General features: G+C 39.8%; 2 long non-coding RNA genes across 4 annotated transcripts; one reads left to right on the top strand and one right to left on the bottom strand.

The window, feature by feature from the left end:
- The first annotated feature begins 6,132 nt into the window (after positions 1 to 6,132).
- LOC130357780 (uncharacterized) lies at positions 6,133 to 38,165 on the top strand. Its single transcript, XR_008889259.1, has 3 exons — positions 6,133 to 6,211; positions 8,152 to 8,196; positions 37,719 to 38,165. It is a non-coding gene; the product is annotated as an uncharacterized LOC130357780 (long non-coding RNA).
- LOC130357779 (uncharacterized) lies at positions 20,997 to 44,306 on the bottom strand. Of its 3 annotated transcripts, none has more exons than XR_008889256.1 (4): positions 44,221 to 44,306; positions 35,507 to 35,669; positions 21,367 to 21,505; positions 20,997 to 21,207 (listed from the first exon to the last, which is right to left on the bottom strand). It is a non-coding gene; the product is annotated as an uncharacterized LOC130357779 (long non-coding RNA). The 3 variants fall into 3 exon arrangements; XR_008889258.1 differs by lacking the exon at positions 44,221 to 44,306 and adding an exon at positions 38,197 to 38,286; XR_008889257.1 differs by lacking the exon at positions 44,221 to 44,306 and adding an exon at positions 37,055 to 37,158.
- Between the last annotated feature and the right edge of the window lie 27,783 nt (positions 44,307 to 72,089).

Below are 72,089 nucleotides of genomic sequence, written 5' to 3' on the forward strand. Positions count from 1 at the left end.
TGAGTGCCTCCTATTTTTATACTTCATCTACTATTGGTTCAACTATTTATCGGGAGATTATTCTATATCTTTTGGAATCTCCTGTCATCGTAAATCTCTCCTGAGATGATGTCTGTCACTGTATCATTTTATTTATATGTAATCCGCTTGTATAACACTTGATTGAAATATTTAATCTACTAAACCAGTGTTGCTCATATTGCCTTTTGTGTATCCTAGGCTGTCTCCATGTTCTATTCTTACAGTAAATCAATTATTATTTTGTCAGGAAATGTGAAAGATGGCTTTCACCTGGCGGGTTCTTGAGTCATTTCCAGATTTCTAGAACGACTCTGTTACTTTACAGAAGTGATAATGCTGCATGACTCAAGGGTCTTAACATTTTTCAGATTTTCAACCTATGCATGTGCTAAATAAGGAAGTTGGTGAGGGGATAACTATGTGCAGTTTCAGATATTGTGTACTGTTGGCCAAAAACTTTTATTGATGAACATCTGAAAGATATTATAGGTGGGGTTGTCTGGTTTAGAGAACTCATTTTAAGAAATATCCTTTTAGGGCAGTCTGACTTAATAGGAGGTTAAGAGAGAATAGCTAGAAAGAGCAAATATCTGTTTTTAGGAGCCAGAATCTCTGTGTAATAGAGATGGGCCATTGAGTTTAAAGGGGTACTTCGTCATCAGTAAATATTACAAATGCTGCAGAAGCATAAAGTATTGTTTACCTTTCTGCTGCAATTCTTAAATCTCAAAAAGATCTGTTTGCTTTGTGGACATGTCCTCGCATTACTTCCTGGTTGAGCCGTTGATCAATATTACAATTCCCAGAATGTATTGCTTTCCCTCAGCTCTTCATCAAAGCCCTCCAACCTTGGGAACTCCCCTTCCACAGCATTTTGCCAGTTCCCTGCCCAAAATTGCTGTAGAACATTTGCGTACCCAACAGACTGTTGCTCTGCAGCCAGTAAATCTGCAGCATCTGCTGTATTGATTCCCTGTCTGCTCCTTTGCCTACAGCCTTGTTCATCATATGGTAGCATGGTATAAACACACCTAATTCTTTCATTAATGTCTATATATATATATATATATATATATATATATAGTATGACAGGGTGATGTAGGCTGTAGGGGCTGGTCAGAGGTGGTAACATCACTCAGAGGACGGGGCTTGAGTTTAGAGCAGCATCGAGCCAAGCCTCCTGAGATAGCAGAAGATAAGTCTCTGCAGAGAGTGAGGAGCTGGGGAGCTTATGGGACAACACAACAATGAAAATGAAAGGATTACACAACTTCCTGACTTCCTGTCATGGGTATTTCAAGCAAATACATGCTAAAGACAGTGCAAGCCAGTTATATATTTGAGGATATCGTTTTATTTAAATACAATTTTGTGATAACAAAATACCCCTCTAATAAGAGCCATGTTATAGGGGTTTTTTCCCATAGTGATAGTATAGGAGAATTATCTATGCCAAACAGAGAATGTAACCTGTGATATGTTGTGCATTCCTGGCCTGTGTGTGATGAGCCACTATTGTTGTAGTAATGTAAAAGAGAAGCCTGCTGGAGAAACAAAGACAATGAAAACCAAACATCTTTTGTGGTATCTTTAAAGTCTGGTCTATCTGTAGAAGTCCCCTGATTTAGTTTTTGAATGTGCTCCTTATTTATTCAGTTGTTGCATGGACTTTTAAGGGCATCTTTACAACTGCGCAAAAACAAAATGGGTGGTTACCATCAGGCCACTTGCAATAATACCATAAGCCCATAAAAGTCATTATTGTATACTTAGAGGGATTAACTGCAAGGCCACCACTCAAGGCCACTTAGTACATACCTGTCGAGCCTTCATGAAGAAGAGGATGACTGACTCTGACTCAATACAAGAAGATACAGATTTTAACATGTCAACTTAAAGGAGAACTCCAGCAAATATGAACTTATCTTCTATCCACAGGGTTATGGATAAGTAGCTTATTTCGAGGCAATCTCTAGAGTGAGACCCTGGCTGTCAGTGAAGGAGCGTGTGTACGAGCGCCATTCATTTCTATGGGAGCGGCGATGATGCCCGAGGACTGTACTTTGTCTCTTCAGCGCTCCCATATAAATTAATGCAGCACATGTCGTTTGGGGCATAAGCCCCCTTACTAAGAGCCGATTCCATTCCAGAGATCACAGGGGATCCCAGCTGTCGGCCCCCCCAGCAACCAGCTACTTATCATTAGTGATGTCACGAACATAAAATTTTCCGTTCGCGAACGACGAACGCGAATTTCCGCAAATGTTCGCGAACATGCGAACCGCCATAGGCTTCAATAGGCAGGCAAATTTTAAAACCCTCAGGGACTCTTTCTGGCCACAATAGTGATGGAAAAGTTGATTCAAGGGGACTAACACCTGTACTGTGGCATGGAGGGGGATCCATGGCAAAACTCCCATGGAAAATGACATAGTTGATAATAGTTTTAATCCATAAAGGGCATAAATCACCTAACATTCCTAAATTGTTTGGAATAACATGCTTAAGGTGTGTTAAGTAGTACTATTCCTATCAGTTTAATCCTTGGGACGTGTATATGGTATTGATGTTAGGAACCGGGATATGGAAAAAGATGCTTGGTCCGTCCTCCTACATCAAATTTGGGGCACTGTGCGTGCAATCTAATGTGCCACCACATAGGAGTGGTGTGTTAAGTAGTTCTATTCTTATTGGTTTTTTCAAATTTACACAAAGTTTTTTCAAATTTACACTACTGTTACACCATATATTGAGTAGCACTGGTGTAACACTGTGCCCTTGCAGGCCCTGAAATGCACTTGTGTGATGGAAAGTGACTGATATTATTTCACAGTCCAAAAAGTTTTTTTTTTTTTTTTTAACCCCTTAAGGACACATGACGTACTGGAACGTCATGTGTCCACTCCCGATCTATAACGCGGGGCCACGGCGTGGCCCCGCGTCATAGCGGTTCGGGCCCGGCCTCTAACAACGGCCGGGACCCGTGGCTAATAGCGCGCGGCATTGATCGCTGTGCCGCGCGCTATTAACCCTTTAGACGCGGCGTTCAAAGTTGAACGCCGCGTCTAAAGTGAAACCGAAAGCATGCCGGCTAGCTCAGTGGGCTGTTCGGGATAGCCGCGGTGAAATCGCGGCATCCCGAACAGCTGACAGGACAGCGGGAGGGCCCCTACCTGCCTCCTCGCTGTCCGATCGCCGAATGACAGCTCAGTGCCTGAGATCCAGGCATGAGCAGTCATGCGGCAGAATCATCGATCACTGGTTTCTTATGAGAAACCAGTGATCAATGTAAAAGATCAGTGTGTGCAGTGTTATAGGTCCCTATGGGACCTATAACACTGCAAAAAAAAAGTGCAAAAAAAAAGTGAATAAACATCATTTAACCCCTTCCCTATTAAAAGTTTGAATCACCCCCCTTTTCCCATAAAAGAAAAAACACAGTGTAAATAAAAATAAAAATAAACATAAATGGTATCGCCGCGTGCGGAAATGTCCGAATTATAAAAATATATCGTTAATTAAACCGCACGGTCAATGGCGTGCGCGCAAAAAAATTCCAAAGTCCAAAATAGTGCATTTTTGGTCACTTTTTATATCATGAAAAAATGAATAAAAAGCGATCAATAAGTCCTATCAATGCAAAAATGGTACCGTTAAAAACTTCAGATCACGGCGCAAAAAATGAGCCCTCATACCGCCCCATACACGGAAAAATAAAAAAGTTATAGGGGTCAGAAGATGACAATTTTAAACGTATTAATTTTCCTGCATGTAGTTATGATTTTTTCCAGAAGTCCGACAAAATCAAACCTATATAAGTAGGGTATCATTTTAATCGTATGGACCTACAGAATACATATCAGGTGTCATTTTTACCGAAAAATGTACTACGTAGAAACGGAAGCCCCCAAAAGTTACAAAACAGCGGTTTTTTTTAAATTTTGTCGCACAATGATTTTTTTTCCCGCTTCACCATAGATTTTTGGGCAAAATGACTGACGTCATTACAAAGTAGAATTGGTGGCGCAAAAAATAAGCCATCATATGGATTTTTAGGTGTAAATTTGAAAGAGATGATTTTTTAAAGGCAAGGAGCAAAAAACGAAAATGCAAAAACGGAAAAACCTCCGGTCCTTAAGGGGTTAAATGTACACTACTGTTACACCATATATGAGTTGCACTGGTGTAACACTGTGCCCTTGTAGGCCCTGAAACACACTTGTGTGATGGAAACTGACTGTTATTATTTCACAGTCAAAAAAGTGATTTTGTTTAAAATGTACATTACTGTTACACCATATTTGAGTAGCACTGGTGTAACACTGTGCCCTTGTAGGCCCTGAAATGCACTTGTGTGATGGAAAGTGTCTGATATTATTTCACAGTCAAAAAATTTTTTTTTTTTTTTAATGTACATTACTGTTACACCATATATGAGTAGCACTGGTGTAACACTGTGCCCTTGCAGGCCCTGAAACGCACTTGTGTGATGGAAACTGACTGTTATTATTTCACAGTCAAAAAAGTGTTTTTTTGGAGGGAAAAAATGCAGATTGATGTTTGAGCCCTAAAAAGGGCTTTTTTGGGTGCTGTCCTTACAGCAGAGATCAGATGAGTCCTTCAGGACTTTTGTGGACACTGAATACTGTAGTTGCTTGAAAGAAAAAAAGTTTTCCACCGGAGTACCCCTTTTAACCAGTGGTTCCCAACCAGGGTGCCTCCAGCTGTTGCAAAACACACGGGTGAAAGAAACTGGCTGCTATATTACTGCTATATTGCAAGCTATTGTAACAGCAGATATGAGTGGTGCCACTGGGCAAGTGGGCACAATATACACAGAGAGCCTTCCACACACACGCTGCCAGGCAGGCAAATGCTATTAGAGTACACAGGGGGGAAAAAATGCAGACTGATGTTTGAGCCCTAAAAAGGGCTTCTTTGGGTGCTGTCCTTACAGCAGAGATCAGATTAGTGCTTCAGGAGTGTAGTGGACCCTGAATAAATCACCTAGCTATCGCTTTCCCTATTAAATCAGGAGCAGGTTCACTATCCCTCCTCTCTCTAACCATGCAGCTTCAGAATGAAGCTAAAATGGAGTCCGTGAGAGAGGTGGGAGGGTCTGGAAGGGAGGGTCTGCTGCTGATTGGCTGTAATATGTCTACTGACTGTGACACACAGGGTCAAAGTTTCTTGCAATGATGACGAATAGGGGGCGGATCGAACATCGCATATGTTCGCACGAACGTGAACAAGCTATGTTCGCAGGGGACCGTTCACCGGCGAACAATTCGCAACATCTCTACTTATCATGTGGGTAGGGAATAAGTTAGTTTTGGCTGGAGCTCTCCTTTTACAATGAGACTTTATTTTTTTATCGGGCACATTTTTAAACAGTATACAGTATATGTGCAGTTAAAGCCCATTGCGCTTTGTGTCGATATATGCACCATTCCAATTACCCAGTGTGCGCTGCGCATTTACATTCCTTCTTACCATCAAACTGCTATGCCCAAAAAGATGCAGGAGGGACCACCATGTCTATCCTGAATTGGTCACTATATTCTCTATCATCTCTGAAATTTGCATTTATTTTAAGGCTGGCTTCACACCACGATTTGAGTGTCCACTGCACAGATACGATCTGTGCATGGATCCTATCTGTGCATGGAAATGTACGAGCCCATTAACTATTATGGTGCTGCGGACCTGATCGTCGTCTGAATGAGACTACGATCTGGCCATTTTCTCAGCATGTCAGATTTTTGACACGGACTGAAAATCGTGGTCTGCCAGTTAATGGCTCCGTATCTGTCAGTACCTGTCTGTGCACAGATACGATTTCAGGCGATTTGAGCTTCTGAAATTGTATCTGTGCATCGGAAGGTCAAATCGTGGTGGGAAGGCAGCGTACTGTAGAGAGAGTACTTCAGAATTTTCCTACCCAAAATTCTTCAGTCATTGAAAGATCTTTCAATTAATATGCTTTTGTTTTCATTAGTAGCAACCACTCTTACAAGGGTTAATTGTCACTTATTAACACTTATAAGCCATTGTCTTATACTGTAATTGTTTATTATAACTGTTTTATGTTGAAGTTTTATTCTATAAATACAGGGACCTCCCAGGTCTGATGTTTTACAAGAATGCCCGGCCAGTGTACACAGATCCTGCCGCTGGATGGTTGTGACAGGTACTCCTTAACCACCAGATTTTTATAGGAACTTACTGTATATCTTAGTCTATAAAACAAAGATTAATGTAAGTAGATGAAGACATGGATTTAACTAAACAGCAAACCAAGTGGTCAGGCATGGATTTACAACTTAAAGTAATTAAAGGGTTAATAAATCCAGAGATAAGTGTCTGATCACATGGGGTCTCCACAATTGGGCCCCAGTTCTTCCAGCTGCATGGAGCTATAGTTGTCACTTGCTGTCTGCCACTCGTATTGTCTTTGGGAGCACCAGAGATGTACAGCACTCAGGTATCTCCAGTGCTCTCATTTGTTTGCTTGATAACCCCTTTAATGGCTTGTCGCAGTACATCTATCTGTCTATTTATCCGTCTATCTAGAAAAACTCAGGAAAAAAGTAATGTACCAAAACTGGAGAAAGAGAGAGGGGGTGCCTGCGGCCCCAGACTTGTTCAAAATCCACAAAGTAATAGCCAAAAAATGTATGCGGCTCTCTATAATCCAGTAAAAAGAAAGTGTATTTTATTCCATTGTGTCACACCTGCTTACTGAGACATGATGGAATAAAGTACCCTTTTTTTTTACTGGATTGCAGAATGTTGCATCTATTTATCTATCTATCATCTATCTATCGATTTATCTATCTATCTATCTCATATCTATATATTTATCAATCTATCTATCTATCTATCATCTATCTATCTCATATCTATTTATCTATCTATCAATCAATCAATCAATCTATTCATCTATTTATCTCATATCTTTCTATATATCTATCTATTTATCTGTCTATCTATCTATTTAGCTGTCTATCTATCTATCTATCTATGGCTTGAGGATGGCCACATGAGGTGATTGAAACATCGCTGTCATTTTGGTGATCAATAAAGTCACTATTTTCACTACGCTGGAGTGCTGCTGCGTTTACCTGTTTGCTGTATTGAATTGGGGCTTGAGGACCAGAGCCCAACCACAGCTTGCACCCTCTTCACGACTACCTGTTTGAGTGCTGCTCCATCTGCTTTCTTCTATTTATCTGTCTATCTATCTATCTCATATCTATCTATCTATTTATCTATCTATCTCCTATCTATCTATTCATCTATCTATCTATCTCATATCTATCTCATATCTATCTCCTATCTACCTATCTATCTATCTATCTCATATCTATCTATCTATCTATCTCATATCTATCTATCTATCTATCTATCTCATATGTATCGGTCTATATCATATCTTTCTATCTATCTATCTTTCTATTCATTTATCTATCTATCTCATATCTATCTATCTATTATCCGTCTATTTCATATCTATCTATCTATTTCCTATCTATTTATCTATTATCTATCTCATATCTATTTATCTGTTATCTATCTCATATCTATCTATCCATCGATTATCTATCTATCTCATATCTATTTATCTATCTATCTATTTATCTATCTATCATGTATCCATCATCTATTGCGTATAGATAGTAGATAGCTTCATGAACTTATGTGAATTTCCTAATGCTCATGAACAGAACGAGTCTCATTTGATTTTATAACAATTTTTTACTATAGGGGAAGGTGAAAGTTGCCCAAGTGTGAAAAATGAATTTCATAATGGCCTTCCTAAAATAGTGCCATAAAGTACTTTTCGGTGCTAAGATATATCGATGCTATAACACCATTATTCCACTCCATCACGTTTAAATGTTACTCCAATTATGTGCAAGTTAAATATAACCCTATGTAACAACAGGAAGGACAGCACTGAGTTGTCCCGTTTAACAACTCACACTTAAAGTATCATAAAGTGCTTGTTAGTATATTTTATGGAACAGAAACTCCTAAATGTAAAGCTATATTAAGGAGATATCTCTGAGTTATTAGAGAAGGGTATTTACATTTACAGATTGCATTATATTATGCTTTTATGAACAGATCAAGACATGAAATAGCCCTCACCTGCACGGATTGAAGAGGAAGGTAATTTTGCTTAATATAGGTGATAAAATTAATCTGATTGAAATCGCCCGCGATTATTCGGCAGAATACTGAGTGCCGGTACAATCACTTACACTCTTTTTTTTATACTTTTAGTCAAGCCTGGTGCAGATGAAAGCTAATTACGACGTAGTGATGTGAGACGTTAAGGAAATAGTTTGTATAGCACGGAGCAGGCTCGGCTAATTGGGATTTGTGATTACACGGATTGTTGTTAGGGAGAATTAACTATCAGCAACCTCTCCTGAAAAGCCCCTTCATCAAGAGAAGGCAAAAATAGATGCCGGGCCTGTTATTTATCTAATTATGCTGGGAACATTTCTTCCCTGAGTGGGCTACACTTTGTCATAGCTTTTGTAATATCCACTTTCTTTTATTTTTTCGCACTCTTGGGAGACGGAGGGTTAGATAAAATATGCTTGTTGTTGTCATTTAGTAATCAGTGGAATAATTTGTAGATACAGGGGGTACTGTATAATTCAGAAACTGAATGTCATTACAACAGAATTATTCAATACGCAGGAGAAGGCAAGGCATCAGAAAGTAATGATGAGAAACCATGGGACTGGTGTCAGGCCTGACGGACTATCATAACTGCTAGGACCCTCTCTGATAGTAACATTATTAAAGGAACACTGCAGTGGTATAGTACTTATCAGCTGTTGTATGTTCCAGGGGAAGTTCTTTTCTTTTTGAATTTCTTTTCTCTCTCACCACAGTGTTCTCTGCTGACACCTCTGTCCATGTCAAGAACTATCCAGAGCAGGAGCAAATCCCCATAGTAAACCTCTCTTACTCTGGACAGTTCCTGACATGGACAGAGGTGTCAACAGAGAGAACTGTGTTCAGACAAGAAAAGAAATTCAAAAGGAAAAGAACTTCCTCTGTAGTATACAGCAGCTGATAAGTACTGGAAGGATTAAGAATTTACAAATCTGTTCAACTTTCTGGAACCAGTTGATTTTAAAAAATTGTTTTCCACCGGAGTACCCCTTGAAATAATTTCACCATAACAGGTCCAAAAGCCAAACAATACCTCCTTCATTGTGGAAACTTACAAACTCCAATTCATAATAAAAAATAATATAATAATAAAATCTATTAACGAGGTATAACAGACACTTACTCCAATATTAGCAAACCCCATAGCAAACCTCTCTTACTCTGGACAGTTCCTGACATGGACAGAGGTGTCAGCAGAGAGCACTGTGTTCAGTCAAGAAAAGAAATTAAAAAGGAAAAGAACTTCCTCTGTAGTATACAGCAGCTGATAAGTACTGGAAGGATTAAGAATTTTTAATAGAAGTAATTTACAAATCTGTTCAACTTTCTGGCACCAGTTGATACTCCAATATTAAAATAACAGCGTCACACAGGATAACTAGTATGAAATAATGAAATTGTAATACAGGTGATTTTTAGCAGTCTTAGGGACCCACTACAGAGATAATGTCCAAGTAAGGGATCGTGTGCTTACATAAATCACCTATGTTGTCATCTCAGCAGTCCATAGTAAGACATTTATATCCATTTACCTGTGTCCATGCCCTGTTCCTATGGTCCCAATACCTATCTATAACAATGAAACAAGTTCTCCCCCATGCTTGTTGTGTATGCCGTACAGTTGCCCAGATTTATCAAACTGCAAGAGATAAAAAGTTGACAGATTTTCCCACAGCAACCAATCACAGCTCGGCTAACGAGCTGAGGTAAAGTGAAAGCTGAGCTGTGATTGGTTGCTGTGGGAAAATCTCTCCACTTTTTCTCTCACACAGTTTGATAAATCTGGGTCAGTGTATTCCCTCTAGAAAACCAATGTTATATATTTTTCTATTCTTCTAGGAAGGTTCCAAATAAAATGAAAGTACTCTGCAAGATAATGAACTTATACATTTTGTGAGGCAGAGAGTGTGAAAGTTCTGCAGCTTACATTATGAATGGATGACCAGGATTTATGAGGGGGGTCATATGGGGGCGCTTCTACTCCCTATAGCTGTTTGCCCGTGTGTTGCTCAGAGAATGAGATAGTGGGAACAAAAAGTAGAGGACGGCGCCTTGTGTAATTCCGTGGGCTAAATGTCCCGATTGCCCTGAAATATTGCTTACCTTAAATGACACTTGGTTTTGTGCATTGAACCCCTGAGTAGCGGGGTGGTTGGAGAAATCCTCGGCTGCAGCCTGCAGAGAAAACCGGGCTCTTATCGGGAGTCGGTGGAGATCCAGAAGATTTGCAGAAAGAAAAAGGCTACTGCGGTGGCGCTGCCCAGGTGGATACAAGAAGATCGGACTCGGATGATGTGGTGATACATGTATTTTATTCATACATGAATCGGTCGTGCAAGACGCGTTTCGAGGGTAAAGCTTCCCTCTTTATCAATTGCAATTTATAAAGAGGGAAGCTTTACCCTCGAAACGCGTCTTGCACGACCGATTCATGTATGAATAAAATACATGTATCACCACATCATCCAAACCCGATCTTCTTGTATCTACCTGGGCAGCGCCACCGCAGTAGCCTTTTTCTTTCTGCAAATCTTCTGTTCACAGAATGGAGTTCTTCAAGGGAGAATCCTGTATTATACCTCACCATGTAGACTCTTTACAGGCAATAACACTATAAGTTTTGTCTGTCTTGAGTTTCAAGACCAGAAATAGGTTCTTTTGGCTGGAATTGTAGAGGTTACATAATTTGTTTTATTTATTGATGTACTATTTATTATTTTTTTTTTGTCTTTCTGACAGCTTTTATAAACTCAGAAATACCAGGGATAGTTCTTACTGCAGTGTAACAGAAATCATGTCACACACTAAATGTCAATGTAAATACAGACTCAATTCAATAAGTAGCTTTTTTATCTGCAAGATCTATTGTACTGCTGGGCAGGGTGTAAGAAAAAAAGCAAAAATAACTATTTTACAAGTATGTAATGCAGCTAGAAGTATAGAACCTCATTGCAGTTATACAACATAATGATAAGCCATTATTGAGCATGGTTATGTACGAAACAACCAGTAGGTGTCACTGTCTATTAGCACTATAGGTACATATTATGGGAAATACCTTGATTGTTGTCCATGTGTAGAGGATGTTTACTATGATGTGGCATCTGGCCACATTATACTTTTACCCACTGTATAAGAATATGTCTTTCTAGAAACACTTTATTCCGTTTTACTTTCAGACAGTTTCATTAATCTTGTATGTGTTCTATAAAACAAATTATTATTACGATTACTACTATTATTACTAACTATTTGTGCTTTAATTCATGTGATTGAAGTAACTACTGTTGTAATGTATAAGCATCTCTCTTTAACAATACTATTTATATCAGTGTTTATGGTTTACTACTTTGATACTTTTACTATATGTTACCTGTATTTTCATTGCTCAGCTTTTCTTGTATGGATAATTTTATCTTAAAAAGGCACTGTAACTTTTACCCCTTAAGGACACAGCCCATTTTGATCTTAAGGACCTGGCCGGTTTTCATTTTTGCGTTTTTGTTTTTCCCTCCTCCTCCTTTTCCTTCTCTTTGCTTTTCCCTTCTTTTAAGAGGCATCACTCTTTTATTTTTCCACCCAGAGACCCATATGAGGGCTTGTTTTTTAACGTGACCAAATATACTTTGTAATGATACATTTTTTAAATTACAATAAAATTTACCAAAACCAAAAATCTACATTAGTGGACAGAAATTGATAACAAAATTGCAATTTTGCAACTTTTGAAGGGTTTGCTGTTTTCACTTTAGGGTAACAATGAAATATTATCTTTATTCTGTAGGTCAATGTGATTAGAATGATATCCAATGTATATCGTTTTTCTATTATTATACTACTTTAAAAAAGTGCCAGCTTTTTTTTTAAACTAAATTGGTATGCATAAAATTATCATTTTCTGACTCCTATAACTTTTTTTTATTTTTCTATATACGGGGATGTATGAGGGCTCATTTTTTTCACCTTGATCTGTATTTTTTATCGACACTATTTTTGTTTTGATGGGACTTTTTGATAGCCTTTTTCAAAAATGTTTCTGATATTATGTGCTTAAAAATCTGTATTTTTGGTGTAGGATCATAAACATTATATTTTAGTATTTTGGACAACTGCGCATGCGGCAATAGCAAATATGTTAATAGTTTTCAAATTTTTTTTTTTTTTATGGAAAAATATAGGGATTACATTTTTTTTTATTAGGGGACAGGGTGATATATAATTTTAGAGACAGTTCTCACAGGGGACTTTCATATGCATGCATTCACTGTATAATACAGTCATGGCCGTAAATGTTGGCACCTCTGAAAATAAAGTATTTCTCGCAGAAAAGGATTGCAGTAACACATGTTTTGCTATACACATATTTATTCCCTTTGCGTGTATTGGAAATAAACCAAAAAAGGATGAAAAAAAGCAAATTGGACATAATGTCACACCAAACTCCAAAAATGGTCTGGGCAAAATTATTGGCACCCTTAACTTAATATTTGGTTGCACACCCTTTGGAAAAAATAACTGAAATCAGTTGCTTCCTATAACCATCAATAACTTCTTACACCTCTCAGCCGGAATGTTGGACCACTCTTCCTTTGCAAACTTCTCCAGGTCTCTCTTATTGGAAGCCTTTTCCCAAGCCTTTTGGAAAGCCTTATTGGAAGCCTTTTCCTTTCCCAACAGCAATTTTAAGATCTCTCCACAAGTTTTTAAATGGGATTTAGATCTGCACTCATTACTGGCCACTTCAGAACTCTCCAGCGATTTGTTGCCATCCATTTCTGGGTGCTTTTTGACATATGTTGGGTATCATTGTCCTGCTGGAAGACCCAAGATCTTGGAAGGAAACCCAGCTTTCTGACACAGGGCTGTACAGTGCGACCCAAAATCCATTGGTAATCCCCAGATTTCATGATGCCTTGCACACATTCAAGGCACCCAGTGCCAGAGGCAGCAAAACAACCCCAAAACATCATTGAACCTCCACCATATTTCACTGTAGGTACTGTGTTCTTTTCTTTGTAGGCCTCATTCCATTTTCGGTAACCAGCAGAATGATGAGCTTAACCAAAAAGCTCTATCTTGGTCTCATCTGTCCACAAGAGGTTTTCCCAGAAGGATTTTGGCTTACTCAAGTTCATTTTGGCAAAATGTAGTCTTGCTTTTCTATGTCTCTGTGTCAGCAGTGGGGTCCTCCTGGGTCTCCTGCCATAGCGTTTCATTTCATTTAAATGTCGACGGATAGTTCGCGCTGACACTGATGCCCCCTGAATCTGCAGGACAGCTTGAATATCTTTGGAACTTGTTTGGGGCTGCTTATCCACCATCTGGACCATCCTGCGTTGACACCTTTAATTTTTCTCTTCCGTCCCCGCCCAGGGAGCTTAACTACAGTGCCATGAGTGGCAAACTTCTTGATAATGTTGCGCACTGTGGGCAAAGGCAAATCTTGATCTCTGGAGATGGACTTGTAACCTTCAGATTGTTGATATTTTTCCACAATTTTGGTCCTCAAGTCCTCAGACAGCTCTCTTCTCCTCTTTCTGTTGTCCATGCTTAGTGTGGCACACACAGACACACAATGCAAAGACTAAGTGAACTTCTATCCTTTTTATCTGCTTTCAGGTGTGATTTTTATATTGCCCACACCTGTACCTTGCCCCAGGTGAATTTAAAGGAGCATCACATGCTTGAAACAATCTTATTTTTCCACAATTTTGAAAGTATAGCAAAACATGTGTTACTGCAATCCTTTTCTGTGAGAAATACTTCACTTTCTAGACAAATTTCAGGGTTGCCAAAATTTTATTTATTTATTTATATATATAGCGCCTACAGATTCCGCAGGCTGGCAACATTTCCGGCCTTGACTGTATGCCTATGGCATAACATTACACATTGAGATTGGCAATCCACTAATATAGCCTAGCTAAGCCAGGCTGCACCAGTCAGCACTCAGCGGCAGGTAAGGGAACTATTCTACCCTATTGTAGCTTATCGTACCCCTGAGATCACGCGGGTACGATGATCTCCACTGAGCTACATGAGCGGATGAAAACTTTTCATATGTCTCTAGAGCATGGGGGTGGTGGGTGGGGAAGCCTACAACCTACCTACAGGGGGAACAGGAAACCTCCTACCTACCTACGGAGGGGTGGAATAGCCTCCAACCTACCGGGGAGTGGGGAATCCTGCCTACCTATCCAATAACTAACTAATATTAATAACTAATATTAAGGGAGCAGTGAGGAAATATCCCTAGTTTATATGGAATGGAGGAAGTCTGCCTACCTACCGACCCTACCCACTTATCTAATATAAGAGGGAGTAGGGGTATGGAGAGATCTACCTAGGTAATATGGAAGGAGAAGTCTGCCTACCTACCAACCTAATAATCTAATATAGGGTGGAGAGAGCTACCTAGCTAAAATGGATGGGGGATGGAGCCTGCCTACCTACCTAATATAAGGGGGAAGAAATCTACCTTTCTACCAAATATGGGGGATCTAACTAGCTAAAATGGATGCACTGAGGGTACTCAGCTACTATATAGAGCACAGAGGAAGTACCAGTACCTCCCGGGAAGATTCCTGAATACCTACCTGGTGGGAAAGCCTCCTACCTACCTACTTACCTATGAGGGGGTGGCCAGGCCTCCTATCTATCTACCAACAGGAGGGTAAGGAAGCCTCCTACCTACCTACAGAAAGGTGGCTAAGCCTCCTACCTACCTAACTACCGGAGGTGGGAAATCCTGCATACATACCTACCTATCTAATATAATGGTGCGGGAGGGAGAGCTCTACCTAGGTAATATGGAGGAGGGAGGGAAAGCTTGTCTACTTACCCACCTGCCTACCTACCTATCTTATGTAAAGAGGGTGGGATGGAAAGATCTACCTAGCTAATATGGAGAGGAGAACTGCCTACCTACCTATCTTATATAAAGGGGGGATGGAGAGATCCACCTAGCTAATATGGAGGGGGGAAAGGGGGGGGGGAACCTGCCTACTAAACTAATATGAGGGGGGAAGAAATCTACTGACCTTAATTATTTAAAGGGGTAGTCCTGGAAAAAAAACTTGGCTCCAGAAAGTTAAACAGATTTGTAAACTACTTCTATTAAAAAATCTTAATCCTTCCAATAATTATCAGCTGCTGAAGTTGAGTTGTTCTTTTCTGTCTGGCAACAGTGCACTTTGCTGACATCTCTGCTTGTCTAGGGAACTGCACAGAGTAGAAGAGGTTTGCTATGGGGATTTGCCTCTACTCTGGACAGTTGCCAAGACAGGTGTCATCAGAGAGCACTTAGACAGAAAAGAACAAGTCAACTTCAGCAGCTCATAAGTACTGTAAGGATTAAGATTTTTTAATAGAAGTAATTTACAAATCTGTTTAACTTTCTGGAGCCAGTTGATATATAAAAAAAAAGTTTCTTCCTGGACAACCCCTATAAGCAGGTGGAGAAGTCTACTGTGCTAATACGGGGGGGGGGGGGGGGGGGGGGGTGGTGATGAGAGGGAATCTAGCCAGCTAATATGGGGCACTGAGGAGACTTAACTACTATTTAGAGCACAAAGGAGCATGCCCACTCTACTTTATATGAAAATAAAAAAAATCTTACCTCCAGCATTCCCACTGTGTTTCCGGTCCCCGGTTCCGGTCTCTGGCTGTGAGAAAGTGTAGTGACGTCAGTGTCAGGGCCCAGAGTATCATACTACAACTCAGCCAATCACTGGCCAAAGTGATTCCCCGCCTCAGACAGTGATTAGTTAAGCGGCAGGATGACACTTTCGGCCCAACATCACTCTGTGCCCAGGCATCACGCTTTCTTACAGGAAGAGGATCACAGCCTACTTTTATCCCCAGTCCAGCCCTGAATCAGTCTCTAATTCAGTCTCTAAGAGTCACAACAAAACAGTTTGAATGGCACAGGAGTGCACATGATCAATCGCCCTTCTATTCAAACTTTTCCTTGCTAAAATCATGTAAGGACTGGTAAAGACATAAATGAGATGCGAGCCAGGTCGGTAGGGGACGGTTTTGACATTTCCCCGCCGGATCCAATGACTGTATTTGCTAAACATGGTGTGAATGCCCCAGTAATATTAATCTTATGGGCCAGTAGAATTCATTAATAAATATTTAAATAAGTAGATTCCCTGTGCATTTTTGATAAGCAGGATTTGAAGCTGCAGATTTGATGTTGTGTTCAGTCATTTAGTTTAAAATTTGCAGCTTTAAATCCTGTGCATCACATTTGGGCAGAATGCTGAATGTGTAAATACACCCTAAGGCTAAGTTTCCACTTGGTTTTTTTTCTGGCAGTTTTTGGAAAACTGACACTGCAGTTTTTAAACTAAAGCCAGAAATGTATTCAAAAGGAATAGGACATATAAAGGAAGGACTTACCCTTCTCTTCCCTTATGGATACACTTCTGACTTTGGCCCTTAAAACTGCAGTGGCAGTTTTCCAAAAACTGGCAGAAAAAAAGCAAGTGGAATCTTACCCTAAGGGTAGGGTCACAGATTGTGTATACGTAGCATATTTCCTGCTGTGCAACATACGCAGTTTATTCTCCTATAAACAAACACACAGGGCTCTCCCCCTGCAGCCCTGTGGGAACAGTGAGGTTTGGAGCCAGGCCCGCGCATCACAATTATGTCGGTGCACTGGCCCCGACTCCAAACCTTACTGCGCACACAGGGCTGCTGCGGGAAAGCCCTGTGTATTTGCTCATAGAAGACTATGCAGCATATTTCCCACTGCACATCGGATTTTGCACAGTGAGAAATACCTGCATATATGCAATATGTGACCCTACCAGTACGGACTATTTCTACAGAACTCATTATATTTAAACATAATTAAAATTGTCTTTAGAACCAATTACAATCAAACAAACTGATGTTTTGGGGTTTTGTTGATCACCTACAGATTTCCACAGTGATGCAGGAAACACAAAAGCTTTATCAGTTTGGCCAGGGGCACAGGGAGCTTGTGCATCTATTGTGTCAAAAATATAAATGCTTCTACAAGGTTAATACAACACAAACCATATGTGTTTACCGTCACTAATAGTTTAATGTACAAAATCTGGCCAGCCATATTCCTAAAATTATTCATGGTCATGTGATATCATTTTCTAATAGTATAAAAATGAACCTACTGTTGACTGTTTAGTAATGAATAATTCATAAATGTACAAAATAAGGTACAATATTGACTTATTTATGTTGGTTCAGATGATTGTACACAACTTATTTTGCGTGAAAAAAGGATACTATTTCTAGATATTTTTGGTTTGGATATTATTTCAATTTTTATTCCCTAGTCACACCCCCTCCCATAGACTTGCATTGGGGGGTGGGGGGTGATGTCACATGGGGGTGGAGTCCTGACATCACGATATTCCGGCCCCATGGTTTTCACGCTTCACACTCAGAGCCTCCAGCGCTGCAGAGAGCTCACAAAGGTCGGTGCGGAATGACAGATTGCGGGGTTCCCCAGCGGCGGGACCCCTGGCGCTCATACATCTTAATACATAAGATGTATGAGAGCCGTATGGATGCAGCCAATTTTCACTGCTGTATGTTTCATCTTTACTCCTAGCCTTCTTTGAGCCATAATTCTAGTTTTTCATCAATATTTCAGCCTATGTGGAACCAATTGTACTTTTTAATGGTACGCTACATTGCTTTACAGAAAACATTCCTTTTTTTGCTTTGTACTAATTATGGTCTTCAATAAAAATGTTGCTCATCAGGTACTTGTTTCAGGACCAGGCTGAGGTGCTTAGGACAAAGGAGAAATCCTCTAAAACCTTCTTTTAAAAATGGAAGACGTTTAAGAGTGCTTTCCTTACTGATATGGAAAATGCTAAGGTGTTGGGCCCACTTAAAGACACAACTTTGGTACTTAACAAGATGCAGGGTCTTTAGAGCGTCTGCAAATTGACTTGCTGCCAGGAGTTGGGAGTTCTCAGTAGGTGGTGGTAGTGAAAGGGGGGACCTCAGGATAGACCCCAGTTTTTATTTTTATTTTATCTTGTTTATCTTATATCATGCCACCATGGTTCTGGCATTGCCACTAAGATTACATTGTTTATCTGACAAGATCGTTTGGCTCTTTCATAGCAGGGATACTTACCATGAGCACATGTGTGTGTGTGTGTGTGTGTGTGTGGGGGGGGGGGGGGGGGGGGGGTTGTTTTAATAAATGTGTGTTCCTCTCTTATTTGATCACTATATCCAGTATGTCTTTTCATAGCTTTTGCTACCAGTTCTGTATCTCACACTGCTTGTCTTCCCCAAGTTGTCGGAGTATGCCCTGAACAATGATTGTTGTTAATGTTAAATTCCAATAAAAATATGTTAACAAAAAATGTTGCTTACTTTTCCTTGTACGCCTCTGTAGTGTGCTGTATGAGCTAAATTTTCTCCATGTACTTTTACATAGCCTATATGATTCTCTCCAGCAGATAGCATTGTCTCTACTGTCCTCACTTTTTTCAGCCTGTGTGAGCTGCACTTCATGGCTTCTCTCCACACTGCTTACAATCTGAGCCTGGTGTGTAACTCCCTCCTGCTGTCATCTCTAACCTTAAAAAAGCAGTGGGGGGCAGAAATGAAATGTGTCTGCATGTCAGGTTGTCTATTTCTCCTGCACAGCTCACCAAATAATTGAAAGTAGAGCATAGCTTTGTAATAATGCACCGCATGCTTTGAATTAAAGGTGTACTCCGATGCTAAGACATCTTATGCCCTATCCAAAGGATAGGGGATAAGATGCCTGATCGCGGGGTCCCGCGCGCTGGGGACCCCTGTGATCTTGCACGCAGCACCCCGTTACAATCAGTCCCCGGAGCGTGTTCGCTCCGGGTCTGATTACTGGCGATCACGGGGCCGGAGCATTGTGATGTCACGGTCCCGCCCCGTGTGATGTCACACTCGGCCCCCTCAATGCAAGCCTATGGGAGGGGCTTGCATCAGATGATTACAAAAAAAAAATGTTTTCCACCGGAGTACCCCTTTAACAGCAATTACTGGCAGAGCTGCAGTCACTTCTTATTCAAATTTTTTTCACATCACTCAATGTTTGTAATGTAAAGGACAATAAGATGACTAATGTATCTGTATAGTGGTTAGTTGTTTTCTAAAAAGGGCATACAATGCTTTATCAGGTTATTTTTTCTGTGAGATGCAAACTTATTTTCGTCTTTAGAGTTTTTAAGACATTATTACCTGACATAAGGAAATTGCATTTACTGTATGTTTTGAAAACAAACAGAAATATCCATTGAGGAAATGAAAACACTCTACTTGTGCAAGCATACACATTACTACAAGTGTTTATACCAGGCTATATGCCAGCAAATTATTTAGTGAAGTGGCATAACAGACCTATGCAAGGTTTTCTTTTCCTGTCAAGGTATAAACATAAATAAAGCAAAGAGTCCTGGGCTCAAAAATATAGAAAGTGCCTCTTAGTTTTTCCCTATGGAATTAAGCATCTTCCTAAGCCACTAAAAGACTGTGGTCAATTGTGGCTCCCTGTGTTCTTGTCTGAAATAAGTGGACACATATAACAATAAATGCTATATTGTTTAACAAATACCCACAAAATAAAAGCAATATTATTGTTTCATCAATCCAAATAAGACCTCATGAACATAGGCATATTAAAGTGGTTGCTCAAAGATGACTAATAAATTGACATATATTTGCATTATTATTATTTTTTTTTTGGTCTTTCATACTGTCCTTCTGCTTTTGATACAAACTATATGCTCTGATGTCTTTAGTAGCCCAACATGCTGTCTGGTATACATCCTATCACATACCTCTTGTTCCTGTGTACACTCTAGCCAGAAAGAAAAACGCCAATCCAGATGTTAGCTGTAAATCATTGAGAAATTATAAAATTCTTTTTCCACTTTGTGTTTTTCAGTTTGGAGTTTTTTTTTTAATCCTTTTGAATTTTTTTTACACTCTTTTTTGGCGTTTTTCAGCTCCTTGGTGGTTTTGCAAAGTCATATCATGTTGAGCCTATGGCATTTTTTTTTTCCTGAAATTGTGGCGTTTTTCTCCCATATGTGAGTAAAAAACACACCAAGAAAAACGTTTTTGCAGGCATTTATTTATTCTTTTTTTTTACTTTAGCAATCCAAAAAAGTGATGGAGATACCTTTTTTTTATAAAATTTTGTAAGGCACCATTAAACAAAAATATTAAAAAAAAGATACAGTAGTGATGGAAAAAATTGTATTCAACGAAATTTTTCTTTATTGTAAAGAAACTTAAATACATTTTTAAACAGTGATCAATTTATGTGTGCGGGCAGGGCACTAAAAATGTAGCTGACAATAATAAAAATGTTGTGTGTGTGTTTTTCACTTTTTAAAATGTTTTTTTAAGGTAGTACTCCCAGCATGGAACACACTGTTCCATGATGGGAGTAATAGTTCCTGTACTAATTGACAGATAGCCCGTGTCACTTCTGACACCAATTGCGATCATCCTTGATCCCTGAGACATGGAGCGGCTTTCTCCTGCATTCATATTTCCCGCAGAGAGCGGTTATTGACTGCCACCATCCGGCCTATCCCCAGTCTGGGTGGAAAATATGAATGAGAGATGTGAATTTCTCTTCACATCACTGGCTGGCCCGGAATCCAAATTTTAACATTGTCATACATTTACAGAAGATGTCCAGTGCATAGAAATATATGTTTGATCACGGGGGCCTGGTTTCTGGGACCCCTCGCGATTACCCATACGGGGACCTGACTCGGCACTGGCTAAGCTGCTGTGTCTCCACCTCTCCCATAGAGATGAATGGAGGGGGAGTGTTTGTACCAGCTGACCTGTTAGTTATGAAACATGCTCTAGCACTGGACTTCTTCTTTATAGCAATAAAGTAAAGCAATCACAGATTACTGCACCAGACTAAATGTAGACTATTTATTTATAAAAACATGGATTCTACTGTTCTTCCTGCCAATGAAAATGAGAAAATATGTATAAATATGTTTAAAAAGTATGTACAATATGTTTAAAAAGTCTCTTTTTTTTTTTTTTTACAAAAAAAGTCCTTGGATAAAAGAATGCATAGGCATTCATAGCTGGTTTTAAAAAATAAAAGTTTTGACTTACTATTTCTAGCGTCTGCCACTGGAATCTTTTTTCAGCTCTGTCATTCTTAATATTTTGATTAATGGTCTTGTACATGACATTGTATAATGAGCTTTTTATACCCAGAACTGTCTAGATGACAAGGACACATCCATTGTATCTAGAAGAAAAATAGTTCTACTATCAATACAGAAAATCATTTTCAGTGCAAAGACCATATATAGAAATCTTACAATAGTTCTACTAAAGAAGAATCTTTTACATTGATTTCTGTTGGATTTAATTTGGTTTAAGCTTCTGGCTTTAAATTAATGAATCCAGAATGCCGTGTATACTTGTTAAGCATTTTGTAGCACCAGTTCTGCTATAGAAAGGGAATTTCATAGTTGCAAATCATAACAATACATTTAGCTGCACAATGTATGTCTCTCCAAAAAATGTAACTGAATGTATGCAAGATGTTTGCAAGATTGCAACTTTTACACACTGATCTGTTGTATGTATGTCTTCACATCCAGATAGATTTGAAGCAATAAGGGAAAAATAAGACAATATATAAAACGTGTAAAATGATTTTTCAAAAGAAATACTAAAGATGCTTATTAGAGGTAAGTGGTCCCTCACCTTCTATCCCTAGTTACCATTTGCCTTTGTCCAGACCAAAATCTGGAGTCTACTACAGTATTAAAGGGGTGATCCACCCCTTGACATTTTATCCTCTATCAAAAGGATAGGGGATAAGATGTCTGATCGCAGGGGGTCCGGGTGCTGGGACCCCCCCCCATGATGTCCATGCAGGCACTTCAGTATTCTAAACATTCATGTTCAATACGCTGGGTCCGGGCTGCCATGGTTGTGACATCACATCACTCCCCCTTCATTCATGTCTATGGGAGGGAATGTGACAGCTGTGGTCGCTCGTCATGCCCCCTCCCATAGAAATGAAGGGAATAAGATGTTTAGGGGCAGCGTACCCCTTTAACACCTTAAGGACCCAGCCCATTTTCACCTTAAGGACCCAGCCATTTTTTGCACATCTGACCACTGTCACTTTAAGCATTAATAACTCTGGGATGCTTTTACTTTTCAGTCTGATTCCAAGATAGTTTTTTGTGACATATTCTACTTTATGTAAGTGTTAAAATTTTGTCGATACTTGCATCATTTCTTGGTGAAAAATAAAAAAATTGGATGCAAAAATTGAAAATGTTGCATTTTTTTAAATTTGAAGCTCTCTGCTTATAAGGAAAATGGACATCCCCAAAAAATTATATATTGATTCACATAAACAATATGTCTACTTTATGTTTGCATCATAAAGTTGACATGTTTTTACTTTTGGAAGACATGAGAGGGCTTCAAAGTTCAGCAGTAATTTTCCACAAAATTTTCAAAATCAAACTTTTTCAGGGACCAGTTCAGTTTTGAAGTGGATTGGAAGGGCCTTCATATTAGAAATACCCCATAAATAACCCCATTATAAAAACTGCACCCCTCAAAGTATTCAAAATGAAATTCAAAAAGTTTGTTACCCCTTTTTCGTGTTTCACAGGAATAGCAGCAAATTGAAGGAGAAAATTCAAAATCTTCATTTTTTACACTCGCATGTTCTTGTAAACCCAGTTTTTGAATTTTTACAAGGGGTAAAAGGAGAGAAATTCACCAAAATTTGTAACCCAATTTCTTTCGAGTAAGGAAATACCTCATATGTATATGTCAAGTGCTCTGTGGGTGCACTGGAGGGCTCAGAAGGGAAGGAGCGACAATGGGATTTTGGAGAGTGAGTTTTAATGAAATGGTTTTTGGGGGCATGTCACATTTAAGAAGCACCTATGATGTCAGAACAGAAAAAAAACACACATGGCATACTATTTTGGAAACTACACCTCTCAAGGAATGTAACAAGGGTAGATTGAGCCTTAACACCCCACAGGTGTTTGACGATTTTTCGTTAAAGTTGGATGTGTAAATTCTTTTTTTTATCACTAAAATGCTAGTTTCCCCCCAAAATTTAAAATTTTTACAACGGGTAATAAGAGATAATGCCCCCCCCCCAATTTGTAACCCCATCTCTTCTGAGTATGAAAATACCCCATATGTTGACATCAATTGCAGTGTGGACGCACTACAATGCTCAGAAGATAAGAAGTCACATTTGGTTATTGGAAAGCAAATTTTTCTGAAATGGTTTTTGGGGGGCATGTCTCTTTCATGAAGCCAGAACAGCAAAAAAAAAAAACAACAACCCACATGGCATAATGTTTTGGAAACTACACCCCTCAAGGAACTTAACAAGGGGTACAGTGAGCCTTAACACCCCACTGGTGTTTGACGACTATTCGTTAAAGTTGGATGTGCAAATGATTTTTTTTCCACTAAAATGATGGTTTCCGTCCAAATTTTTCATTTTTGCAAGGGCTAATAGGAGATAATGCCGCCAAAATGTGTAACCCCATCTCTTCTGAGTATGAAAATACCCCATATGTTGACGTTAAGTGCGCTGCGGGTGCACTACAATGCTCAGAAGATAAGAAGTCACATTTGGTTTTTGGAAAGCAAATTTTGCTGAAATGGTTTTTGGGGGGCATGTCGCTTTTAGGAAGCCCCTATGATGCCAGAACAGCAAAAAAAGTGAGCCTTAAAGTTGGACGTGAAAATGAAAAATTATATTTTTTACTAAAATGCTGGCGTTACCCCAAATTTTTCATTTTCACAAGGGGTAATAAGACAAAAATTTGTAACCTCATTTCTTCTGAGTATGGAAATACCCCATATGTGGATGTAAAGTGCTCTGTGGGCGAACTACAATGCTCAGAAGAGAAGGAGCGCCATTGAACTTTTGGAGAGAGAGTTTGATTGGAATTGAAGTCAGGGGCCATATGTGTTTACAAAGCCCCCCGTGGTGCCAGAACAATGGACCCCCCAACATGTGACCCCATTTTGGAAACAGTGCCATACAAGACCTTTCTTTTTAATTGGGGGAGGGAGACTGTGTAGGGGAATATGTATATGTAGTGTTTCACTTTTTATTTTGTGTAGTGTAGTGTAGTGTTTTTTGGGTACATTCACACAGGTGGGGGTTTACAGTGAGTTTCTTGCTGGGAGTTTGAGCTGCGGCTGAACATTTTCCGCATCTCAAACTTGTAGCAGAAAACTCGCTGTAAACCTGCCCGTGTGAATGTACCCTGTAAAACTCCAGCTGTTGCAAAACTACAACTCCCAGAATGCACTGACAGACCATACATGCTGGGAGTTGTATTTATGCAACAGCGGGAGGCACATTGGTTGCGCAACACTGAGAGTTTGTTACTTAATTCAGTGTTTCGCAACCAGTGTGCCTCCAGCTGTTGTAAAACTAGAACTCCCAGCATGTACAGTCTCTCATGCAGTGTATGCTGCAGTTGAATTTTTGACACAGCTGGAGACACACTGGTTACAAAACACTGAGTTAGGACACAAACTCTGTTTCACAACCAATGTGTCTCCAGCTGTTGCAAAACATCAACACTCAGCATGCATTGACAGTCGAAGGGCATGCTGAGAGTTGTAGTTTTGCAACAGCAAGAGGCACACTACAACTGCTACAACTCCCAGCATGCCCTTTGGTTGTCTGTGCATGCTGGGAGTTGTTGTTAAGCAACAGCTGGATGCACACTTTTTCATAGAAAAATTGTGCCTCCAGCTGTTGCTTAACTACAACCCCCAGCATGCACAGACTACCAAAGGGCATGCTGGGAGTTGTAGTTGGAACTCCAGCTGTTGTAAAACTAAAACTCCCAGCATGCCCTTTGGATGGGCATGCTGAGAGTTGTTGCTAAGCAACAGCAGGAGGTGAACAGACCTCACCTCTTGCTGCATCCTGCTGCCGGGCCCGCCACCACTGCTGCCACCGCTCCTGCCACCAGGACCACCGTCGACGCTCCTGAGGGACCCCCGCCGGACCAAGGAGAGGTAAGAGACGCCTGCCGGCCCCGATATCCGCCCCAATCGCCGCCCCATTCACGCTTTTTTTCCGGGTCACCAGAGACCTGATTGACCCGTAATCGCTGCAAATCGCCAGTCTGAATTGGCCGGCGATTTGCAGCAATCGCCAACATGGGGGGGGGGGGGGGTCTAAGGACCCCCCCAGGGGTTTGCACGGGTTGCCTGCTGATAGATATCAGTAGTCACCCCGGTCTGGTCCACGCCCGATGCGCGGCGAGGACCGGAATTTCCACGAGCGTACAGGGACCCTAAGTGGTTAATGTTGTGAAAGAGATTTTAAGAATTTTTTTTCACACAGTGGGAAAAAAAATCGTATTAAAATATACCTACCATGCAGATCTTCAATCTGTGACATTTCAATTTATGTTGCAGATAAGCTGTAAATTAATTGTGATTTTTCTCTATTGACTTCAATAAAGAAGTCAAAAATCTGCAGTGTTTCAGATATTGCTGTGGATCTGCTGCCAAATCCAGAATCCCTGATTTTAAGCCCTTCTCAACAATGGACATAAATGTACAGTGGGCTGCCTGAGCCCTATAAAGTGAATACACAAGCTGTACATGCTTTAGAGAAAGTTAAAAATGGCTGATATTAGAAGCCGAAACTCACAGTCAATAAGTTACATCAGTGATCACACTAAGCACCTTAAGTTCCTCGATGAATGGTGATTGTGGCATTTAAGAAAATGAATGACAGTTACTGTTCAAAAGCCAAATGGCACCTCTTCAACATATTTTCAGGGTGTTGATTTGTTTTTATGGCTGCCAGATTTTTTTTCCATTTATGTTGCTAATTATGTGGTCAAACAAACACATTGGGCCTCATTTCCAAGTAGATTTTGCAGGGTTTTTATGTTGTGTGTCAGAATTTCCGACCAAAAGTAAAAAAAATAAAAATAAAGAAATACCTGTCAGGAAACAAAACCCACAAAAGGAAACTACACTTCACTCTTAGTAAATGAGGTAGAGAAGAAAGAAACCGCACTCACCATTCAGTCTGTGCAGTTGAACTTTATTCCATATACGATAAAAGATGAGTGAACATGATTGTGCAGAGCAGCCGGCTAGGACCCCTGCAGTGCCGGACAGTATATGCCTGTATCTTTTGTGTATATCTTACTAAATGAGGGCCAATATGTTTATCAGGTTTTATATTTCTTACTTTAAAAAAATCAAAACTTTTTTTTGTAAATTTTACATTTTCTGACCTCTATATCTTTTAGCTTTTTCTGTATATGAAGCTGTATGAGGGCTTATATATTCTACCATAGTTTTTACTGGTACTATTTAGTATTGATTGAACCTTTTGATTGCTTTTTACTCCATTTTTCTGGGGTTAGCTAGTTTAATTACATTTTCACTATACTGGATAAATAATGCTGTGTTAGTTCAGACAATTCCACACACGGCCATAATATGTTTATTTTTTTAATTATGTTTTCATATTTTTTAAATATGGAAAATGGAAAAATAAGGGTGAGTTAAAATTTTAATATTGAAGTAGTCAATGTAAGTGGATTAAACTGTTTTCTTAGATTTTTTTTCAGGGAAATTTATGTGGAAGCATTAGATGCCTCACATAGATCAATGCAATGCTATTGAACTGCACTGATCAAAGTGCTCTGCGCTCTATTGATAGAGCCTGCTGCAGACAGGCTCTATTAACAGCAGAGTCAAGAAGAGGATGGAAAGAGAGGTAAGCCCGATAAGCTGGGATGGTTTAAATGTCCCTTTATATGCAGCTGTCAAGGGGTTAATAGCCGGCTGTGGTGACCGCTACACACCAGCTATTAACGGCGGTCCCCAGCTACTGAAATAAGCTACTGGAATTACGCAGCTTGAATCATGAATCTGTGCCATACCTCTTTGACAGCACCATGACGTGTATACACTTCATAAGTCATAAAGGGGTTAAGGACAAGGGTTCCAATGGAAGACCTTGTGAGGATGTTGCTATTCATTTTTTAAGTACAATACAAGTCTAATGTTATGAAGATGCTATAAACAGGTTGGGTATACAGGTTTGCTTATATATGAATGGTATTTAAAAACATATAGCTCAGCTTCCTAAAATTCATTCTGTACATTTGATATTAGACGCTTCCTGCTTTTTGACACGTTAACAGTATTTTCTAGGCTGTCTTTCTGTTGCAATAAATCTACCAGTCACTAATCCCTCATCTATCTATTATCATTCATAGTTCACCTTAGCTGAGCTTTTCCAAAAAAGAATAAATCCCACTGTCTATGTAAAGACAGTCACCTAATTGTACAGCCAAGCAGAAGAAAGCTTTGCAAATGGTATACAATTTTCAAAGTGTTCCAAGCCTTAGGCAAAAGTCTTTCAACTGTGTCTAAAACTGAATGATAAAATATGTTGTACAAATTATCTGTGAACAGGAAACATGTGGAAATGGCAGGGGACTGAAATGTAACACTTGTAAAGAAATGGGAACTGCCAGTCATAGAAACCCCTCTTACTTTTGTCTCACTTGCAAGTTCCTTTTTCTTCCTATTCTCCAGAGACTGATAAGTAAATTTATCAGGCTGCTTTATTTGGCTTTTCATTTCCAATTACATCACAATGTGCTTACTAAATATATAAATAATTCATGCAAATCAAATATTCTTATTTAAGTCTTTATTCAATGTTTTGGAATGTTGACAATAATTAGAAGATTTATTTTCCGGAGGGGGTAGTGCCAATTAACTACACATTGGTCAGACATCACTATTTCTGCTATTTCATAGAAATGGGCTTTATGGATGATGTTTTCCTTATGACCTATCAGCAGCACAAATAGTGGGCACAGAAATTTTATTGATTGAGTCATACAATAAATGAACCCCCTAAATTCCACCTCTGGTTCGACTACAGTGGGACATTTTTTTTCCTTCCGGAAGAGAGCTAATTTGCCCACTTTTTCCCCATAAAGCATTGCCTAAAAATACATTTCCATACACCACTGGATCTCTTCTAGAGTTAAGCGAGCTGAGCAATCTGAACCCAGATTCAATCCAAAGTTTGGGGAGTTCGTGGCCTACTGAATTTGCAAACTTGGCAAGATCGGGGATGAGCTGCAAGTTCAACTAAGCCCAGCAAGGAAGGTGATACTTACCATCTGGTTGCTGGTCCAGGTCTTATCTTGTGTATCTTCACCCTCTCCTGACGTCATTGCTAGTGGCAAAGCTACACGAAGAAGTGTCTCAGACCAGCGATAAGATGGTAAGTATCATTCTCTTCACTGCATACATTATACAGCCATATAGATGGCTGTTTAATGTGTATACCCCTTTCCCCCCAAGGAATTAACTAGTGCTGCTCAGCAGTGCTAGTTGACTCCTTCCCTGCAGGGCTGGTGCATAGCGCTTAGCCTAGCAAGATGTTACAGTAAACAAGCAGATTCACTGGTTTACAGTGACAAAACAGTTAAGTTGCACTGCACTGAAAGTTCAGCAAGCCTGGTGAGCCAATGTTTTGTAAAGCTCGGTCAACTCTAATCTCTTGATTAAGAATAGCACTCCCATGATCTGCATCTACGGTATCTCTTTAGCCAATAAGTACAGTACCCTGCTTTATACTGCCAAGGGACAAGAACCCCAAAACAATTGTCTATAGATGGATGATTTTTTCTTTTTGAAAGAGGCTTTGGTTTGGCTAGTATGGTCGGTCCATTGATTGGATGGGCAACATATATTTTTCGGATGTGTAGTGGGTCTTTAAATTAGAAAACTTCTTTAAGTATGTTCCTAAAGAGTACAGAAGGGTATGATTATTTAGAAAATTCTGAACTGCCTATTAAAACAAATGATTTAACAAAAGGGCAAAATGCATTGTAAGGGTATGAGATGACTAATATTCCTACCTTATCAATTAACAATGCACATTAATGTAATCATTGTAATTAAATACATTTGATATAAACCTGAATTTTAATGTAATTTAAGAATACAGAATAACCTGACAGCTCTTTTTAATACCGTTCTCAAGACACATTTTCTGTACATAATGCAGAACATCGCTGCTGTGAACCTAATCAAAGCCAAGACAATGGGCATTTTAGGCAGAACCACAAGCAATATTTCAATTACATTGATTTTCTTAATGAAGGGTACATTGTTTTAACCTCAGAAAGATGGTTCTATCCGAAAATAAAAGGCTAGTTAATAGAAACATGAATATAAAAAGGCACTTTTATGCACACATTACTTTTGTCCCTTTATTGTTCGGATATTGGAGTCGTATAGAGACTCCTTCAGAAGATTACTTATGACTATATTTCAAAGCTACAGGTGGTCTTCAAGTGGTTTACTTCAAAGGCAATTTTGATTAAATGAAACAATGTTTGTGTAATTTTGATCTCAAATCTTTGAAACATTTTTTTCGGCTCACTTCATTCAGCAGAGGTTCAATGAGAGGTGATCACTACTAGACGGCTGATAGCAGATTTTTGGCCTCGTGAATATTTGCCATTCTTTTGTGTGGAACTTCAGAGAGTACGTTTCACATACTTTGCATTTTTTTTTTTTTTTTGGGTGTCAGCAGAAAATGGTAATCTAGCATCAATGAACCTAAATTATTTTTCCTATGTTGAGATATTGCACTCCATATCTTAAGCTGACTATATACAATACAATTAACTGTTAAAGATGCTACATTATTGAAGATTGGGTTTACATCTTTGTATTTACTAAAAACGGGTCCGTTATCTATCTCAAATGTGAATGGCTGTTTATGCTGTTAAAAGTGCAGTTATTGGTCAGTACAATAATATATTTTTCAAAAGGGACAAAGGGCATCTATCGGATCTCAGTCATGAAATAAAAATTCTGATGCATCTTTTTTTTATAGAATTCTACATTGCTCAATTATTCCTCCTAAAATGTATGTATAAATTATGCTTTGTCTTGTGCACCATTTTTTTTATTTTTTAAACCCAATAGTAAAATCCCTTTATGTTCATACATACATAAGTGTTAGGGCCACAATTGTTACATTCATCATATTAAGTGGTCTGCCTTTATTTTGGCTATAGGTTTTGCTCTACCTCAAAAAACAGCTACACATATAGCTGAAAAAATTCCATTAAAAACATAAGGGAAAAAAAGGTACTTTGGAAAATACACTGTGTTTAAAGGGGTACTCCCATGGAAAACTTTTTTTTGTTTAGATCAACTGGTGCCAGAAAGTTAAAAAGATTTGTAAATTACTTCTATTACTTCCAGTACCTTTTAGGGGCTGTATACTACACAGGAATTTTTTTTCTTTTTGGATTTATCTCATGTCACGACCACAGTGCTCTCTGCTGACCTCTGCTGTCCATTTTAGGAACTGTCCAGAGCAGGAGAAAATCCCCATAGCAAACATATGCTGCTCTGGTCAGTTCCTAAATCGGACAGCAGAGGTCAGCAGAGAGCACTGTGGTCATGACATTAGAGAAATCCAAAAAGAAAACCATTTCCTCTGTAGCATACAGCCCATAAAAAGTACTGGAAGGATTAAGATTTTTTAATAGAAGTAATTTACAAATCTGTTTAACTTTCTGGCACCAGTTGATTTAAAAAAAAAAAAGTTTTGAACGGGAATACCCCTTTAAGGCATGCTGCTATGGAACTTGCAAGCATTTATTAAACCAATACATATCATCTACAATTATGCACATAAATAAAAGCAGCAAAGGGAAGAATCATATCATGCACCAGACTATACTATACCAACCGTGATATGTGTTTTATTTCTAGCTTTGTCAGGTAAGGTAATGACAAAGCTACAAGCAAAACATGTGTCAGGATGGGTACTGTAAAGTCTGGTGCACGATATAACTTTTCTTTGGTGATATATCAATTTTTCTAAACAGGTCATATGTATTAGCCTATTAATACATTTCCCTAAGACAGATACATGCATGAGTTATTTTTAACCCCATTATGACCCTTGACTTTTATTTTTGCCATGCGGCAATGAAGGGTGAATGAAACGGGCTCAGGACTCAATGTCATGCGGCGCCTGGCTTCTTTTAGCAAGAGGGGGCTATCACTAATAGCTTGCATGGAGCTAAGAGTGCACTGAGCGATCAGTTTTGCCGTCAAAACATTTAAACAGTAGTATATCCCATCATCGGTATTCAGGGGGTAGGATCATCTCCCTGCAATAAGATTTTTATCATGGCAGCTTGATGCCTTCTGGAGGCTTCTGTGCCTGTGGTGACAAACTTGCATCCTGCCATATGTTCAAAGATAAATAAATCCAATTCACTGCAAAAGCAATGGATTTTACCATACAGTGAATGGTGTAAAACAAGAACCCCTCCCCCCAAATGCTAAATTGCATCTTTTTTTAAGTTTTGCGCTACCAACTTTTTTTCTGTTTCATGGTATACTTGTATATGTTATGGTAAAATGAAGGATGTGGTTGTAAAGTACAATTAGTCACGCAAAAAACAAGCACTCATATGACTATGCAGGTGGAAAATAAAATAAACATGTTATGCCTCTTTGTAGCAGAGGAGATAAAAAGTAAAATTCTAAATTTTTAATTTTTGGGCCATTAAAGTGTTAAAGGACTTTCTCTTAGCTTTTGAGACTTTAGCAGAGAGAATAGTCAGTGCAGATCGAATGATTCCCATATAATACTGGCATATAATCCTTCCAGAACTTATCAGCTGCTGTATACTCTGGAGGAAGTTGTATAGTTCTTTTCTGTCTTACCAAAGTGCTCTCTGCTGATACCTCTGTCCATGTCAGGAACTGTCCAAAGCAGAAGAGGTTTGCTATGGGGATTTGCTCCTACTCCGGACAGTTCCTGACATGGACAGAGGTGTCAGCAGAGAGCACTGTGGTAAGACAGAAAGGTAATTCAAAAAGAAAAGAACTTCCTCTGGAACATACAGCAGCTGATAAGTAATATACCTCTGCAGAGGTGTCAGCAGAGGGCACTGTGGTCAGAAAGAAAAGAACTATACAACTTCCCCTAGAGCATACAGCATTTGATAAGTACTGGAAGGATTTTAGATATTAAAATAATTTACTAATCTGTTTAACTTTTTGGCACCAGTTGATTTAAAAACATTGTTTTCCACCGAAGTACCTCCTTAAATTGCCATTATGACCCTGACAATTAGGATAAACTAAGATTGTACTGTGGGTGCTTTATGCAAGAAAGAGCTATATTTTCACATGCTGCAAGTTTGCTCGTTGAATGAGTTAAACTTGATATAAACTAAACAGTTTTCTCACATTACCATTGTCACCTAACAGGTAGATGGGCAAGATCAACAAGCTCATCTGAATATGGTCCTATGAGCATTCTAATAAATTCTAATTTCATTAGCTGGGAATATGTTTATCTGCACTCACTAATGGTCTGATGAACAAGGAAATTATAAAGCAATAATAATTCTGTTCACTGACCCTGGACAAACCCACTTCACGGCTTTGTTTTTTTAAAGTATGTGCAAATGAAAATGGAAATGTCCTATTTTAATATGTAAAAACAAGGGTGTAACAAGCAACCATAGTAAAAGTATAGGAAAATTTGGAATAGGGCCCCACTCTACCATGACCACCACCCTTAGAATTAAACTTAGAACATAAAAATATAATGTACAATGTAATGTCACACGTAGAACAGGAAACTTCTGTAGAGAAGTAATGCAAAGTATAAAGCATAACAAGTTAGATGATACTCAAACCAGGATAACCATGGAGCTTCATGAAAAAAATACAATTGAGCTTTAGACTTCCATACTATTTTCAGTCTTTCATTGTTTATAGTGATCATTGTGTAATGATGAACCCTCTTAGTGGTTTGGTATAAGAACATCTGCTATTTCTATGATTTTGGTAATAATACCAACGTGTAAGAGCATGTTAAAGGGAGCCAATCATCAGATTTTACCCTAGATAACGCTTGGCAAAGCGTTATATAGGGTAAAATTGTTGTCCTCACCATTCCCTGGGGACGCTCCTGCCCCCAGGGATGGTGAAGATATGAAGTTATAAACTAGTCACCGCCGCCACCGTAAGTAGTCACCTGGGCGGGGAGCTCTTCTCATCTACTCCCGTTCTTCGGCCGTTAGCGACGCCCCCTCCGCTTGATTGATGGGCCGCGTCATCACTCTGCTCCGTCTGTTCAGTGAGCGGAACAATGACGCCGCCCATCAATAAAGCGGAGGGGGCGTCGCTCCCAGCCGAAGAACGGGAGTAGGTGAGAAGACCCCCCACGCCCAGGTGACTACTTACGGCGGCGGCGGTGACTAGTTTATAACTTCATATCTTCACCATCCCTGGGGGCAGGAGCATCCCCCGGGAATGGTGAAAATAAAGATTTTACCCTATATAACGCTTTGCCAAGCGCTATATAGGGTAAAATCTGATGATTGGTTCCCTTTAAATATTATACTGGATTGAATACAGTGATCCTTCAACTTACAATGGCCTCAGTTTACAATATTATAAACACACAATGGTCTTTTCTGGACCATTGTAACTTGAAACCAGACCCAACATACAATGCTAGAGACAGTCCAGATCTGTAAAACGTGTCAATGGCTGGAAGAACTGACCTATTAGAATGGGAGTTTTACTGATAAAACCCCAATTTTACTCTAGTGCATGCATGGACTGGCTGTCTGTTAATGCCTCCCTACAGTACAGAAGGGTACTACATGTTCTGTACTACTCTTTACCTGTACCAGGGATAGCTACTTCTTTGGACACTAGGTGAGGGCAGCTCCGTTCCATCCAGGTTTCCATAGAGTTATTATCTCAATAAACAATGGTTTAAAAAACAATGGTCATCCCGGAACCAATTAATTAATTGTAGTCAAATGATAACATTTTGGCTACCTGTAGTTTTGGCTATCTGCAAAAAAGGAGTTTACTGTTGATATACTGAATGTATTACTAAAATAGACCTCTGACTGCTATAAATTTACTGCAAGACTGAATATTGGACTTAGAAATCACATGATAATAAAAGTTGGGTATTTAGATTAAAGTAGCATTTTGTCAATCAGAGGTGTAGCTTGTAGCTTTGGGGCCCCAATGCAAAATCTGCAACTTGGCCCCATATGCCAATTATTGTACTGCTCTCTTATGGGGCAGATGTGCTTTGGCCCCAGGGACCCTAGTGCGACTGCTATATCTGCTACCTCTATGCTACGCCCCTGGACACAATAATATTAACATTTAATATATCCATTCCAGTGCCTTGGATGTTGCTGTTTCAGCTGAAGAGCCATTCATGAGTTGTCTGCTACTTTGATTACTTCTTTCCCACTGAGATGGCTCTCCTAATACAACCTTCATTTCCTATGCTACCTCTGGCTTTGCAGAGACAAATTGGATTAAAGGGGTTATCCACCATAAGGTGATTTTAGTACGTACCTGGCAGACAGTAATGGACATGCTTAGGAAGGATCTGCGTTTGTCTTGGGGCTAAATGGCTATGTTGTGAGATTACCATGACACTGTGGCTAGCTTTTTGTGAACTGCTATTTCCTGTTTGACTTTTCTTTTTTTTACTACAAATCCCACAATTCCATCTCCCCCTCCCACCCATCAGCCACCCCACCCATTGAAACATAAATGAGCTGCATCCATTCAAATCAGTGTGGTTTTCAATCAGGGTGCCTACATCTGTTGCAGATTGATCCCTCTCCCACCATTGAAGCAGACAGGCTCCCTGTCATCAGCTGACTAGTAAGTCAGGTCCCAGCCACATTGCAACCTGGGAAAAATCTGAGACAACAATCATTTTGTATGCTGATAAAATTAATATTGGGGTGAAAATCACAGAAGAATTGTGAGAAAACCGTCACACACAGGTACAGACACTATATTATGAACTACACTAACTTTACAGCCCCTGTAGCATAGTCAAATAAAAAAATTCCTGGAATACCCCTTTAATATCTCATCACTGCACTGCACTATGTAAGTGCAGTAAGTAATATATCTTTGACATAGAACTTCTGTCCCATGACTCACACCCTAGACTATCAGTATATTCCTATGTGATGCAGCTTTAGCCGGTCTCCTAGTAATAGGTTTCTCCCTGTCAGATCTTAGCAGCTAAATGCAGTATCAAGCTGAATGTCATAGGACACACTAAGGAATTTGTGCATAGTGAGGTGAGTTTTCTACCTCTTTAGCTTCCCTTTTTTTTTGGACTCACCTAGTAACCACTGCACTCCTGGTACAGTAGGTAAGGCAGAAATGATATCTTCAGCACCCCTTTATGGATAAGGGGCATATATAGGTACAAAGCGGGTAGACCATGGTGGAAAGACAAGGTTCCGGAAAGCTGCCAGGAGGGATTTCATAGGAATTATGTAATCCTGTAGTACACAAAAAGTTAATCACACAGGAGAATCAGGTCTCATACACCGTATAGCATGTTATTTACAGGTCAAGGGGATCACATTATCCAGATGCAATAATGTAAGGGCTCAGTTAGGATGAAACAAATTATGCTCTTATACGGTAATTTTTCTGGTGTTTTAGCTTCATATATCATAAAACATTTTTACTGGAGTGCTTCTTTAATGTTGCATGCAACAGGCAAACCATATGTTAACTTTACTATATAATTATTTTAATTATTTGATGTTATTATAGAGAACATCCATGCAAATCTGCTTGCATATGACATTTAAGGGCTACTGTTATTAGTCAATGATTCCATTTATAATTGTTATGATCTTGTTTCTTAGAATATATTTCCACTGTAGGTTCTGTAGGTAAATTCCTAACTTTATTGCTTCAGCCAACAGTACTAAGTGTATTACCGTATTTTTCGTCCTATAGGACGCACCGGCGTATAAGACGCACCCAATTTTTAGGGGCAAAATCTAAAAAAATAAAGATTTTGAACCCAATAGTGGTCTTCAACCTGTGGACCTCCAGATGTTGCAAAACTACAACTCCCAGCATGCCCGGACAGCCGTTGGCTGTCCGGGCATGCTGGAAGTTGTAGTTTTGCAACATCGGGAGGTCCGCAGATTGAAGACCACTGCATAGGAGGTAATACTCACGTGTCCCCGCCGCTCCGGACCCGTCACCGCTGCCCTGGATGTCGCTCCATTGCTGTCGCTGTGTCCCCGTCGCTCCGGAACGTCTCTGCTGCCGGCCGGGTATCCTCGCTCTCCTTCCTCGTCATCACGTCGTTACGCACGCCGACGCACGTACGCGACAACGTGATGACGAGGAAGGAGAGCGCCGGCATACAGGGGATACCTGAACGGAGAAGACACCGAGGAGGCAGGTAAGGTCCCCCCCGGTGTCCTGTGAGCACTAACCCGGCTATTCAGTCGGGGCTGTTCGGGATGCCACGGTGAAATCGCGGCGGTCCCGAACAGCCCGACTGAACAGCCGGGTTAGTGTCACTTTCCTTTCAGACGCGGCGGTCAGCTTTGATCGCCGCGTCTGAAGGGTTAATACAGGGCATCACCGCGATCGGTGATGTCCTGTATTAGCCGCGGGTCCCGGCCGTTGATGGCCGCAGGGACCGCCGCGATAGGGGTGTATTCGCCGTATAAGATGCACCGACTTTTTCCCCCCAGTTTTGGGGAAGAAAAAGTGCGTCTTATACGGCGAAAAATACGGTACTTTTAGCATAAAGCAGAAAATGCCAACATGTACTAGCAAATAATTAATATATATCTTTTACCTTAACATCAGAGCTCTACAGATATGCTTACTTTTTCAGATAGTTTAGACTCACCTCAGTGTATCATATGCCTTTCGCCTTTAGTGAAATAAAAACTGATCATAACAGCTTTTTAAACTTGTTAATGCAAACCATATGTCAACAAACCAGACTCCATATGGTGTGACATCACCTCTTATTTATACGCGGCTGATTTCCTAAACATTATTCTAAAAGCTATATTTGCCCTTTGCTTTATATGTGGGATACTCCTTTTTCAACAGTGTCAAGCTTCCACCATTTGTGTTCGTGTAGAAATATGACACTATTATCAAGAAACATCTATAGCCTTTTTTGTTTCCAGGGATGTGCTAATCATGCAGCAGTATAGTGAGAATACCATTGAGAGGTGCTGGGGCATTCAGCTCTGAGGTACAGGGAAAATACAAATTCTTACAGTATGAATTCTCACATACAGGCATGCTAAAGCTTCAACATAGATTGCCAAAATATACAAAGTCTCTGCCAAATCTGAAACCACCCAGTACATTTCTGGCCATATGAAACATCAAGTTGTGTGTTTGTACTACCCAGCCTACAGATATCCAAAGATAAGCTATTTGTATGCTCCATATTAGGAGATATACTTCCTTATATAACACATTATTTTTTTTTAAGCTATTGTATTATTTAGGCATGTACTACATTATTCTTACTGACAATTTCTTCTATATTTTAGTGCAGAAGAATGAAAAAAGGAAATTAAGGCTTTCTTGGCTGTGCTGCTTGATAAATGACCCCAATGGACTCTGGGTTGTTGCTGAAAGGACTTGGACACCAACAATTGTCTATCACAGTGTTTCACCATATGACAACATCTGTATCCTCCTCAATGTTTACCAGGCACACTGCCTTATTCATATTATACTATTAAATAAGCCACAATATGCAAAGTTTATAGTATATCATAAGGTAGATGGTTTTTGTTGATTATGGTTCCTGTAAACTAAACTTAAAGTATGCCAAAGAAGATACAGTGATCGGCACCGAGCCAACAGGGCTTGAACGCAAACGCTTGTGAGATAACTGCCTATGCACAAGGCCAGCAAGACAGTTCCTTTTCAGAAATCACCGGGAGCAACCATGTGTGGGGTACTATACCAAGCCAGAAAAGGTAGTCAATGACATCCGTAATAGAAGAAGATGGCAGCACTCACCAGGTAGGTGTCAGAAATTCCTCTTTTATTGTACAGTGCAGACTAGGAACATCTTGGTGCGACTGGGCATGGACGCCAACCTTCGTTCAGTGAAACAGGTGACAGCTGTTGCTAGTCTGCACTGTACAATAAAAGAGGAATTTCTGCAAACTACCTGGTGAGGGCTGCCATCTTCTTCTATTACGGATCTCATAAACTTAAAGTGTACCTGAATAAGCAGAAACTTTTTATATAATGTAGCTAATACCATTATATGTATATATGCCTGTGTATCTCTGTAAAGTTACCAAAGGAGCCTTCACAGAGCCCTGCTGTAATGCCTAGCTCTGGCCAAACATGAAGAGTTAAATGACTCTAGTTGTTCTGGAGCTGCTTGGAGCTCACCTGTGTCATCTGGGTGTGATTCTCAGCTCTGCTGCTTATCAGGAATGTTTATCCCTGATCACCTGCCTATATAAGCTAGGAGCAATGGTCAGTTCATTGTCTGTGAAAGGTTATACCTTAGCTGACACCTCCTGCTTACTGGATACCTGCTTGTTTATTGATCTTTGGCTTTTCCCTTGACCGGTATTCCGCTATTTCCGGTTACTGACCTCGGCTAGACTGACATTGATTTGACTGTGTGGCACACAAGAGATAAACAGAGATAAGCTAAGACACTTAGTGTATCTCTGTTAGTTTGTGTGCCTCCATCTGTTTTCTGACTCCTACTGTTTTTGCATTTTATTATTTTGACAATGCTGCCCTAGCACTTAGCAGGGATGGTTTGTAATTGTGGTTGTCGATACGTCACTTAGAGCAGATAGGTGGTATGTAGGGACAGTGGCTGTGGGTGAGTTAGGGATTCACTGTCACCTGCCCATAGGTGACCCCTGCTTGTCCCACCCTCACTTCCTGTATTTGGTCTCCTCACAAAAACACACAGGTAATAACTGCAGGGACTGCATTTTTTCACCCATTTTTAACCAATGTATATTACAAATATGTATAGTTACATTGTGCTGCTAAACATTTGATCTGCTTGTATGTAACCAGATGCCAATATATCTGCCATGTATTTCCTTTGTAAAAAAAAATAAATACAATTACAGTATATGTTCATAAAGAGTGCACTTAAGTATGGACCTGACAGTCACCTTACATATCTGCTGCTATTGGTGTCAAAGGGGTAGATTGGAGAGTAAAATATATGCCGCTAAACATTTGCCCTGCATGTATGTAACCAGATTCCTATTTAGTCATATATATTTGCTAGTAAGTGGGAAAAAAATGTATTTTAACTTTTACAACCGTAAAGCAAAATTGGATGTTATCTTCATTCCATTAGTTAACATGATTAAAACGATACCTTCATTTATATAGTTTTTTTAATTATTGTACTACTTTAAAAAAAAAAAAAAAAAAAGTCAAACCTTTTTGACAAAATACGTATGTTTAAATTTGGTCTATTCTTCCCCCTATAACTTTTTGATTTTCCCATTTATGGGGCTGTATGAGGGCTCATTTTTACGCTATGATCTGCAGTTTTTATTAGTATTGTTTTGTTTTTGATTGCTAATTATTATTTTTTTTTCTCTAATGTGACAAAAAATTTATTAGGAGGCTTTTAAATATTTTTTTAAAAAATTGTTTATATTCATTTTATTATTTTTGAGTTTTCAAAGGGTACTAGTATATGCAATCTTTAGAATGCAAATTACTGTTTAGTATTATGTAATAACATAGTACTGATAAGTACTATCAAAATTTTTTTTTTTTATCAGCCTGTCTAGACAGACCACACAAGAAGATTGGAGATCCTGCACACCAGAGAAGAGTAAGAGACCTCTGGCTGCCATTTACACTCATCAGACCCCCACGATTGCACTGTAGGGGGTCCAAAGAGTGTGTCCCCCCCTCTAACCCACAAGCACCTTAAGGCTTAATGGTGGACATCAGTGTGATAGTTGATGTCCGACAATAGCTCATAGCAGCTGAAACTCACCTACTATGAAGCAAGTGAATCTCCCATGCTCAGTTCCTATCCACACTATAAATGTACGGCGCTGGGTGAGAAGTAGCACTCTGCATTGTGTACATTTACAGCTCGTGTCCTTAAAAGGTTAAAATGTACATTATTTTTGTGTGTTGTGATATTAAAAAAAGCTTAGCTAAAAAGTTTTTTTTAATATAGTTGTAAAAAGTGGTACACCAGGGATGCCACCAAATGTATGTCGCAATGACAGAACTGAGTGATCATGAACAACTTATATATTTCTAAAATTTGAAGGCTGAATTCTGTGCGGTAAGAGCAGGATACTCACGCTTACTATGCTTCTTTGCTTATGAGGAGTATTTTACTGTGTCCTTTCTGTATGCTTTCCTGTATTAGCAGTAGTGATATTTTTTTTTATCAAGCTTGGTTGAAGTTGCAGGCTGTTCCATTGAAGTAAGAGTAATTGCTGTTGAATTGCAGCCTGTACTTCTCCACAGTCAAATGCTTAAGAGAAGCTTTTTAGGTTTTAATTGCAATTGTAATCCTTGTGATTGAAGCTGGAGATGAATCATCGGAAATTTGTTGAGATGAGTTTTTATTTCTTACGCTTTAAGCTGCTTCATTTTTATAAGGTGCAATCCCACTGAAATGTAAATGACCAAAACCCATAACCTATCTGCCGGAGACGGAGCCGTGGAAGCACTTAAGCCATGCAAGGCCAGGGGAGCACGAGCCTTCTTCGCAACTCCGTAGTTTGCCTGGTTGCCACATAAATATTTTGATGAAAAATTTGTATATACTCGAGTATAAGCCGAGTTTTTCAGCACAAATTTTCGTGCTGAAAACGCCCCCCCCCCCCCCCCTCGGCTTATACTCGAGTGAACTCTTCGCCTGTCAATCCCTTCTCAGTGGTCTTCAGCCTGCGGACCTCCAGATGTTGCAAAACTACAACTCCCAGCATGCCCGGACAGCCATCTGCTGTCCGGGCATGCTGGGAGTTGTAGTTTTAAAACCTATGGAGGTCCGCAGGTTGAAGACCACTGCGGCCTTCGTCATCATCCAGACACCCCCTTTAGTTTTCTACTCCCCTCCCCTCAGTGGGAAGGAAGGGGGAGCTGGTCCGGGCCATCTATGCTGCAGGGACCGTCCGCTGGGGAGGGTTAGTCGTTCCGGGCTGTCCATTTTCACTGGGGGGGCCCTCTTCTCCGCGCTCCGGGCCTGCCCCGGACTAGTGATGTTGCCTTGACGACAACGCACAGGGACGCGCATGAACGGCTTATACTCGGGTCGGCTTATACTAGAGTATATAGGTAATTATAATGTAATTTTTTTTGTGAGATGTCTAGCATGTCTAGTTTATTTTATTTTAGTTTAGTTTCTATTATGTTCATCTATTGGAATATGTTCTATCTTGTCCTCACTTTTATTTCACATAATTCACTATTACCTGCTGGTTGTACAGACGATTGGTTTATTGTACCGGAATTTGTCAACACGTCTTACTATTTGTCTGTCCGGGGAATGTCCCAGCTAAAGTTTCTATTTTTGTAAAATTATTAAAACAATAAAAATATATTTTTAAAAAAATAAAGAATTTGTATATGCAGATGGAAAATTTTCAAACAAAAAAGATCTTATGTAATATTATTTACATTCAAAAATAAATTGTAGTTCGCTCATATTGCATTTAAATCTTTTATAAAGAAAAGGAAAAAAATACTAGGACTGTTAATTTCACAGATTTTAATCAAACCTCTAAAACCTGATGGAAATTAAAGACTAAGGGTACGTTCACATGCAAGGATTTACAGCTTATTTTATGCTGCAAATCTGCTGGTGAAGGCCCACTCTATGCTGGCTTTACATGTGCCTGCTCATAGCGGCAATACGCCGCTACCAGCAGGAACACTGCGATGTGTGAGTCGCAGTATACTCGCACATCGCGGGTGCTCTCTGCCTAGCTTAGAGCATGGAGAGCGGCCGCGATGTGCGAGTACGCCGTGCACATTGCTGCACTGTGTCTGCTCGTAGCGGCGTATTGCCTCTACCAGCAGGCACAGGTAAAGCCAGCATAGAGCGGGGCCTTCACCAGCGGATCCGCAGCTAAATACGCTGCAAAAATCAGCGCATGTGAACATACCCTAAGAGTACATTCACACATGTATTTTTAGTGCACATCTGCTGCTGCAGGTTTTGCTGCCCATTGACTTCAAGGGGTAGCAAAATCTGCTTCAACAAATCTTCAGCAAAATAATGCACGTGGAAGCGTACCCTGAGTGAGTTTTTAATGTACTTAATTCTTGCTTTGTTTAACATTACCAGACCACCAAAGTTTGATGTTATTGGTAAAATAAAATGATGCAAGATCATGCAATTGTCACAACAGAAGAAAGTCTTTCATTTTTATACAGAACTGTATCTTGATTTTCTTTCACCTAGGGCAGTAATTCAGTTTAGTGGCCTCACCTTTTTTATCTGATAATCTCACAAGGCAAAGTGGCTTTTTTGGTGCTCCCCCCTGACAGTCAGCACCTGAGGAACCTGCCCTGGTTGAATCCCCTTCCTTGCTAAGCTCCTCCTCTTATAATTTCATCAGGTTTCCAGATTTATTTTTGTAAGCTACCAGGTCCCAGAAAACTCTTTTACATGCTTTATTATTGTCTGCATTTTTCTTTGAAAAATACAATGCCCCCATGCCTAAATGCCAATCAAACCAAAAGTAAAACAAAACCTCCAACCCCCAAATTTTTTAAGCCTTAAAGGACATCTATAGTGCAAAATAACTTAGCCCCTATCAGAAGGATAGGGGATAAGTTATAGATCGCGGGAGGTCCGAGGGCTGGGGCCCCCCGCGATCTTCAGTACGGGGCCGCAGCAATATACAGGAAAAGGGGCGTTCCTTCCCCGCATGACGCGGAGGCCGACACGCCCCCTCCATGAATCCCATAGAGATACATGGAGGGGGAGTGTCTACCGCGGCTTTCTGCTGGGGACAAAACTTCACTTCCTGCAGACTGCCGCGGCCCTGTACAGGAGATCCCGGGTGGCCCCAGCGCTCGGACCCCCGGCAAATTATAACTTATCCCTTATCCATTGGATAGGGGATAAGTTATTTTGCGCTGGAGTACTCCTTTAAATCTAAAAAAAAATTAAATAAAAAAAAAACAATGTCAGTAAAAACTGTGTGGAAAAATATGGTAAAGGATCACAGAGAATAAAATCCAGCTCACGGTGAAACAAAGGGATCCATAAAACTTAGCGTTTAATAGTGAATATTAAAAAGAAAGGATGCCACCACAGTAGCAAGTGACATCTCACTCTAAAATGGGGAGTGAAACGCCAACGCGTTTCGAGCAGTGGCTCTTAGTCATTTTTTTGCACCTTTGTTTCATGTGTGGAAAAATTGTCTCATGCAAACAAATGGGTGAAAAAAAAGTTGAAAAAGATCTGAAAAGTGAAAGGGAATCTAGCCTTATGGTGAAGTACAGAGTAATATATTCCCTAATTGTCTCCCTTACTTTCACTTGGCCCCCTTTTGAGATATTGGATACATCAAATGTTCCATATTCAGCAGTCCCCCTGTACACTCAGGGCACTTGAGGTATTCAAAGATTACTTGGTGACTGATTCACTCTCCTTTATGTAACCTACCCTATTTATAAAACCTGGCTGGACCAATGCATTAATAAAGCACTTTCTCCCTTTGTCTCAACCCCATCCCTCATAGTCTGCAAGCTCTTGTGAGTAGGGCCCTCGCTCCTCTTGTTTGAATATTTAGTGTGTAATATTGTAATGTTAGATATTTGTCTTTATTTGTACCCTTACAATTGTAAAGTGTTGCAAAATCTTTTGGCACTATATAAATGAATTTTAATATTATTATTACTATTATTATGATTTTTCCACTACATGATATTCAGTGTCATTGTAGAATGGCACTACATCCCAACATAGCCTGTAGTCATAGCTCCTAGTCAAAGATATATGTGATAGCTGGGAATTGACCATGATGCATTGCTTTTGTGCTCCCTTTTGTAGAAGAAACTGACCTGACATGAAAGTCTCCTGTGACTCCTAACCCTCAGGGACTATGGGGGAGATTTATCAAAACCTGTCCAGAGGAAAAGTTGCTGAGTTGCCCATAGCAACCAATCAGATCGCTTCTTTAATTTTTGAAAAGGCCTCTGAGAAACAAAAAAAAGTGATCTGATTGGTTGCTATGGGCAACTGGTCAACTTTTCCTCAGGACAGGTTTTGATAAATCTCCCCGTATATTCTTATCTAGCTTACTTCCCCTCCTTATATCCTTGCCTCTCCTCTGACACATCATCCATGTCCCGAGTTGGCTTACCTCACCTCCTTTGACTCATCACCCTCAATGTTTCTGCCTTGAATTGGCTTATTTCACTTCCTCATACCCTTTGAAAGCCATCTGACTCCACAGATCTCTCACACCCTAAGGCAGTCAAAACGTCTCTGTTTGGCCTGTGCCCCAATACATGTTTCTGTGGTTTCCTCCATGTGTTGGTGCTTTGCTTTAGGTTGTTTGTCAAGAGAGGTTGCCTTTCTACATTTGTTTCTGGCCTTGCAGCACCTTCTGTTACTTTATACGTGCATATGGTGTTCATTCTAACATATGTTTACAATGTATTTTTTGCATATGTATATACCTTTAACGTGAAAACATGAAGTTAATATATAAAGCTGAATGCTACCATTATCAGATTACGGGATGGATTCTCAGTCACAGAAATTCTGCAAAAAATCTGCCATGTGTGAACATACCCTTAGGTGGGAGTTGGCCGGTGTTCAACTGCTTAAAAGTATTTCTCACATGGATTTCACTTTTATGAAGCCATACGGTGTTAGTACTGGAAAGTATGGTATATACATTTGGCACACATAGAAAAAACAAAAAGCAAACAAGGAAAAAATGATGAATCAATATATTGATACCCACAGAGGTAACAAGTCTCTAAGATCAGTGCTTTAGGGTTGTATATAGGGTTGCCACCTTTCTTGCAAAAAAATACCAGCCATGCTAATTTGCATGATTAATTATATATGAGTAACATCACAGGATACACATATGTAGGGACAATTTTGTCCCATTCTGACCCCTATAACTTTTTTTATTTCTCATTATACTCCCAGCATGTTAGTAGTATGTATATAGTATAGGTCAGTGTTTCCCAACCAGGGGTGCCTCCAGCTGCTGCAGAACTAAAACTCCCAGCATGTTGGACTATATAGTAGTATATAGTATAGGTCAGTGTTTCCCAACCAGAGTTGGGAGTTGTAGTTTTGCAACAGCTGGAGGCACTCTGGTTGGGAAACACTGGTATAGTATATGGTATATTGGTTGGATAAATACCAGCCATTGCATTGCCGGTATTTTTAATATAAAACTACCGGCAGGGTGGCCAAAATAGCGGCTGTGCCGGTAAAATACCAGCCAGGTGGCAACTCTAGTTGTATAGTAACAGAGGTTATAAGTTAAAGGAGTACTCCCACCCTAGACATCTTATCCTCTATCCAAAGGATAGGGAATAAGATGTCTGATCAGGGGGGTCCCGCCGCTGGGGACCCCCACATTATTGCATGCGGCACCCACCTGGTTTTTCACCGGAATCGCTGGAGGGTCTGAGTCACGACTCCGGGGATGGAAGTCCGTGATGTCAGGACTCCGCCCCCTTGTGACGTCACGCCCGTCCCCTCAATGCAAGTCTATGGGAGGGGGCGTGACAGCGGCGGGACCCCCGCGATCAGACCTCTTATCCCCTATCCTTTGGATAGGGGATAAGATGTCTAGGGTGGTAGTACCCCTTTAAAGTGGTACTCCGGGGGAAAACTTTTTTTTTTTTTATAAATCAACTGGTGTGAGAAAGTTAAACAGATTTGTAAATTACTTCTATTAAAAAATCCTTCCAGTACTTATTAGCTGATGAATACTACAGAGGAAATTCTTTTCTTTTTGGAACACAGTGCTCTCAGCTGACATCATGACCACAGTGCTCTCTGCTGACATCTCTGTCCATTTTAAGAACTGTCCAGAGTGGGAAAAAATCCCCATAGCAAACACATGCTGCTCTGGACAGTTCCTAAAATGGACAGAAATGTCAGCAGAGAGCACTGTGTCCCAAAAATAAAATAATTTACTCTGTAGTATTCAGCAGCTAAGTACTGGAAGGATTAAGATTTTTGAATAGAAGTAATTTACAAATCTGTTTAACTTTCTGGCACCAGTTGATTAAAAAAGAAAAAAGTTTTCCACCGGAGTACCCCTTTAATAAATGTACAATTACTTCTGTCCACTCCATAATGGCGTCCCTCTCTCTTTCTCTTTGTGGAATACTTTTTTTTAGCATAAGCTCTTATATGGAAGATCTCAACAAATTCTTAGTTTGTCACATCTTGAAAATTGCTAATATTCTACAGGGTTGTAAAAAAAAGTCATATCTGCTCAATTATGTCACATTACTTGACTATAGCACATTTATCCTTAAATAATGTGACACGAACCCTCTTGTAATGAACCGGCTATGACTGTTCATTTGCATATGATTAACGTATTCAATAATCTGTTCCTGTTTTAGGTAACAACCTGCTATTTTCACTGATTTTATGGTGTCTAATGAATTTAATCCTGGTGCAATTAAACCTCTTTAGGTCTGACAGTCTGTAAGTGTCATAATTGTACTAGTGCCATCTGGTGGCCATCTAGAGAGAAAAAGAACATCTATCATTGTTTGATTTGGTAAGCGAGTTCTGTAGGCATTTTTTTTTTACTTTGGGTTTGCTTTTGTGTGACATATTTATCATACTATCACAGGGGGTTGATAAATTTTGCTCACATACGCAAAAAACAATAAAAATCACTTTGAAATACCATTTTCTTAGCACATATAACATAAGCAAAAAAAAAAATGTATGTGTGTTTATTAAAACTTTTTTACCACTTTTTTCCCCCTAAATGTACTAACCCATTTTTTTTCTTTTTATGCCAAATCCGTCTATCCTGTGGGCTACTTCAGTTTTTTTACTTACCTTACATGCTTAGTAGTGGAAGCTGTCTTCTAGACGGACTCCATTACTAAACCAAGGCTTAGCATTAGCCCCCAAATCAGCTAGCGCTAACCCCCGATTATTACCCCGGTACCCACTGCCACAGAGGAGTCAAGAAGAGCTGGTACCAACAGGCCCAGAGCATCAAAAATGGCACTCCTGGTCCTAGGTGGTAACAGGATGGCTTTATTTAGGCTGGCGTTAGACTGTTACTGTTTGGTTGGTATCTGGCTGAGAATAAAAATACAGTGAGCCCTATGCGTTTTTCTCTTATTATTAAATTATTTATGGGAAAAAAACGCATAGACAAGCTTGTCATCCACCCGCCCATCTAACACACTCCCCCGTGCCGCACAACTACAATTCACAGCATGTCCTTACAGTAAGGACATGCTGGGAGTTGTAGTAGTGTTGCGTGGGTGAGAGATGTGTGGGCGGGTGACAAGCTTGTCACCCTCCTGTACATCTACTACCCTGTCATCCCACCGTGAAAATGAAAGTAAAAAAAGTTGCACAAAAGTCTCACCTGCAACTTTATGTGCAACTTTTTGCACAGCTTCGCTACCCTCCCACCTGCCCACATCTACCACCTACCCGCTAGCTATTACAGGACTACAACTCCCAGCATGCCCTTACAGTGAGGACAACCTGGGAGTTGTAGTCCCAACACCAAGCAGGCAGGTGATAGACGTGAGTGGGTGCCGGTGAGGGGAGCTGTGCAAAAAGTCACACAAAAAGTCTCACGTGCATCTTTATGTGCGACTTTTGTAAGAAAAAAAGCTGCTTAAATCCCTTGATAAATCTCCTTCAATGTGTACTTTTCATCACATCATTTCGGATAAGGAATACTTCAGTATGGATGAAATGGTAATAATCGCTTAATACAATATAATACATAATATATATATTGTGACGACCCGTCTTGGGGATTAGCTCTTCGATCGTCCTGGACTACGCCACAGGATGCGTTTCTCAATAAACCAGCAAACAAACTTTTATAATGCAAATCTGGCACCTTGCCAGTTTTATTAGACAGGTTGCAGGGAAAAAAATAAACAAAAAGCAGGAACAAAACAAAATCCTAGACCGTCTGGTCACTGACTAAACAGATTAGCTTGTCCTGACTAACAACCGCTGAGCTTCCCTCAGTCGGTTAAACATATGTCCCCTGCAACCTTCTACTCACAATTCATGTCACTCTTTGAGCCACTCATAGCTCGGGCTGTGTACTCCTCAGCAGGCTCTGTCTCTCCCCTACAGCCCACTTGCTGTCTCCTAGGAAGAGCCCAGATTAGACTGACTCTCCATCTTATATACACACCTCCGGCCTCATTAATTAAGAAGCAGGTGAGAGATACTTCAGGGTGAGCCAAGGAAATACACCCTTTCCTTGCCACCTCATCACAATATATATATATATATATATATATATATATATATATATATATATATATATATATATATATATATATATATATATTAGAGATGAGTGAACTTACAGTAAATTTGATTTGTCACAAACTTCTCGGCTCGGCAGTTGATGACTTATCCTGCGTAAATTAGTTCAGCTTTCAGGTGCTCCCGTGGGCTGGAAAATGTGGATACAGTCCTAGGAGAATCTTTCCTAGGTATGTATCCACCTTTTCCAGCCCACCGAAGCACCTGAAAGCTGAACTAATTTATGCAGGATAAGTCATCAACTTTCGAGCCGAGAAGTTTGTGACGAATCGAATTTACTGTAAGTTCACTCATCTCTAAGATATATATATATTTATATATATTTATTTATATATATATATATTTATATATATATATATATATATATATATATATATAAAGCCCAATAGAAATTGCAGCACTACATATCAGTCCTTAGCGTATGTGGTTCCAACGCTCTCATAGACCCGATCAAAGTGCATCCAGAGTATAGAAACCAGCCAGTGGCACGACACTCCAAATAAAGGTGATTTATTTTCTCATGTTAGGCATTACAACGTTGCAGCTCCTCCTAGACCCATTTTCATGCTTGAAAATGGCTCCAGGAGGAGCTGAAACGTTAATTGGGTTACTTTTTTTTATTAGCTTTTTTTTAACCCAGTTTGTGATGTTTTTATCCCAAAGACCTTCACAGTTTTTTTTTTTGCATGTTTAACCTCTTAAGGACCAGGTTTTTTTTCTGTTTTTGCATTTTTTCATTTTTTACTCCTTAAATTTAAAAAATCATAACTCTTTTCATTTTGCACCTAAAAATCCATATGATGGCTTATTTTTTGCGCCACCAATTCTACTTTGTAATGACATCAGTCATTTTACCCAAAAATCTACGACGAAACGGAAAAAAATTCATTGTGCGACGAAATTGAAGAAAAACACAATTTTGAAAATTTTGGGGGCTTCTGTTTCTATGCAGTACATTTTTAAATAAAAATGACACCTTAACTTTATTCTGTAGGTCCATATGATTAAAATGATACCCTACTTATATGGGTTTGAATTTGTTGTACTTCCTGAAAAAATCATAACTACATGCAGGAAAATTTATATGTTTAAAATTGTCATCTTCTGATACCTATAATGCTGTTATTTCTTCACATATGAGACGGTATGAGAGAGAATTTTTTTTGCTCCGTGATCTGAAATTTTTAGCGGTACCATTTTGTATTGATCGGACTCCAAGGATTCACAATAGGGACAATGTCTGCATCTATGATTACCCTTGGGCAGCCCTCTCTGAATCAAACTCTCCCTACATGTGGTCATCTGACCTTTTACCAATACGTCCCGCAGATTTGTCATTCTGCGGAACGCTATTAGGGGAGATTCAGAGGATAAACCTGTAAGTTCCTTATCAGCCTGAATGATATGCCAGTTTTTCCTAATGACTTTCTTAATTATCTCCAACATAGGACTATACTCAAATGAAAAAATGGCACATCTATTCTGTGTTCTAGTTCTAGCTCTCATTCGTTTCCTATAGATAAGTTGTTTTCTATCTTGTTTGCCTGCACGTTGAAAGCCTTTATATATTATCTGTTCCTCATACCCTCGATCTCTCAGGCGATTCATTAAATCGCATGATTGTTCTAAGAACGGGCCATACTTAGAGTTGTTTCAACGAAGTCTTAAAAATTGTCCATAGGGTAGAGATCTACAGACATTATTAGGGGGGGGGGGAGCTATTAAAATGTAGTAAAGAGTTTGTTGAAGTTGGCTTCCTACATCCCTTTACCTTTAATCCCTCTGTACTTCCGTATATGTTCACATCCCGGAATTCCACCTTTGATTTCCCAAAGATGGCAGTGAATTGCATGTTCACATCATTTTTAGAGATGAGCGAATCAAAACTGACAAACCCGAATTCGTTACGAATTTCATGAAAAATTAGATTCGCAACGAATGCAAATATCGCCCGACTCTATATAAAATGGCAAATCCACATGTAAGTACATGGGGCACTGAACGCTGGGAAGGCAAGGCGGGAAGGGAAGTAGGCGGAATGACCCTGAATCACATGCAGGAGAGATAGGACGGACAAGTAATGTTGACGTAGCGTTTCAACTCTTAGTCACCTCAGCCTTCTGTAGGACACAGAGCACAGCATTTTTGCACAGAAATTTATTTTTACTGCAGCAATTAACCCCATCAGTCACTGTGAACAGCATTGTATTACAAAGAGGGGCAGAGCTTGCCACAGCTGCAGAAACGTTTTCACAAGAGGGAGAAATATTTTTTTAGGGCAAATCTGTGTCTTTGTTCCACAACAACTGGTCTGCTGGTTATACTAGTCTGTAGATGGTATAATCCATACCCAGCAGTCCATTCCTAATAGTATTTGAGAGAGAGTTTTTGCAATTTTGAGTTTAGTACACAGTGACTGTGTGCTCCAGCACTGTTGTGTACTGCTGGTGCTGTAGGCAATTTTTTTTTAGCGTACTGTAGCGCATTTTTTTGCCCTCATAAGTGCATACCACATACCTACATCTAAGTGGTGCACTATTGTGTACCTGTTAATATGTCAAGGGCCTACATACTGTCAAAGGACAGACAAAAGTAATCACCAGCTGGTGTTTTTACTCAGATACTTTTTTTAAGTGTACTGTAGCATATTTTTCTGCCCTCATAAGTGCATACCACATACCTACATCTAAGTAGTGTACTATTTAGTACCTGTTAATCTGTCAAGGGCCTACATACTGTGAAAGGACAGCCAAAAGTAATCACCTGCTGGTGTTTTACTAAAAATCGTTTTTTTATGCGTACTGTAGAGCATTTTTCAGCCCTCATAAGTGCATACCACATACGTACATCTAAGTAGTGTACTATTTTGTACCTGTTAATCTGTCAAGGGCCTAGATACTGTGAAAGTCCAGGCAAAAGTAATCACAGGCTGGTGTTTTACTAAAATAAGTTTTTTTGAACGTACTGTAGTGCATTTTTCTGCGATCATAAGTACATACCACATATGTACTGTCACGAAACTGGATGTGGATCCTCTACCTGTGTGGCTAATGACTCGGAGAGCGGAGTCTAAGGTGCCACTGGTCTTCACCAGAGCCCACTGAAAAGCAGGATGGATTTGCTGCGGCAGGTGACACCCAGGTTGCTACCCTCAAGACGGCTCGACCACACAGGTAACTGGGTAAGGCGGGGTACCGAAGGATGAGGCAGAGGCGTAGTCAACGTAGCAGAAGGTCTAGTTTCGGAGTCAAAAACGTAGAAGGAAGGTCAGGAAACATGGGTAGGCAAAACAGGCAATGGGAACGCTTTCTCTTAGGCAATAAGCACTGAAGATCTGGCAGAGGGGTGTGGGAGATGCAAATAACTTATAACATGGTGACAGGTGAATTCACTAATTATTGGCGCACTGGCCCTTTAAATTTCAAAGCTCCGGAGCATGCGCGCCCTAAGGGACGGGGACGCACATGCCGGGGCTGAGAGGAGGCAGCTGCAAGAGTAGAGTGAGGTAAGAGATGGGCTGGGATTCGCATGCGGGCGTGTCAGGGACGCTGCGCTCATAGGTGGTGTCTGTGGCCGGAGTGCAGTATGTAACACGTACATCTAAGTAGTGTACTATTGTGTTCCTGTTAATCTGTCAAGGGTCTACATACTGTGAAAGGACAGCCAAAAGTAATCAACTGCTGGTGTTTTACTCCAATACGTTTATTAAGCGTACTGTAGCACATTTTTCTGCCCTCATAAGTGCATGCCACATATCTACATCTAAGTAGTGTATTATTTTGTACCTGTTAATTTGTCAAGGGCCTATATACTATGAAAAGAAAGCGAATAGTACACACCTGCTGCTGTTCTAGACAAATACTGTTTAAGCGTAGTGAAGCGTATTGTAATCCCCTTATATACGCAAAAAGTATGTCAGGCAGAGTTGTGTCAGGATGTGAACAGTGGAGTGGCAGAGGCCTAAATTTCATTCAGCCACTATATGGTCTCCTCATACTGATGCTCGATATGCAGAAAAAATTGGAAACACAAAAGGGAAGCGCAACAATGTGCCGTAAAAGTTTTCAGATATAACAAAGACAAAGAGGTGAAAAAAACTTGCTCACCTTCTGGTGTTGTGCAGTGGGCACAACACCATATCGCGCTTGTATCCCGTTGCAAAGGGAATAGTGAAATCAGGGGGTGCAGCTCACACCGTGGCGTCCTGGGATTCCTGGACGTCTGGAGAATGCAAGAGGTGAAGATCCCCGGGGCTCCGGTTCACGTGTAAAAAAGGAGTGAGCGCTCCTCATACTGATGCCACCTCCAGGCTCTGTCATTGTGCCGCCATGTGACATGTGACTCCTTATTTGATTTGGTCCTTTCTACCCACACGCCAGGGACACTTAAACTTGGGAGTTAAAGTTTAAATTTAAAAATCCTCAATTTCAATTTAAAAATCTTAACTTTAAATTTACAAATCTTCAATTTCAATGGTCTCCTCATGATTCAGCTAACTCCAGGCTGTGTCATTCAGCCACTATATGGTCTCCTCATGCTGCCACAAACTCCAGGCAATCATTCAGCCACTATATGGTCTCCTCATACTGATGCCATCTCCAGGCTCTGTCATTGTGCTGCCATGTGACATGTGACTCCTTATTGAATTTGGTTCTTTGTACTCATAAGCCGGGGCCCAGGGGCACTAAAACTTGGGAGTTAAAATTTAAATTTCAAAATCCTCAATTTCAATATCTTAAATTTAAATTTCAAAATCTTGCATTTCAATGGTCTCCTCATGCTTCAGCCACCTCCAGGCTTTGCCATTCAGCCACTATATAGTCTCCTCATGCTTTAGCCACCTCTAGGCTGTGCCATTCAGCCACTATGTGGTCTTCTCATGATTCAGCCACCTCCAGGCTGTGTCATTCAGCCAATATATGGTTTACTGATGCTGCCAAGCCTGGGCCTAAAAGCTCTAGGTACCATAAATATTCAATTTAAATTTTAAAATTAATCTTTTAATCTTAGGGATTGTGAAGCCCTAGTGTCTACTCATGCTACTGCCAGCTCCAGGCTGTACCATTCAGACACTACATGGTCTCCTCATGCTTCAGCTAACTCCAGGCTGTGTCATTCAGCCACTATATGGTCTCCTCATACTGATGCTATCTCCATGCTCTGTCATTGTGCCGCCATGTGACATGTGACTCCTTGTTAAATTTGGTCCTTTGTACCCACACGCCAGGGCCCGGGGCACTAAAACTTGGTAGTTAAAATTTCAATTTCAAAATCCTCAATTTCAATTTCAAAATCTTAATTTTAAATTTAAAAATCTTAAATTTCAATGGTCTCCTCATGCTTCAGCCACCTCCAGGCTGTGCCATTCAGCCACTAGATGGTATCCTCATGCTTCAGCCACCTCCAGGCTGTGCCATTCAGCCACTATATAGTCTCCTCATGCTTCAGACACCTCTAGGCTGTGTAATTCAGCCACTATAGGGTCTTCTCATGGTTTAGCCAACTCCAGGCTGTATGATTCAGCCAATATATGGTTTACTGATGCTGCTGGGCCCTGGCCTAAAATTTTTTTTATGGTAGCACTAGTGTCTACTCATACTGCTACCAGCTCCAGGCTGTGTCATTCAGCATATATATGGTCTCCTCATGCTGCCAACACCTGCACGCTGTGTCATTTATCCGCTATATGGTCTCTTCATGTTGCCAATACCTCCACGCTGTGTCATTCAGCCACTATATGGTCTCCTCATGCTGCCAACATCTCCACGCTGTGCCATTCAGCCACTATATGGTGTCCTCATGTTGCCAACACTTCCACTCTGTGTCATTCAGACACTATATGGTCTCCTCATATTGCAAACACCTCCATGCTGTGTCAATTAGCCACTATATGGCCTCCTCATGTTTCAGCCATGTCCAAGCTGTGTCATTCAGCCACTGTATGTTCTCCTCATGCTGCCAACATCTCCACGCTGTGTCATTCAGCCACTATATTGTCTGCTCATGCTGCCAACTCCTTCACGCTGTGCCATTCAGCCACTATATGGTCTCCTCATACTGATGCCACCTCCAGGCTCTGTCATTGTGCCGTTCTGTGGCAGTGATTCTAATAGCGATGCCTGTAATCTGCATGTCATACTAAATAACAGTATTATTTCACTACTCCAGCACACTCCATATGCATGTTAGAACAAAGCAAAGGGTTTTACACCCCTATTGAGACTCTATGTAGGCCAGAAATAGCTGTTTTTAATATAGATTCACCGCAAATAAATTCAACCCGAACACATTTTTTACGAAAAATTTGATGAATCGGCCGGATCAAATTTTTCTAAAGTTCCCTCATCTCTTATCGCTTTGATTGATGTAGCTACAAAATCCATCAAACTCATACACTATCAAGCAATCATCCAAATATCTGGACCAGTGTTTTGACAGATGGTGATATGGATTATTTGAATTATAGATATATTGTTCTTTTCAGATGGCCAAAAAGAGAATAGAAAATGTTGGTGCCACTGCCGTACCAGTACGCTGGGCATACCAGGTTTCACCAACGAGAAAGGCATTATGCTCAAGAACCAAAAGTAAGGCTTCACAGATGAAATCAGTACATTCTTGACCCTTACCCGATCTCTCCAACAAGGACCTAATTGCTCTAACACCTTCTTAATGGAGGTTCCGGGTATAGAGACCGACGACATCCATTGTCACCAGGCCGTAACCCGGATGCCATTAAAGATATTCCACCATCTCTAGGAGGGATTTAGTGTCCTCCAAATAGGAGGGAACGGACTTGAGCAATGGTTGGAGGTACCAATCTAGGTAGCAGGACAGGGGCTCCTAGATCTATATTAAAAATGTTGTTTCTTTCTGTTATATAGCCTCTACAGTGTGCAGTTATCAATGAAGCCCATCAGGGAAGCAATTCTTTCTCTGGTTTGTATTTTGCCCTTCACTGTTCTCCTGAGGATTTTGGAACTGATTTATAACCAAATCAATGTTAATAAAAATAAATCAGCTTAGAAGTTGGTTTAGGAGAGGAGATAAGTGCTGATGACAAAACTATCAGAGGGTCTCCCTCAGAGGGTGTCATGTATCAGTCCATCTATGTATGCTCCTGTTTATGCATAGCTCAAGACACTGTGAGGGTAGTATCACACTGCAGCTGAGCTCTGCTAAACAGTGCTCTGTCTATTAACCCATTTAACCTCTTAAGGACCCATGACGTATGCGTACGTCATGAGTCCCGGTCCTGCGATATAACGCGGGGTCACACGGTGACCCCACATCATATCGCGGCGGGCCCGGCGTCATAGTGAAGCCGGGACCCGCCTCTAATAGCGCGCGGCACTGATCGCTGTGCCGCGCGCTATTAACCCTTTAGCCGCGCGGCTCAAAGCTGAGCCGCGCGGCTAAAAACTAAAGTAAAATGTGCCGGTTAGCTCAGGGAGCTGTTCGGGATCGCCGCGGTATAATCGCGGCATCCCGAACAGCTGTAGCACAGGAGGAGGTCTTCTTACCTTCTCCTGTGCTGTCCAATCGCCGAATGAATGCTTCAAGCCTGAGATCCAGGCTTGAGCATTCAATCGCCGAAAACACTGATTGATCCATTCCTATGGAGATGGATCAATCAGTGTAAAAGATCAGTACATGCAATGTTATAGCCCCCTATAGGAGCTATAATATTGCATAAGAAAAGTGTTAAAAAAATCATTAACCCTTTCAATTATCCCTTCCCCTAATAAAAGTTTGAATCACCCGTCATTTCCAAAAATAAAAAAAACATTATGTAAATAATAATAAAAATAAACATATGTGGTATCGCCGCGTGCGGAAATGTCCGAATTATAAAAATATACCACTTTTTAAACCGCTCGTTCAATGGCGTATGCGCAAAAAAATTCCAAAGTCCAAAATAGCGCATTTTTGATCACTTTTTATACCACAAAAAAGTGAATAAAAAGTGATCAAAAAGTCTGATCAGAACAAAAATGGTACCGCTAAAAACTTCAGATGACGGCGCAAAAAATTAGTCCTCAAAGCGCCCTGAACACAGAAAAATAAAAAAGTTATAGGGGTCAAAAGATTACCATTTTAAACGTATAAATTTTCCTGCATGTATTCATGATTTTTTTCGGAAGTGATACAAATTCAAACCTATACAAGTGGGGTATCATTTTAACCGTATGGACCTACAGAATAAAAATAAGCTATCATTTTTGACAAAAAATGTACTGCGTAAAAACAGAAGCCCCCAAAACTTACAAAATAGTGTTTTTTCATCAATTTTGTCGCACATTGATTTTTTTTCCCGTTTCACTGTAGATTTTTGGGTAAAATGACTAATGTCATTACAAAGTAGAATTAGTGTCGCAAAAATGAAGCCATTATATATAATTTTAGGTGAAAATTTTTAAGAGTTATGATTTTTTAAAGTTAAGGAGGAAAAATTGAAAATGAAAAAATGGAAAAAGCCCGGGTCCTTAAGGGGTTAAAGGACTGGTGTTGATCGGAGAAAAAAATACTGCATGTCCTATATTTTTTTTTTGCTCAATGCCTCTATAATACTGGGGACCAGGCTGGGCCTACCGGTGTATGTTGTGCAATAGGTCAGTTCGGCTTCCTTGTTTGGTGTAGGAAGGAGGGGTTTGGGTTCATGGAGAACTGGGCCGACTTTGTTTTCGGATACTGGCTCTACCATAGGGACAGGCTGCCCCTCAATGGGGAGGGTGCAGCTGTGCTTGAGGAGAAGATCGCTAGAAGGGTGGAGGAGTGTTTAAGCTAGGGACTGGGGGGAGGGAACCTACAACATAGAGGGGGAAGATAATGTAGATAGAGAGGGGGCGACTTATTAATGTACCTGGGGCTGGAGTTGAAAATGTCTGAGGAGGATTATGACATAGTGGGTATAACAGAGACTTGATTGGACGATAGCTGTTACTGGGCGGTCAAGATATAGGGTTATAGTCTATTCAGGAAGGATCGGACAAAACGGAAAGGGGGTAAGAGTTTGTCTTTATGTAAATTCCAGTCTGAAGGCCGCACTGCAGGAGGATATATGGGAGGGAAATGATAATGTGGAGTCATTATGAGTAGAAATATATGGAGATAAAAAAAAAATTCTGATTAGGGTTTGCTATAAGCCACCAAACATAATGGAAGAGGCAGAAGATCAATTACTGAGGCAAATAAACAAGGCAGCAAATCAGAATGAGGTGATAATAATGGGGGACTTTAACTATCCTGATATAAACTGGGAGACTGAGTCCTGTGAATCTGATAAAGGTTTCTGACTATTATCTGTCCCAAATGGTACAGGGCCCGACCAGAGGGGGCGCCCTGCTAGACTTAATATTAACCAACAGACCTGACAGAGTAACTAATGTGCAAGTAGAAGGACACCTACGAAATAGTGATCATAATATAATACATTATAACTTGTTCTTCAATAAGGGAATCTCTCGAGGGGCCACAAAAACAATGAACTTTAGGAAGGCAAAGTTCGATCCACTCAAAAACAAGAATACTGAAACTAAATGGGAGACTTTTAAAAATATCTTAACTTCTCACTGTAAGATGTATATACCTTATGGGATTAAAGGGTCAGAAATAAAAGAAAACCAATATGGATGAATAAGAACTTTAAGGGGGCAACAAATGCCAAAAATAAAGCATTTAAACTACTAAAACAGGATGGCAGTGAAGAAGCATTAAAGAGCAATAGAAAAAAATGAAAAATATGTAAAATAAAACAGATAAAATCCACAAAAATTGAGACAGAAAGACTCATTGCCAAAGAGAGTAAAACTAACCCCAAAATGTTCTTTAACTAGATAAATAGCAAAAAGTAAAAAATGAAAGTGTAGGCACTTTAAAAAAATTATGAGGAAGAAATTATAAACGGGGATCAGGAAAAAGCAAATATAGTAAACAAATTATTCTTCACTGTATGAAATACAGCAAGATAAGGTAAACTCCCCAGTACAGGTCACCTCTCTAACCCAGGAAGAAGTACAGTGCTGCCTACAAAAAATCAAAATAGACAAATCACCAGTCCAGATGGCATTCACCCCCGTGTTCTAAAGGAATTTAGTAATGTGATAGACAGACCCCTATTTTTAATATTCAGGGACTCGACAGGGACTGTTCCCCAATGTAAGACTCACCGCAGACGGCAGGTACCCAGGGAGTAGTAGATCCGTAATACCACGGTAGTCTGGAGCAGATGATGTAGTGGATCCGCTGGACCTGTGTGGCAGATGACGTGGGCTGTGCCAGGGAGCGAAGTGTAAGGTGCCGCTGGTTTTCACCAGAGCCCGCCGCAAGGCGGGTTGGACTTGCTGCGGCAGGCGACACCCAGGTCGCTACCCCTGGCACGACTCGACCACACAGGCGGCTGAGGAGAAGCGTGGCACCAAAGAAATAGGCAGGACGTAGTCGGGCAGGCTAGAGGTCAGGGCAGGCGGCACAGGAGCGTAGTCGGTAGGGTAGCAGAAGGTCAATAGGCTGGCGGCTAGAAACACGGTCAGGTAACGGACTACAGAGGTCTGGTACACAGCAAGGAATTTCAAGGACTGCTTTCTCTAAGGCGCAAGGCAAACAATGATCCGGCAGGGGTACTAGGGAGGAGCAAAACTTATAACAAAGGTACAGGTGCACTGGCCCTTTAAATTTTAAAGTTCCGGCACGTGGAGCTGAGGGACAGAGGCCGGGGATGGAGGTGAGTGACGGGCTGGGACTCGCATGCTGGCACGTCCTGCGATGTGAATCCCAGCCCCGCCGGGAGCAGACACACAAGGGAAGATGCACTCATGGCCGGTATGTCTGGCCGGAGTGCACCTCGTTACACCCAGGACTGGCGCATGGCAAATGTGGTGCCAATATTTAAAAAGGGGTCAAAAAGTGACCCCGGGAATTATAGACCTGTTAGTTTCACCTCTGTTGTATGTAAATAACTGGCTCAGTGATATGAAACAGAGGGTGGTTATTAATGGTACTTATTCTGATTGGGTGACTGTTACTAGTGGGGCACCACAGGGGTCAGTCTTGGGTCCTATTCTATTTCATATATTCATTAATGACTTTGAAGAGGAGTTGAATAGTAAAGTAGCAATCTTTGCAGATGATACTAAACTCTGTAAAACGGTAAACACAATAGAGGACAGTGAACTGTTACAAATGGATCTGGATAGGTTGGAGGTTTGGGCTGGGAAGTGGCAGATCAGGTTCAACACTGATAAATGTAAGGTAATGCACATGGGGAAGAAAAATCCAGGCTGGGATTATGTATTAAATGGGAGAACACTTGGGACGACTGATGTGGAAAAGGACTTGGGAGTCTTAACAGTAAATTTAGCTGTAGTGACCAGTGTCGGGTAGCTGATGCCAAGGCAAATAAAATCATGGGGTGCATCAATAGGGGCATAGATGCCCACGACAAGGAAATAATTCTACCACTGTACAAATCACTAGTCAGACCACACATAGAATACTGTGTACACTACTGGGCACCAGTGTACAAGAAAGATATAGTGGAGCTGGAGAGGGTTCAAAGACGGCCAACCAGGGTAATACGGGGAATGGGAGGACTACAGTACCCAGAAAGATTATCAGTATTAGGGTTATTTAGTTTAGAAAAAAAGAAGGTTTAGGGGAGACATAATAACTATGTATAAATATATCAGGGGACCGTACAGAGATCTCTCCCATGATCGATTTATACCCAGGACTGTATCTATAACAAGGGGGCATCCTCTACGTCTAGAGGAAAGAAGGTTTCTACACCAGCACAGATGGGGGTTCTTTACTGTAAGAGCAGTGATACTGTGGAGGTGGTCATGGATTGGTGAACTCTGTAAAAGAGTTCAAAAGGGGATGGATGCATTTTTGGAGAATAATAACATTGCTAGTTATCTATACTAGATTTAGAGGGACTGAATGTTGATCCAGGGATCTATTCTGATTGCCATATTTGGAGTCGGGAAGGAATTTTTACCTCAAGTATGAGGGTTTTTTGCCTTCGTCTGGATCAACTCAGTAGGAACTCATTAGGGAAATAGGTTGAACTTGATGGACTCTGGTCTTTTTTCAACCTTATGAAGTATGTTACTATGATAAATGCTCGAGCAGATATAGTCAGAATATAGCACAAACAGACATAGTGGTATTGCACTACAACCGAGTACTCATTTGTTCAGAGCATTAACTATTCCCTATCCAGTTAGAATAGCAAACTGCTCTGAACAAACTAGTGTGGAAATACACACCTAGTCAGAAAAATACAAAAACAAATAAACGGACATTACAATAATCACCAAGGGTTGTTGTTATCTTTAGGTTAAGGATACCTATCATTTACTCTTTTACATTGTTATTTTTGCTTTCAATCTCCTGGTTCTTAAAAGACCATATTTTTTTTTACTTTATACTCTATTGGTTGTGATATGGCTAGCAATTTTCTTGAGTCACTCAACACTGACGGCTTGTTGAAGGAAGCGAGAGAAGTTTTCTCTGATAGAGAATTAATTCAAACCAACAAAGCAATCCCCACTATTAATACTGTATTTAAGGAATTACACATAAGTTACAGTATAAGGACCAGGTCAAATCTTGGTGGGAAGTGCGATCATTGGAAAACTATATCTCCAACAATATACAGTAGTTCCTTAAGGTCTACGAATATCCATTATACTGGCGGCTAATTCACATACTCCGCTGCTGATGATCAGATTGGAAAAAGAGGCAACAAACGCCTCTATCCACTTCATGCAACTGTTTCTCAAAGAAGACAGACTAACATTGGAAACAACAACAACAAAAATTACAGGATCTAATAAAAAAAACAGCGAATACCTTTAGAGGGGACCCTGAATTCAGCAAAAAAGAAAGTGGGTTACAAAACAATATTGAAAAGTTCAAATTCTTTCTAAAAGAAAGAAAACATAAAAAATGTAAAAAGGACCTTAATGAATTTAAGGAGAACAAGGCCTATACATTCATTGGTCAGGAACATAATTGTATCTCTGACACTGACATTTTGTCATCTGAGACTGACTTCTCAGATTCAGAAAAATAGTTTCCAGCGTACGGAACTTGACTCAGAATATCAGCATTTACTTAGATCAACTTCTACGCCCTTTTGTCTTGAGTTTACCATCATATCTCCGTGATACAATAAATCTCCTGAAATTACTGGGTATCACATTGGAAGACCATTGGCTTTGCTCAATTGATGTCAAAGCCTTGTATAGTTCTATACTTCATACAGCCGGTCTGACAGCAGTAGAATTCTATCTAAAAAGAAGTGTCCACCTGATCCCTCACAATGAATTTATTATCTCCTTGCTTACATTTGTGTTAACTCACAATTTTTTTGTCTTCAATCACAAGATCTACCACCAGCTCAGGGGCACGGCAATGGGGAGCCCAGTGGCCCCCACTAATGCCAACTTTCTCCTGGGCTGGTGGGAGGAGACAGTTTTCTTTAATATCTACCATCCCCAATATTAAGAACACATCATTTTTTGGGGCAAATATGACACTCTTGGAGGAATTTTTACTAAGCAGAATACTAATTCACATGAAATTGACTAAAATTGTTTGACATTTCTAGATGTCTCCTTGAAACGGAATCAGACAGGGGGGCTTAAACACAAACATTTACAGGAAACCCACCTCAGGACATAATCTCCTCATCTAGGACAGCCACCATCCAAAACCCCTAAAAAAAGCTATCCCAAAAGGCCAATATTACAGGGTTAGGAAAAACTACTCATCAAAAACTATGTTTAAAACAGAAGCTCGGGTTTTAAAAATGAGGTTCAAACAAAGAGGATACCCTGACCGGGTACTAAGAGAAGCTTATCAGAATACTAAAAGCATGGATAGGGCGCAACTTTTATGGCCCAGGGATCGCACATCTGTATCCTCAATTCCACCGTGGATTATCAGAACATTTGACGTCAAATTATCACAAAGCATTGGCCTATTCTTAAATTGGACCCTACTGTGGGCAAACTAGTCGAAGGTAGAGCAGTGATTACTTATAGAAGAGCCAAAAATTTGGGCGACACTTTGGTTCATAGCCACTTTGTCCCCCCCACTAAACCAACAACATGGCTGGGACAAAACATCACAGAGACTTTCAGATATGGAACATGCAAAGCATGTAATTTCATTAAGGTCTCTAAGTCTTTCAAGAGATATAGCGATCATCAGGAATTCAAAAATTTTCACCATGCTAACTGCAAAACAATGTGTGTTATCTATTTGGCTATGTGTCCCTGTCCATTGGGCTACGTGGGCAATACCCATAGGGAATTACGTCGGCGTATATTAGAACATGTGGTGATATTAAAAACAAAAGGGACAAGACTTTGTCTAACCACATGCATCTTCACCATCCTGAGTCTCCACTTAATATTAGTTTCCAAGCTATTGAGGTTTATAAGAAAAATATTAGAGGAGGAAATATTGACCAGCAACTGTTGCAAATGGAGGCAAGGTGGATTTACCGCCTCCACACTGTGACCCCCATCGGGTTGAAATGAGTAACTGTCATTTACAGCATTAATCTAATGTGGCCTCCGCCCCCATTTTTCTAAATGCTATTTCTTCTATATGCCACTTCTAGAAGAAAAAAATATATATTTGCAAGTTCTCCTTTAGGTCAGTTTTTTTTCCATATGTTCGTTTATTCCATATTCTAAATATTTCTTTCATAGGTTATTATTATTTTCCATATGCCAATTATTTCCTTATGTCACATACCTCTTGGTCTAGTGCCACTTACCGCTATCAATTTTCTTAATATCTGCAGCCTTATCATTTATCAAATGTTACATTTCATATTTAGGGTTATCCTGTATTTTCATATATCTGTTTCATCTGTATGGTTGGTGTTTTATTGTTGTGGGAGTTGGCCATTTTCCATCTAACTCAACACTATTGAAATATATTATATTCCTATTGGGTATGATTACTTTTATTACCATCATGGTTTACCCTGTTTATATTTATTTGGCCCTGTGTGATTATCATAATTACACTCTATTTTGGTCCATTCTCTAATACATTAAGCCATCTCCCCGTGGAACACATTATGTGTTTCACGCTGTTATGCTGTGGCTGGCGTGTTGAGTTACCATCGCTTCTTTCCTTCAGAGTACGCACTCTGACCTCTCAACTCGAGTGGAACGCAGTTTGTGTTCCACACGACCGGATCTGACATGCACCGCAATGTCATCATTGCCGAGCACAGTCCCCCAGCGTCAATGTGCGCCTTTGATTGAAGCGCATATGCGCATCATTTCACTGGAGGCCACATATGTGGATGTCGCTTCCGGTGTTGGGCACTGGCTTATTTAAGAGTGGCGTGTGCTCCTTGACTTCAGTGGCATCCTGTCATCGGGAACGGGCGTACTATCATGGTCGTCTGGAGAATCTGGTCAGTAATAAACTTTGTTCTATTATGCTCTAATGTTTGCAGTTTGCTATAGTATCTTTTATATACCTGTCAGCAATGGGTCAGTAGCACATTCATTTGCATCATGTATCAATGTGTGTAGCCTGCTTTATTACTTTACATATGCCCATGTGCTGTCCATTCACCATACTGGCAGTACTTTGTGGGAGTTTAGTGTGGGCCATTCAAGCTTATGCCCTCAATACCAGCATCCATTGCCCTTTAAATAAATACTATCTCTCCTATGCTTCTATTGCTTTTTTTGAGTTGGGCACAATACCCTTTTTATTTTTTGCCCCAGCACTATGATATTGTCCTTATTATTTTCAGCATTAGGAGCATGTCTACCGTGGAGTTCTGCTTTCATAATTGAACTCCATACTTGTATACATCTTTTGTGCTTCATGTAGGTAAGTGGCAACCCACTACCCACAGCCACAATATCACTCAAGAACTTATATGGGTATTTATGATCTGTATATAAATGTTTTATCTGATGTAGGGTCAGTGACTTCTTGAAGTGGCAATTTTTTCTGCATGGGTATTTTCTCGGCATTGGCAATTCTTGTCGCACCTTCGGATCCTTTTTGTGATAAGCCACATTTTACCATTGTGTAAAGTTATTGGTTCCCCTCAAATATAAATGGTATTTAAAGGCCAGAGGAAGCATTTTTTTAACGCAAAACCAGCTGTTTGCCGCCACCCGCACAGCCTAGGCTGTTGCGCTCCATTCCTGATCCCACCCGGGCCGACTTCTGTCTCCATATGACAATGAAATAAAGAATTGAAACTACAGGTGAGGTCAGACGTGTATTATTCTACACAGCTTCTATAAATGGTATTTACCTTCCTATCTTCTTCCTTACAGCTCAATTGCAAAAAAAAATCTTGAAAAAGTGGTTGTAACTTTTCACAACTTATACATGTTAGCACCTACATATCACCTCTGTGTCTTTGGCCATATCAAGTTTGTATTACCCTACGAGGTGCTTGCCCTTCTATTTTGTTCTTTTCCTCTCATTCTGGAATGGAAATGCCATGGTACATATCAGCATACTGTTTTTCTAGTATGCCAATATATACCCCTAAAGTAACCTATAAAAGGAAAGGCTTACAAACCTTATCAAACTGTTAGACATAGCTCCAGCTAGAGTGTTGTCGACTGAACCAGTGGAGAGGATGGATTAAAAAACTCCTTTGACATGGAAATCCATCTCTAAGTGGCAATAGATGTTGGTAGTTCTCTGTCAGATGTGAGTAAAATATGGTGAAAGTACAAAAAAAAGGGAGGTTAGAAAAGGAAAACATTCTGGTAGAAAAAGAATATGTCAAAGTGTCAGGATTCAGGAAAACTAAATAAATACGCCTTGACAACAGAAAATTCACAAATAAACAAATGAAAAATAAGGATCAATGTGTTTGTGATAGAAGTGTAAAACAATTCAGAATAACAGCAAACTAAGAAATGATGGGTGTAGTAGTTCTGAATATACAGCTAATTAGATGTAGTACAATGTATAGTGTCTATTTCTATAGTGCCTTAAAGGGGTACTCCACTGAAAAACATTTTCTTTTAAATCAACTGGTGCCAGAAAGTTACTTCTATTAAAAAAACTTAATTCTTCCAGTACTTATCAGCTGCTGTATACTACAAAGGAAGTTATTTTCTTTTTGAACTTCCTTTCTGTCTGACCACAAGTGATCTCTGCTGACATCTCGGTCCATGTCAGGAACTGTCCAGAGCAAGAGAGGTTTGCTATGGGGATTTGGTCCTACTCTGGACAGTTTCTAAAATGTACAGAGGTGTCAGAAGAGAGCACTGCGGTCAGACAGAAACAAAATTCAAAAAGAAAAGAACTTCCTGTGGAGCATACAGCAGCTGATTAGTACAGGAAGGATTAAGATTTTTAAATAGAAGCTTTTACAAATCTGTTTAACTTTCTGGCACAGTTGATTTAAAAAAAAAATGATAGTAATGATAATAGTGTTATATTACAGGACAGGATTTATTAGAATAATATAATAAACAATAAATATAAGTGTGACAAATATCATTTATAAAATATACTCTGTTAAAAATATCTTAAAACATAAAACAATGGAAATGTCCAAAATATTTATAGTTCCTTGCAACTGCCAGTTATGCAACCAAATAAGAAGAAAAAAGTATTTTCAGTATTATAATCCTAAGCCTGTTCTGATTGTGATATAATGGAGTACTGTGTACTATGATTAAAATTCCTATAGAGGAAAAAACTGTGTACTGTAACTGTAAAAACTGTGTTTAAAAAGTACTCCATTCTTATTAGGGATGAAGAGTCCGTGCCTCCTATGGAGAGAAGAGTATGGTGCTAAGCACCACTCACCACTATTGGCGTGCGTTGATGTCTGAAATCCTGGGTCCTGCAGTCCTATGGAGTCTTCTTCTCTTGGCTTTATTGATTAGACTCGACTGCTGCTGGGCTGGTAAGCCATCTGTGCAAGAAAGCAAGAGTCGGAATAAAGTCTGATTGTTGTAGCGCTGCTGTGTTGAATTTTTGGGAGTTGGTGAGATGGCAAACTGGTGGACACAAGCAGTGGGCAATGTCTCTGCAGGTGGGCACATGTGGCATAGGCTAGATGCCTTTAAAGGACTCCTTACCCCTTTTTTCTCAGTAGCTTAGATAGTTATGAAAGAATTGAATAAATTGGTTGCTTTATATAAGGATACAAAGACCAATCAAAGTCCGGACCAGAATAGCATCTAGTACTGAAAAAAACGGAAAAAATGTTGACTCACAATCGAAAAAGTGAATTGGAATAAAAATTGATCCTAATAAAATCATGATCTCAAGGAAATATTTTGTACATTGTTACATTATGCATTAAATCGTAATACATTGTAATATTGGCATAAAATATTGTGAACAAATTCAATGGAATGTTGGGAAGTTAATAAAGTGTATGTAAAATAATTCTTTATGCAATAATAATGAGCGTTTAAAACAGATAATAAATGTATTTATGAATTAATAGCGTATAGATTACAATAAATAGAGATAAATTGAAAGTGATAGTCATGTCAGGACATATAACAAAACATGAATAAAAATGAATAAAAATTACCCAGTGCTTCAAGTGGAAAATGAGTGTGTGGATGAAAGGAGGGTATGATACAATGGGATTAGAGAGGTTAGAACTTGATAGTAGGTATACTGAGGTGGGCTAGACCCCAGGACTCTTTTTACGACTGATTTACTGCCTGGCACATACAATTTATAGAGTAGAAAACCTAAGAGGACAGAATGGGATTATAAAGGAAGATAAAAGAAAATAGTATAAAATAAAATGTTTCTTTTAAAACCTGACAGAGCTCCAGTCCTACTTTTAACCCACTTGTTTCCAAGCTACCAAATTCATAGATCTTTTTTCGATTCGGCTCTCGACATTTGGCTCTGCCTTATGAAATCTCCCCCCTCGCCAACTTTTTTCACACTTTGTATTGCTGTGAATATGATCCCACTTGGGTCCTTATAATGATGTAGTGTGAAATGTGTTGACAAAAAGTGCTTCACATTTCCTTTCTTGATGTTATAAGAATGTTCCGCAATGTGTGTCTTAAGAGGTCTCTTGGTTCTCCCAATAAATTGTTTATTACAACTACATTGCAGAACATGAATGACTCCCTTGCTGTTACAAGTTAGGAGTTTTGAAATTGATAATTTAAAGTCGGTTACGTTGGAGTTAATCTTATTGATCTTTTAGGGAAAATGGGGGCTTTACAATCCATGGACCACATCTAAAGAACCCTTTAACATTGAGTCAAGTTTGAGTTTTTTACTTTGTGGATGGGTTTTAGGTAAAAAGTGTTACTTTTATTCCAAAATTCTGAGCCCTCATGTAAGCTATCTGTAGTCATGTAGAAAGTGACTTTTTCGTGGCATAATAAGTATCAGTTTTTTTTGTATCTCTTTGGTGGCTTCTTATATGTTTTGTCTAGTGCTTTTACTTCTAGTGTTGCAGGGGATTTCTTTACCTAAAAATTTATTAGTTAAAATGTAATCTTTTTGTTCAAATTGTGAATCTACTCTACAAGTTTTTTCTAGGGTACGTTCACACATACAAGATCTGCTGCATATTTTGTGCAGCTGATTTTGCCATCTATTAACCTCAATGGGTAGAAAAATCAGCTGCACAAAATATGCAGCAAATATATGCAGCAGATCCTGTTCATGTGAACATACCCTTAATTTCCTACACTGCCCTGTCAGTACGTTAAGGAGCAAGCTGAGTAAATGACAACTAGAAAATAGAATAAAGGTGTTTTTCGCTATAGTCTTCTGGAAAGTGCTACAATATAGGTAAAAAATTCGACTTTGTCTGGACCAATCGATGTGGGATGAAAATTGATTAAAATTGTTGGTAATAATACGGGTTATGAAAAGTTTTAAATTAAGTAGAGGTCCCTCCCAAATAAGAAAAATGTTATTAATGTAGCAGTGCTAGAGCACCAGACCCACGCTGAATTGGGGTCTCATATAATCTACCTCCCATGCGGCCATGAATAGCTTGGCTGCATGGAAATTCTGGTGCCAATGGCTGTTCCCATTCACTGTAGATAAAAAGCGCCCTTGAAGTACAAATAGTACAAATAGTACAAATAAAATTTTGTGCCACTTTTTTTTGCTTAAACTGCACCACATTTACTTAAAATCTGGTGCACACTATTTGGGCCACATATTCAGATATTTAGCGCTCTGTTAGCCAGTTTTTTTTTAAGGGAGCGTGGTTAGGGTGTGGTTAGGCTTTTTGTGCTATACAGTACCCCGTTTTCAAAGGAAAATAGGGTACCCTTAGTACCCTATTTTAAAAGGTTTAGCACCACTTTCTGGCACATAAAGTGCCGCAGCTAATACCAAGAATACCTGGTGTAAAATTTTTGCTATTTGTGCTATTTGCCCCAAATTTTCAAAAGACCAAACACACTTCTTAAAATCAGGTGTAGTGTTTGAGATGCTAAATAAAGAGCACTAATAACACGTCTTTGAATATTCCTCCCAGTGTGATTTAGAATGAATAAAATAGCTTGTATTAAAAAAATCTATTTGTTCCTCCTCCATATTGACTTTCTTCAAAGATCTCTTAACTGCTGCGGCTACTTTCTCATATTGGATGATTGTATAAACAGAGCTCATGTCTAACTTGACCATAATATGAATTGAATTCCACTAATGAACTGGGTTGTGTCTTTTAGATTGACTTGTTGTCTGCAAATCTTGTCAACATATTGTGATACGTTAGTGGTTAAAGATCCAATCCTCAATATGATTGGTCTTTCAGGGGCATTTTATGCATCTTTGTGTAATTTTGGGAGACAGTAAAATACTGGCAATCTTTCTTTTGTTCCTTAAATGAATTTGTGTTCTTTTGGGCTTAAAGGGGTACTGTTCCGAACGCTGGAGCTGGCTCTGGGAGCTTGTGACATCATAGCCTCACCCCCTCATGACATCACATCCTGCCCCCTCAATGCAAGTCTATGGGAGGTGGCATGACGGCCATCATGAGGGGCAGGGCTATGGCATCACGAGCTCGCGATTCCAAATGCTGAGCAGCGGAGTACCCCTTTAAGATCTTTTTCTGTATAGCTGAGTCACATAAATGTTTTAATATGCATTAAATTTGATTGTTGAGTCTAAGTCTAAAATTGAATACATTTTCCTGTCAGATAATTGTCTGAGGCATTCGCCATTATATATAATGGTATCTTGTATAACAATACCACTGTCTATATTGGTGAGGAGTAACATCATATCCACATTTTTCTGCAATTATTTAATTGTGTTTTTTTCTTCTAACACTAAGGTTGTATTATCTGATAGGATTAGTGTTTAGTCAGTGGAGTTCATGTTTTGCTGCCTTCTTAACCCCTTAAGGACTCAGCCCATTTTGGCCTTAAGGGCTAAGACAATTACATTTTTACGTTTTTGTTTTTTCCTCCTCGCCTTCTAAAATTCATAACTCTTTTATATTTTCATCCACAGACTAGTATGAGGGCTTGTTTTTTGCGCGACCAGTTTTCCTTTGTATTGACATGACTCATTATATCATAAAATGTATGTCGCAACAAAAAAACACTATTTTTGTGGGGAAATTAAAAAGAAAAACGCAATTTTGCTAATTTTGGAAGGTTTCGTTTTCACGCCGTACAATTTATGGTAAAAATGACATGTGTTCTTTATTCTGAGGGTCAATGCGATAAAAATGCTACCCATTATTACATACTTTTCTATTATTGTTGTGCTTAAAAAAAATCACAAACTTTTTAACCAAATTAGTACGTTTATAATCCCTTTATTTTGATGACCTCTAACTTTTTTATTTTTCTGTATAAGCGGCGGTATGAGGGCTCATTTTTTGTGCCATGATCTGTAGTTTTTTTGATACCACATTTGCATATAAAAAACTTTTAATACATTTTTTATAATTTTTTTTAATAAAATGTATTAAAAAAGTAGCAATTTTGGACTTTTTTTTTTCCGTTCACGCCGTTCACCGTACGGGATCATTAACATTTTATTTTAATAGTTCAGACATTTATGCATGCGGCGATACCAAATATGTCTATAAAATTAATTTTTTATGCTTTTTGGGGGTAAAATAGGAAAAAAACGGACGTTTTACTTTTTTATTGGGGGAGGGGATTTTTCACTTTTTTTTTTTTACTTTTACATTTTTTTACATTTTTTTTTACAATTGAATAGTCCCCATAGGGGACTATTCATAGCAATACCATGATTGCTAATACTGATCTGTTCTATGTATAGGACATAGAACAGATCAGTGTTATTGGCGATCTTCTGCTCTGGTCTGCTCGATCCCAGACCAGAGCAGGAGACGCCGGGAGCCGGAAGGAGGAAGGCGAGGGGACTTCCGTGCGGCGTTCTGAATGTTCGGATCCCCGCAGCAGCGCTACAGGCGATCCGATCATTCATTGAAATCGCGCACTGCCGCAGATGCCGGGATCTGTATTGATCCCAGCACCTAAGGGGTTAATGGCGGACGCCCGCGAGATCGCGGGCGTCGGCCATTGCCGGCGGGTCGCTGGCTGCGATCAGCAGCCGGGATCAGCCGCGCATGACACGGGCATCGCTCCGATGCCCACGGTTATGCACAGAACGTAAATGTACGTCCTGGTGCGTTAAGTACCACTGCACCAGGACATACATTTACGTCCTGCGTCCTTAAGGGGTTAAAGGCTAATACGTCTGAAACTGCTTCGTGTTTCCAGTAAAGATTTTGCAGCATTTTTATAACATCAAGAAAGGGAATTTAACCCCTTCAGGACTGAGGGTTTTTCCGTTTTTGCACTTTTGTTTTTCCCTTCTTATCTTAAAAAAATCATTATTCTTTCAATTTTGCACCTAAAAATGCACATGATGGCTCATTTTTGTGCCACCAATTCTACTTTGGAATGACATCTGTCATTTTACCCAAAAATCTTTGATAAAATGGAAAAAAAATGTTTTTACTTTTTGGGGCTTCCATTTCTGCGCAGTAAATATTTTGGTAAAAATCACAAATTCTCTTTTTTCAGTAGCTCCAAAATGATACCCTACTTATATAGTGGAGTTCATGTTTTGCTGCCTTCTTAACCCCTTAAGGACTCAGCCCATTTTGGCCTTAAGGGCTAAGACAATTAAATTTTTACGTTTTCGTTTTTTCCTCCTCGCCTTCTAAAATTCATAACTCTTTTATATTTTCATCCACAGACTAGTATGAGGGCTTGTTTTTTGCGCGACCAGTTTTCCTTTGTAATGACATGACTCATTATATCATAAAATGTATGGCGCAACCAAAAAACACTATTTTTGTGGGGAAATTAAAAAGAAAAACGCAATTTTGCTAATTTTGGAAGGTTTCGTTTTCACGCCGTACAATTTATGGTAAAAA

The sequence above is a fragment of the Hyla sarda genome, chromosome 2, assembly GCF_029499605.1.
Source record: "Hyla sarda isolate aHylSar1 chromosome 2, aHylSar1.hap1, whole genome shotgun sequence".
Taxonomy (NCBI): Eukaryota; Metazoa; Chordata; class Amphibia; order Anura; family Hylidae; genus Hyla; species Hyla sarda.